The 72089-nt window shown below is 41.7% G+C and overlaps 2 protein-coding genes and 1 pseudogene across 2 annotated transcripts; 2 read left to right on the top strand and 1 right to left on the bottom strand.

Moving 5' to 3' along the window:
* Window positions 1-20336: 20336 nt before the first annotated feature.
* On the bottom strand, window positions 20337-20436 carry LOC118075615 (U2 spliceosomal RNA; annotated as a pseudogene).
* Window positions 20437-50250: 29814 nt separating this feature from the next.
* On the top strand, window positions 50251-56570 carry LOC118088954 (ferritin light chain-like). The gene is made up of 3 exons (XM_035123245.3): window positions 50251-50652; window positions 53933-54079; window positions 55152-56570. Exons 1-3 carry the CDS (start codon window positions 50479-50481, stop codon window positions 55647-55649), a joined length of 819 nt encoding a protein of 272 aa, XP_034979136.1. The 5' UTR covers window positions 50251-50478; the 3' UTR covers window positions 55650-56570.
* A 6959-nt stretch (window positions 56571-63529) lies between these two features.
* MYOD1 (myogenic differentiation 1) lies at window positions 63530-70771 on the top strand. Its single transcript, XM_035120359.3, has 3 exons — window positions 63530-64458; window positions 66794-66872; window positions 67732-70771. The coding sequence occupies exons 1-3, from the start codon at window positions 63916-63918 to the stop codon at window positions 67995-67997; spliced, it is 888 nt and encodes a 295-aa protein (XP_034976250.3). The 5' UTR covers window positions 63530-63915; the 3' UTR covers window positions 67998-70771.
* Window positions 70772-72089: the final 1318 nt, after the last annotated feature.

The following is a 72089-nucleotide window of genomic DNA, read 5'->3' as shown; positions in this document are numbered from 1 at the left end:
ACCTGTCCAAAACAGCCACTGGCAGCCAGCAAGAACCCCTGGTGCAGGGTGTTTTAGGAGAGGGGCTGGACCATCACTGGATCCTGTGTGGACCCTGCTGCCATCATGTGATGGCAATGTGCCTAGTGTGGGCCTCTTTGTTGTGCCAGCCTGGGGCAGCAATGAAACATTCCCCGCACACACACCTTCTGAGCTGACTGGCATGAGCAGCAGAGTGACACTATTCCATCAAGCCTTGCTGCTGCTGGCCACGGGTTAGGATTGCACCCTTAGCTTCTTAATATGATAGTCATACATATTATAATACCAAAACAGAAATTCATTAGGTAAATAATGCAAATTATGCATCTTCAAATGGGAAGGGAGAGCAAAAGTTCTCCTGTTCTTAAGCAGCTCTGAGATGGGCAGATTTATTATTATTATTATTGTTGTGCCATTTATTCATTTTCTTTCTCTGTAGCCTCAGTACTTACCTAGGTGGAGATCTTATATCACAAACCTATTTCTGTAAGGAGTATCAGTGTGGAAAGTCTAGATGATGCAAAGAGGGTTTTTTTTTGTCTTGTATTTAATAGGAATATGTATTTATTCTAAGCTTTGCTTCAGGATATTTGGAACAACTCATATTAAAGAATATTCCATAGGAATTGTTGGAGACTTTCCAGACAAACATCATTGCATTTATTTATTTATTTACATTCTTAGTATTTTTCTGAATTCTGTGTGACAGAGATCACAGCATCTATCATGGTAGTTATTTTTAGTTTCTTTCTTTGTTATAATTATTGTTGACACACACACACACACACACACACACACACACACACACACATATATATATATATATATATATATATATATATATATATATATATACTGGAATTGGGCTGTTCTCCATGTAAAATGTAGCTAAGTTTTTTACCTTTGGATGTAACCGGAGATAAATTCCTATTTCATCCGTTCTTGGAAACATAGCACTAAGACTGGGTTGAAATGTGTCTCTATCCCACCTGCAGCTAGAAAATGACAACACTGTTATCTGACAACTTCAGTCTTTTTTTTAAAAAATAGTGACATTTATATACTGCTTGATTGTAGGGGGGAATCCTCAATGAGGTTCAGAGAATCCAGAGAGCTGCAGGAAATTCACTGCCAAAGAAAGTATCATGACCCAATAATAAGCTATGCAGCCATCACAAAATATGGCACATTTCTGCTCTCTTAGGCTGCTAACTTTACCTGAGAGTAAATGTTACTGAACTCAGTTATGAGTAGACTTACGTTGTCAGCCTCTACTATGGTCTTTTCATTTCAGTCCTACATTTCTGGTTAAGATGGCACATTGTGATGGTCTTACCTTCTCTCCATGCAGCTGTTTTTATAACACTTAAAGGGCTTTTTGGTCCCCTCACCTCAGTTTCATCTGGGAGGGTGAGGGGTGTGTGACCACATGATTAAGTTTCCATCTCAATAACAATAGCAAGGATGAAGGATTTTTATTGTCCTATTCATCATCCTAGCAATAATGTCTCTTGTATGAGATTCACATTTTCCTGGGCACCTGTTGGATTTATCTAGACAGACAGATCCAACAAAAAGGGGTGAATGGAACTGATGGCTTACATCTTCTTGGATCCCATCCAGACAAGCCCTTTCAAGCATTTTTGCTTCTACCCCAGTCCAATTTATGGAGACCAAAATAGGGGACCCCCTGTGGTTTGAGTTTTTTAAAAATTCCATGTACGTTCAACTGTTTTTCAGGGATAAGAAAAACGCCCAAAGGACAGTGGGTTTTATAATGTGCACAAAGAAACGTGGGACAAAATTAAGGAGCAACAATAGAAGAAATCCCCTTTTATTAAAATGTGGTAAATAAAATAATAAAATGTGGTGATTTTTTAAGTTAAGTGAACAACTGTAAATTAAGACAGGGCATGAGGAAAAGAGTACAGTGGTACCTTGGGTTAGAGACGCTTCAGGTTACAGACGGTTCAGGTTACAGACTCCGCTAACCCAGAAATAGTACCTCAGGTTAAGAACTTTGCTTCGCGATGAGAACAGAAATCGCACGGTGGAGGCGCAGCGGCAGCGGGAGGCCCCGTTACTAAAGTGGTACCTCAGGTTAAGAACAGTTTCAGGTTAAGAATGGACCTCCAGAACGAATTAAGTTCTTAACCCGAGGTACCACTGTATCTTCAAACATGGCTTCTTTATATATATAAAATAGTGCAGGCAAAACATTTGAATATGTGCCTGTTTCAGGGCTGGAGAACCTTTAACCCTCCAAGGTCTTGTCCCCATTCAATGTCCATTTTAGCTCAATCCATGGGGGATCTAGACTAGAATCTACAAACACTCCCCTCCAGATGATGAACAGTTGTTGAAAGGCCAAATGGGGGGATGAGAGTCCTTCAGGTACTTTGGTTAGACTGCACAAATAAAATTGGTACTTCAAACTGCTGAGCAAGAAAGGAGTAGCTAGTGCAGATCTTTTAGCATAGACAATATATATTCAATACAGGAGAGGGGCTGTAAGCTACATCATGGGAGGGATGTTTCTCGGACTAAAGTGAAACTTGAAGCTCCCTTGTTATTTTTGCTATTGGATGCGGCATGTTGTTTAAGTAATCTTATTTATATTAATATTATTGAAATGTGGGGTTTTGTATTTTATTACATTTGCTGTTGCTATTTTTCAGTTATTATGAAAAATTGTAGCATTTGTTTGAAATGTATTGCTGTTTTCTTTGTTGTAAGCCACTCTGAGCTTGAATTTTTTGTGTGGAAAAGCAGTGTACAAATGAATGAATGAAGAAATAAGTGCAGATCTCGTGAACCACCTGCTATTTTAATGAAGCTGGGTGTGTGAGAGAACACAGTTTATTGTGTGCCTCCTCCTCCCTCAAATTTGCCTTTATTTTCTTGTACTTAAAGAAAATTGACTGCATTTAGCAAGATCAGCTTGAGACCATTCATTTTCAAGCATTAAGTAATCATTATTTCTCTTCAGCATGTCATGCCCACAGCTCAAATATGCAATCTTTTAGAAAACAGACAAATGTGTTACATATTTTTGACTGCGTCCATGTACATAAAATCTGTGCGAAATCTGGCGTGTGAAATCTCTCTGATTATATAAGGGCCCATGGATAATTCTGAACAATACTTGTGGAAAGTAAAAGAATACACACACACACACACACACACACACACACACACACACATTTCTAGACATTTTAAATGATAATCTGAGCATTGTCCCTAAGGAATCTAGTGGATGTACTAATGAGTAAATAGTTTTAAGATTAGAAATCCGGGAATCTTGGAGGCAAGTGTTCAGATGAATAAAGTGGTGTGTTTTAAGAAGCTGGAACTGTGTCCAGGGGAAAATGGTGGGGAGGAAACATGTACAGCACAGCAGGAGGGCACACCATGATAATTAGGGAATTACAGCTGTTAGTCACAGAAAATATGCTGCAGTTGTGGGTCAAAGATTTGAGGTCATGGCACAGGAAGCAAAACTGTAATTTAGAGACTGTGAGGAACTTGGGGCACAAAGTAGAATCCTGCAAACTTCAGGCATCAAAACATATGTCTGGTCTTTGAGAGAACTCATTTGCAGAACTATGTGCATTGGCAACAGGACTGGGTAGCCTCAGATCTTTGATGACTAGGAACCAAACCCCAAGCTGAAATCAGAATTCCAACTTTTTACATGTGTTAAGGCTGCATAAAATAGGATAGCAGAAAACTCTCTGGTAAAATGTGCCAAATTAAATACTGTATCCGAATCCCCTTTGCAGTTGACCGCTATTTTATCTAGTTCTTTCCTCCCGACCTTCTTAGCTACCAATGCATAGAGTGCTACTTTATAAGTTACAAAGTCATCAGTATCGGTCAGCAGCCATTTCACCCTTTCCACCCTATTCAAGCGAGTTCCATTCGGAAACAGGGGTTTTATGAATCGGTCTCTTGGGTCTATATATATCGGGCACTGCAATAAATAGTGGCACAGGTCCTCCAACACAGGGTTGCACACACAGACAAAGTCTCTCTTCATAATGTACTTTGCCATAGCATCCATCCAACACTGCTGAGGGCATCGATAGGAATCGTAATTCTGTGAAAGCGATTCTAAGCACGGCAAAAATCTTCTCATGTGTATCAAGAAAATAAATGTTAAGGTTGTTTCTCAAGTGATATTTAATAGATGTGTCTGGAGAGATAAGTCTCATGTAATAATGACTGTCACGGTCCGGTCAGCGGGCGGTTGAAGCCCTGGCTGAGGACGTCAGGACCAGAGGCAAGATGTGGTGTAGAAGCAGGAACAGGTGCAGGGTTGAGGGTCCAGCAGCAGGCAGTCGCAGGGTCAAGGAGCAAGGCAGAGGCGAAGGTCTGGGAGTCAAGGAGCAAGGCGTCGGCAAGGCAAAGGTCCAAGGGTCGAGGATCAAGGCGTCGGCAAAGGCGAGGGTCCAAGGAGCAAGGCGTCAGCAAGGCAAGGGTCCAAGGAGCAAGGAGCAAGAGACCAGATGCAACCAGGCAGGGATAGCGTTGCGGTGGCAAAGAGCTGAAGGGAAATGCTGAGCTTTTATCCCTCCCAGCTCCTGCCACCAGGTGCAGTGAGATATCTCACCTGAGTGGTCACTCCTTGCCTCTCCAGCACAAGCTGAGGCCTCACCTGAGTGGCCACTCCCTGCTTCTCCAGCACAAGCTGAGGCAGGCCCCAGTCCTGCAAAGCACTACAGGCCCCAGAGCCTGACTCCTGCCCATACTCCTGACAATGATGTTGTACATGGCAGTCTGAGACATTAATCCATTACCAATCTAATGTTTTTGTGGTTTGCTGTAAGTCTTTGATTCAGCTAATCCTGTGTCTGGTTTATTTATTTCCCACACCAAAACAGAAAACGGGAACCAAAACATTTTTAAACATATCTTGGAATTTGTCCATCTCATGTGTGGTGGTGTGTGGTTAAGAGTGGTAGACTCGTAATCCGCTCCTCCACATGCAGCTGCTGGGTGACCTTGGGCTAGTCACACTTCTCTGAAGTCTCTCAGCCTCACTCACCTCACAGAGTGTTTGTTGTGGGGGAGGAAGGGAAAGGAGAATGTTAGCCGCTTTGAGACTCCTTCGGGTAGTGATAAAGCGGGATATCAAATCCAAACTCTTCTTCATCATCTCATGTTGTTTGTGATTTAAGGCACATGCTTTTCTAGGACAACTGCAAGATAACAGCATGGCACTGAGAAAGCTTTCTAGCTTTCAAAGGCAGAAATTGCAAATGGTTCTAGTCCCTGACCAGTAAGAGTTTGAGCTGTATCCAACATTTGTCACACTGAAAGTAAACCCATTGAAACTGACAAGGCTATTTTTGTTTTTGTTTTGTTTGTTTTTTATTTTAAAAAAACTTTATTTCAATTCTACAAACGATACAAAATAAACAAGGCAAAATCAAATAAACAATAAGCAAATTGACAAATCAATAAATAAATTGGCAGAATAACAAATAACAAATTAACAAAATTAACAAAATAAAGAAATTAACATAATATAACCTAACTTAATCCGAACCTTGACTCAAACCATAATTTCGGTATTTCAAATAAGACTTAAGTATTAAAGGAACGAGAATAAAGCTAAAATACTTACTTATAATACATAAAATACACAAAAAAGAAAATAAAAATACAACAAAAATACTTCCTACTATTCATGCATCACTTTCCTTCTTTCTTTCCCTCTATTCTTGCTTTAACTTACTTCTCACTCTTTATTTCATTAATTACATCATTATATCTAATAAAATTTCCTGCTTCTTTTTCAGTTTAGACAAATCACCAAATCGATATTAAATTTTTCTTTTTTAAAATACTCCTCTACACATTTCCATTCAATCATATATTTTTGTTTGGGGATGTTTCTAATTACCGGGGTCATTTTGGCCAAATTCATAAGCTCTACTAATTTTTCCTGCCATTCATAGATTGATGGTACTTTCCCTCCTTTCCAATTTCTGGCTATAAGTAATCTAGCTGCTACAATTGCATACAACAATACATTCTTTTTCTCTTCTGGGATATTATTCGGGACCATATTCAATAAGAATAATTCAGGTTTTTTTTCAAACGTTAATTTCAGCATCTTTTTCCATTTTTCATAGACATTGTTCCAAAACTTCCGAATTTCGTCGCATTCCCACCAGCAGTGGTAATAGGTGCCAATTTCCTTATTACATTTCCAGCATATGTTGGAATTCTTTTTGCAAATTTTCGCAATTTTGGCTGGTGTTAGGTGCCATCTGTAAAACAACTTTAATATATTTTCTTTTATACTTGAGCACGCCGTGAATCTCGTCCCTTCCTTCCACATTTTTTCCCATTGGCAACTATATATGGGCCTTCCTATATCTTGGGCCCATCTCACCATTGTAACCTTTACCACCTCATCCTTAAGTTCCCATTCGAGAAGGTAATTGTATAATTTAGACATTGCCTTATCCCCGTTTCCCAATAATAATTCTTGCAGCTTTGATTTATTCCCCAGAAAGCCAATTTTCTTATGTTTTTCGAAAATACTTTGAATTTGATTATAATGTAGCCAACTTGTACATTCCTGTTTTATCTGTTGGTATGATTTTAACTTTATTTGTTCTCCATTTTTTTCCAGAATGTCTGAGTAGGTCGGCCAGATTTTTCGTCTGCTGTCTTTGATCATCATGGTCATTTCTATGGGAGATGCCCACCAGGGCGTTTTCGGCTCCAGAATGTTTTTGTGTTGGGCCCATATTTTTAATAAAGATTTCTTAAAAACATGATTTGTTATTTCTTTATATCCCCCTTTCCTTTCTTCTAATAAATAATTATGCCAGCCCCACATGTTATTGAAACCCTCTAGATCTAAAATTTCTTTGTTTCTCAATTCAACCCAGTCTTTTATCCAGCACAAGCCCGCAGCATCATAATAAAGTTTTAGGTCCGGTACTCCCCATCCACCTCTATCTTTTGTGTCCGTTAATAATCTATACTGTATCCTTGGTGTTTTCCCCCCCCATATAAATTTACTTAGGCTTTTCCTCCATTTCTCAAAACATTCCTTCCTATCAATAATTGGTAGCATCTGAAATAGGAACAATAATTTAGGCAATATTGTCATTTTGATTGCCGCTATTCTCGCGGACAGAGTCAGATGCAGATTGCTCCACCTTTCTAAATCTTTTTCTATTTCTTTCCATTTCTTTTCATAATTATTTTCAAACAAATTTACATTTTTAGCTGTTATTTCAATTCCTAAATATTTGACCTTTCTCGCTATTTCCCATCCTGTTTTCTCCTCTAATTCCTTCTTATCTTTTTCCCTTAAATTTTTTGTAATGATTTTGGTTTTCCCCTTATTTATTTTAAAGCCCGATATTTTCCCATAATTATTCAAGATTTCTTTCAAATAATGTATATTTTCTAAGGGATCCTCCAATATTATGACCACATCATCTGCAAAGGCTCGTGCTTTATAGGTATTTTCTCCCACTTTTATTCCTTTAATCTTTTTATCTTCCTTTATCTCTTTTAGCAGACTTTCAATTGTCAAAATGAATAAGAGTGGCGAAAGCGGACACCCTTGCCGAGTGCCCCTCGATATCTCTATCTCTCCGGAGAGGTCCCCATTTACAATCAATATTCCTTTTTGCTTTTGATATATTGTGTTTATGCCTTTAAAAAAATTTCCTTCTATGCCCAATTCTCTCACCATCCTTTTCATAAAGTCCCAATTCACGTTATCGAAAGCCTTCTCAGCATCTAGGAATATCAGGGCAGTTTCTCGGCTGGGGTTCCAATCTAAATACTCTATCAAATTTATCAAAATCCTGACATTGGTGTTCATTTTTCTTCTAGGGAGAAAACCCTGTTGTTCACTTCCTATCAACCTATTCAATACAACTTTTAATCTACTGGCCATAATTCCTGCGAATATTTTATAGTCAATATTTAGCAAGGAAATGGGTCTAAAATTTTCAACTTGGTCTAATTTCTTATCTCCTTTTGGTATGAGGGTTATAAAGGCTTCTTGCCACGATTTGGGTATAATTTCTTTTTCCATTATTTTATTTACTAATTCAACATACACTTCTCCTAACTCTTCCTTAAACAATTTATAATGTTGGCTAGTGAGGCCATCCGTACCCGGAGATTTCCCCGATTTTAATTTACCTATGGTTTCATATACTTTCTGCAATGAAATTGGTTTATCTAATAATTCTTTTTCTTTATTATCTAATTTGTCTAATTTGTGGCCTGCAATATATTTATCTATTTCCTCCCTATCAATTTGGTCTCCCTTATATAATTTTTCGTAATATTTAATAAAACACTTATTTATATCCTCTTTTTTTGCCCAATTTTTCCCATCCATCCTAATATTTGTGATTATTCTTTCATCTTGTTTCTTTTTCAGCTGCCACGCCAGCATTTTGCTTACTCTTCCTCCCATCTCAAAGGTTTTTTGTTTGGCCCACTTAATTTTCTTTTCAATTTCTTGACCAAATAGCGTCGATAGTTCCGTTTGTAAAATTTTAAGCTCAGATACTATTTTTGAATCTTTGGGGTTTTTTGCCAATTCTTTTTCCTTTTCTTCAATTTTCTTTTTTATCATATTTTGGTTATTTTCCCGTTGCCTCTTTATTTTATTTTTCTGTTGTATATATAAACCTCGTATAAAGGCTTTGCTAGTGTCCCACATTACTTCCACCCCTACTTCTTCCGTCTTGTTTATTTGGAAAAATTCTTTTATCGAGTTCTTAACCTTACTTACAAATTCTTCATCATTAAGGATCCCCTCATCTAGCCTCCATCTGGTCTTTCTCTTATAGCCCTCCTTTAAACTTAGCATTACTGGATTGTGGTCTGTTAATGATTTTATCATAATTTCACATTTCTCTAATTTGGTTATTAATTTGTTTGTAAGCCATATATTATCAATTCTTGCTGCCGATTTTTGTACTTCTGAATAAAATGTATATTTTTTCTCCTCCGGGTTCCTTAATCTCCAGCAATCTTGTAATCCATAACTTTCTATTAATCTAAAAAACAACTCAGGCAACTTCCCCTCGTATTTTTTTCCCTTTGTTCGATCTATCTAGGTCTGGTTTCACTACTCCGTTGAAATCTCCAGCTAATATAATTTCTTCATCTTCAACCCATTCACCTAATTGACTCCATAATTTCTTTAAAAATTCTGTTTTACCTCCGTTTGGGGCATATATATTTACCACTACCACGTTTCCCTCAGATAGATATAACTTTACCGCCACTACTCTTCCTTCGTCATCTTGAAAGATCTTTTCTGCTCTGATTTTAGGGTCAATATATGTCACTACTCCCTTCTTTTTTTTCTCGTTTGAGGAGGTATATTCATTACCCAAGTGTTTGTTAATCAATACTCTTTCATGTTTTTTCGATATATGGGTCTCTTGGAGACAAATTATTTTCCAACCACCCTTTTTCAAGACATGCTCCACCTTATTCCTTTTAAGCTTATTATTTAGACCATTGATGTTCCATGAGATTACATTAAGATTCATTTCTTTATTACTATATTTGGTTTATTAAACTTTAACCTGGCCAAAGCCTTCGTCAGTTTTAAAATAAGAACTAAATTCCCCAACAACTTACACAATCAAATAGAATAATGAATAGAGAGAGATCTTCTAGGAACAGAAAATAAGGGAACCCCCAGAATTAAACACACAAGTCTCTACTGTCCTCTTATCCGTCTCCCACCGCTGCCAACTCTTCTTCTCCACTGTTTTCTTCCTTCTCTCCTAACAGTTCTTTCCAGTTCCTTTTGCTGAACCTTTCCACCTCTTCTGATGATTTTATAGTTTTCTTCTTCCCTTTGAAAATAAAAGTAAGTCCCTCCGGATACTCCCACATGTACCATGCTTTCTTTTTCCTCAGGCTAATTTTGGTCCACAAATTTAAATGGGTCTACTGTCCATAAGCAGAGGGCACAGGAATATTAATTATTACCCCCCATACACACACGCAACATGCAAGCCCTCATTTCTTCATAAGATCAACATAGGTTTGGATAATCAATGTGTGTTTGTATAAAACAGAAGGCAGTTTATAACATGGATCTACACCCTATTTTGAATTAGCCATATATATATGAAATGTCTTCTTCGCTTGCTGTCTTTTTTTTTTCTTGAAGGACATAGTCATTTTCATTTCACTTTTAATTTGTATGCTGCCTTTCTATAATACTATACACAAGGTGGTTTACAACAACAGCAACAGCAACAACAACAACAACATATGCAACAAAGATCACACACCTTATCTAATCCAATACAAAAAGTCATAATAAAATCATAGCTTTAGAATAAACAACATATCAAATAAAGTAATATTCAACAATTCATTAGAATATAAGAGTACACAATAAAAATTACTCTCAAACTATCAGAAAATAATAACTGAACAGAAATTCACCCTTTAACAATGACAATAAATAATTACTAATCTATAATCAATAAAAATAGCAGCAATTTACAATGCATAAAATACCACAATACATACAAAACCATGTAAATGTATCAAATTGAGAAACAAAGACACACAATTTATAACACAGAATATTCCCAGTGCCTTAACAAGAGGCTTAAACCTCTTTCCCTAAATTTATCACCACACTCTGCTGTCCCCGTGCATAGCTGCCAAGTTTTCCCTTTTCTCGCGAGGAAGCCTATTCAGCATAAGGGAAAATCCCTTTAAAAAAGGGATAACTTGGCAGCTATGTCCCCGTGCATAAATTCTAATCCCAGAATTGAGAACAGCTAGGAGAAAGCACTTTTTGGAGGAAGGGGCTTTGATATATTAGTTTTTAGTCTAAATCACAGTTTCCTGGTTCAGATTAAGTAACAGGAAACTGTGGGTTAACAAATCCCAAAAGTTTTCAGCTGGGGTACACAACAAGCAGGAAGCAGAGAAAGGAGGGAGAACCAAAACACTATTAGACTAAGAATGTTAAATTTAAACCAGTCCCCCACACCCTAAACAGCAAAGGATGGCATCCAACTAAGTCATACCCAGAGGTGGAGACCCATTAAAATCACTGGGCTTGTTTGTCATGAGTAATTTCAGTCCCTTGATTTTAATAGTTCTACATCTCTGAGTATTATGGTCAAGAGTGTTGGGCTAGGATCAAAGAAATGAGGGTTCAAATCTGCACTTAACCATGAAGCTCTTTGGGTGCCTTGAATAAGTCACTGCCCTGCAGCATTCACAGGGTAGCTGTGAAGATAATATGAGAAGGTAGAACCATCTACACCACCTTGAGCTCTTTAGAGGAAAGGCAAGATATCAATGCAGCAAATAACAAATAATAAAGTGTGTCAGTGAAAGATCTTGCACAGCTGTAGATAGATATAAAACTGGGTAGACCACGGAGGGAAAGCTTTCAGCATTAGACAGTAAAGAAAACACCTAATGATGCAGTTAATGAATGATCTAGATCAGGCTACAAATGTCCAGGTCCTATTAGTTTCACTGGGACAGTTAAGCTTGCGCTTCCTATTCCTCCTAAGAAAAAATAATGGAACTTTGCTTAACTTTGGCTGGATCATGCCCTAAGGAAGGAGAGCTTAAGGAGAATGAGTTGCAAATGGTCCAATCAATTGACTTCTTTAAAGCCATGTTTCATGGGAAGCTACAAAAAGCTACAAAAAGCTGCCAGCGTATTAATAGTGGGCTGAACTAATTAGATCCAGCTAATGTTGCAAAGTTTATTTCTGCAACATTGAAACAGCTGTTGGTGTGAAGTCAAAGATTGGCAAACTTGACTGTGATTTCTGCACTACAGATCTCAACGCTCACGGTAAAAGCTTTCACCAGAAAGTCTGTATTGCTTTGGAATGAGCTAAAGGGCCTTTGTAAACACAGAAATGCAGGAATTGGACATTCTTATTCCAACGAAAGTCAGTGGGAGACCAGGGTTCAAACCCCCATTTGACTGTGAAGCTGAAGTTCTAGTCTTGGCTCAGCCTCTCAGCTTAACCTAGCTCACAGAGATCCCGTGGGGATTAAATGAGGGGGAGAATCATGTATGCCACCTTGAGTTCCTTGGAGGAGAAAGTGGAATATAAATGAAATGTATGTATGTAGTATGTATGTATGTATGTATGTATGTATGTATGTATCTGAGTAATAAAAATTAGGAAGGTAAGTGTCTACAAAATATGTGTACATGAATTAGGACAGGAGAATATTTGCAGAGCTTTGCCGTTCGATAAGGCTTGCATATCATCATCACACTCACATATTAACAGAGCCTGCCTTGTAGTAAAAAAAAAAAACCTAAGGGAGACCACTCTGATAACTTCTAATATTAAAATAAATACAATTAGGGGCAATATGTAAAGACTTTTTAAAAACTTATTTCTAAGTATAGCAAAACTGGGAGGAAAGGAGGAGATGGAAACTCCAGGTGTTTAACACAAGCTTGACACATTTTGGACTAATCCTTCTTTGGGGGCATGTTTGCATGAGCCACAGAAAACTACTCTAAAATGTGTTGTGCCTGAATTGAACTTTTCTTTAGAGCTTGGCGTTTCCCCTTTCATTTTTCTTCTTCTTGCTAGTGTTGCCTTTCTGGTTTTCTGATCATTGTAGCACACGAGAAACATAGATGATATTCTACAACAGTTAACAAGCAACACATCTATTTTTAAAAACTAGTAAATAGCTCATCTTAACTGGTGAGATACACAGCTGAAAGGTGAACACAGGGAAGTCATAGATCTGTTTCTCTTACCCACTGCCTCCCCAATCTAGACCTGCTAGAGCAAGGGAGGTGAAGTTGTGGCCCTCCAGTCCAGATGTTGCTGGATGACAAATCCCATTGTCTCTGGCCATTGGCCACACTAGCTAGGACTGATGGGAGATGGAGTCCAACAAAATCTGAAGGGTCACATGTTCCCCATCCCTTTCCTGGCATGAAAAAACAGCAGAGGGAGAACTTGGAGCTGTGAAGGAAGTCAGATCAACTGGCTCTGGGCTTGGATATTAAGATATGTATGATACCTCAGAGTGCTTTGTGGTTTTCTCTGCTGTCTTTTACTTTGCTACTGTTGTTGTTTTGTTGAATTATTGTTTACATCTTTTGTAGGTCAACCTGAAATCCAGGGTGGTATAGAAATGTTCTAAATACATAAATAGCCATTTGGATGTTTGACACTCCAAATTCAGGGGAATTTTTTTCAAATTAGCACCTACTCAACCACAGGAATATGGCAGTTGCTGACTGCTGGTGGGACCTAATCAAATACTTATTAACATGCATCATTTGTTAGCTGAGCTGCTTCAATAGCATTCCTGAACTTTGTAATGTGGATTTCTTCCAAGAAAAATATGGTGGAGGTGAGAGGAAATAATTGTCTATTGACAGACAGATTAAATGCAAACAATGCAGACAGCGTAACAGCAGTTAATGGAAAGTATCTGTGGATGGTCAGAGAAACTGAACTGGAGGGGGAGCATAGCAATTATCTGTGCAGAGCAACACACTTGCTTCTCCCCAGCAGTAAAATACAAAAATTTTGATCACCCAGAGAATCATGGGGAATAGGAAACACAAGGCATGACTCGTACCACATATTTGTTCATTTCTGAGTGTTTTGAAATCATTCAAAAATATTCTCACAATGGTTAACAGCGTGGGAAATGTAAACTTAAATGGAAGACAGGATTTCAACTAAGTCTATCAATTACAATGCTAGGCCTCTCCAGGATTTACAATTCAATGACATTAATATATACAGAACAGATTAATTTGGAAGGTTGTGACTTGGAAATCCTTCAGCTACATTTTCAGTTCTGTCCAGCGGGTGGCAATTGCACACACACAGAGTAAAAGCCCTAAGTTGTGAGCTTCCCTCCCCATAGTGGTGTGTCTGGCTTCTTCACTATACAGCTTTCAGCAAATGCTGAAAACACACCTCTTTACCCTGGCCTATGACACTTGAGATGTATGTTTTCAGGACTCACCCTATTCCTGTGACTGCAATTTGTTTTAACTGTTTTTAACTCTGAATTTTAAATTGTTGTAACCTGCCCTGGGACCTGCTGATGAAGGGTGGGTAATAATAATAATAATAATAATAATAATAATAATAATAATAATTGCACATGTGCACATACATACACATGTTTATTTTAATTAATTTATGATACATACCTCCTACCTTCCTGCATGACAATAGACTTCCAAGGCTGCTGAAAACTAAAATGTATTAACCCAATAATGAAATTCTTTTAAAAGGTGGGAACAACTTACACAGGCTCTTGAGTGGAGGACATTCATGGGAATTTTCATGCACCCCTCCGTGTTGTTGCTGATGCTGTGGATACTTTTGCTGCATCTCTTCAACAGTTCCATGGAAACCATTAGTTAAATAGCATCCCCCCCCATCCCCGCCTCTGCTGTGTGGGCTACTTAGCAGCAATCCAGGACTAGGCTGTTTTAGTCTCCAGGACTAGAAGGCATTGCTTCACTAGGTTAGATGGATAGTCGTACATGTTGTTCCTATTAGTACAGCAATAAAGGAATGTCTGAAGCTACCTTAACCTTTTTCCGACTGGTTCATCCAGCCCAGTATTGTCTACACTGTCTTAGCGGCTCTTCAAGGTTTCAGGCAGAGGTGTTTTCCAGCCCAACCAACTGATAATATCCATAGCTGCCAAGTTTTCCCTTTTCTCGCGAGGAAGCCTATTCAGCATAAGGGAAAATCCCTTTAAAAAAGGGATAACTTGGGAGCTATGTAATATCTGATAATATCCCTGGGACTTAGTCTGGGACTCCCCCCATACAAAACCTCTATCTGTTATTTGTAATTGGGTTCTGTGGGACTTTAAACAAAAAAACAAAAAAACTGTTGTTGGGTTTCCAGAACATGAGTTTGTGACCATTTAAAGGTAAAGGTAAAGGTAAAGGTAAAGGGACCCCTGACCATTAGGTCCAGTCGTGACCGACTCTGGGGTTGCGCGCTCATCTCGCATTATTGGCCGAGGGAGCCGGCGTATAGCTTCCAGGTCATGTGGCCAGCATGACAAAGCCGCTTCTGGCAAACCAGAGCAACACATGGAAACGCCGTTTACCTTCCCGCTGTAGCGGTTCCTATTTATCTACTTGCATTTTGACATGCTTTCGAACTGCTAGGTTGGCAGGAGCTGGGACCAAGCGACGGGAGCTCACCCCGTCACAGGGATTCGAACCGCCGACCTTCTGATCAGCAAGCCCTAGGCTCAGTGGTTTAACCCACAGCGCCACCTGGGTCCCATTTGTGACCATTTGTGGGGTACAAAACATGAATATCAATAATGCAAAAAAAGAAAAATTCTCTCTTCCATTGAGGACTGCCCAGCTCTATTAAATCACAATAAAGACAAGGGAACTGTCATCACAAAGAAGTACTCAAAGAAGTATGTACATATGTGTTTGTTTATTTATTAGCAAAAAAATGCCTATCGGATAAAATTAACCCAAAGTCAAACCTAGTCAATCACTTTCTAGAGTATGATAGAGTATGCCCAAGGTTTTTGATGTGCACATTCCACATCCATTTAGTAGGGCATACAATGTAAAGCAAGTTTTAAAATGAGTCACTGTGACTCACATGCACGGTTGATGTGATTAGATCATGGAAAATGTAACACTGATGTGCACAGACATTTGTCATTCATGCTATGATTCCATTGCACCTTATTAGGTGTGTCCAATTATTTCCAGTATAAATTTAGCTGTCAGTTGACTACATATGCAGGTTTCACTTATACACAATGCTAATAATTATGGGTAATTTTTAGAAGTCAGCTTTTTAAAAACTGTACATGATACAAAAATCAAAATGTTGATTTCTATGATCCTCCCAGATTCTCATTAGTATTAGGATGTCCTCTAGGTCTCTGCTTTTAAAATTCAGAATGAATTATAAGAATGAGTTCTCAAGTTCACAAACACTTCTTTATGTATATTTGTTTCTTTGGTTAATTTATATAGCAAGAGTTGTATGTTGGATGGGAGTCTAGAACACACACATATAAAGGTCAATAGGTCTCTGTTTCAAAGATGTTGGGTAGACAATGGACAGGGGGAAAGAGTCAAAGTACAGCCTAATTAAGCCTGAAATCCTATGCACTCTCACCTAGGATGGAGTCCTATTGACTTCTATGCTAGATAGACATGCATAAGATTGCACTGTTAATCCACTTTATAATAATACTGACAGTAACTTCAAACCCTTCAAATGTGTAAAAACTAATTGTTTCAGTTTCTCTTACTTGGCCAGTTCAAAAATCTGAGTAACTGCTAGTAGCTTTCCATTCCCATACTGGGCTAGGATCACTCTAAACTAGTGCTAATTCTAAATACAGGTTCAGAATGAGGTTTTTTTTTGGGGGGGGTTGAAAAATGGAATTAGCCTTCAGGGTTTTCTGAGACCTACCTATCAAGTATGCGCTGGATTATGGAGAAAGCTAGAGAGTTCCAGAAAAACGTCTACTTCTGCTTCATTGACTATGCAAAGGCCTTTGACTGTGTCGACCACAGCAAACTATGGCAAGTTCTTAAAGAAATGGGAGTGCCTGATCACCTCATCTGTCTCCTGAGAAATCTCTATGTGAGACAAGAAGCTACAGTTAGAACTGGATATGGAACAACTGATTGGTTCAAAATTGGGAAAGGAGTACAACAAGGTTGTATATTGTCTCCCTGCTTATTTAACTTATATGCAGAATTCATCATGCGAAAGGCTGGACTAGATGAATCCCTAGCCGGAATTAAGATTGCCGGAAGAAATATCAACAACCTCAGATATGCAGATGACACAACCTTGATGGCAGAAAGTGAGGAGGAATTAAAGAACCTTTTAGTGAGGGTGAAAGAGGAGAGTGCAAAATATGGTCTGAAGCTCAACATAAAAAAAAAACAACCAAGATCATGGCCACTGGTCCCATCACCTCCTGGCAAATAGAAGGGGAAGAAATGGAGGCAGTGAGAGATTTTACTTTCTTGGGCTCCTTGATCACTGCAGATGGTGACAGCAGTCACGAAATTAAAAGACTCCTGCTTCTTGGGAGAAAAGCAATGACAAACCTAGACAGCATCTTAAAAAAGTAGAGACATCACCTTGCCTACAAAGGTCCGTATAGTTAAAGCTATGGTTTTCCTAGTAGTGATGTATGGAAGTGAGAGCTGGACCATAAAGAAGGCTGATCACCGAAGAATTGAAGCTTTTGAATTATGGTGCTGGAGGAGACTCTTGAGAGTCCCATGGACTGCAAGAAGATCCAACCTAACCATTCTTAAGGAAATCAGCCCTGAGTGCTCACTGGAAGGACAGATCATGAAGCTGAGGCTCCAATACTTTGGCCACCTCATGAGAAGAGAAGAATCCTTGGAAAAGACCCTGGTGTTGGGAAAGATTGAGGGCACTAGGAGAAGGGGACGACACAGGACGAGATGGCTGGACAGTGTTCTTGAAGTTTGACCAAACATGAGTTTGACCAAACTGTGGGAGGCAGTGCAAGACAGGAGTGCCTGGCGTGCTATGGTCCATGGGGTCACGAAGAGTTGGACACGACTAAACGACTAAACAACAACAACAACCTATCAAGTGGCGTAAGACTCTCAGAAGAAATTTTGCAGGGATAGATGCCGACAACAAATGAGAGACTGATGAATGACACTATATGTACGTACAGTGGAACCTTGGTTCCTGAACTTAATCCATTCCAGGAGTCCATTCAACTCCTGAAATGGTTCGGGAACCAAGGCACGGCTTCCAATGGGCTGCAGGAGCTTCCTGCAGCCAATCAGAAGCCACAGAAGCTGCGCCGGAAGTTCAGCTTCCAAAGAATGTTCAAAAACTGGAACAATCACTTCCTGTTTTTGATCGTTTGGGAGCCGGAACGTTCAGCCCCCAAGGCATTCGGGAGCTGAGGTTTCACTATATATAGAAAATATGGTATAGTATAATAAAGAATGCTCTGTGGGGAGCTGGCTTCAAGCACCATGCCCATTGGCAGACCAACTCTGTGTTACAAAGATGTCTGAAAACGTGACATTAAGCTTGGCAACATGAAGCCCTGCCATGTGGGAATCCCTTGCAGACGATGACAGTGCCTGGAGACAGACTGTCAGGTGATGTATCCTTAGCCTCCAGAGGAGGGATAATTGCTGGAAGGAGTGCAGAGAGAAGAAATACCATGGTACATCTTCAGCAACGCAACCACACACCATCATCTTCCCCAGCTGCAACAAAACGTGTCTCTCCTGTTTTAGTCTCTACAGCTACAGCAGGCGCTGTAGCCTTCCAACAGTTTGTCCTCACCCCCGAAGGCGCACTGTCTTCCAAGGTAGACAGACAGATGCCAAAAGTACTAGAATTCAGTGGGATTTAAAAGTAGTTAAATTTGACTGGATTGTGCCTATTACTTTCAGAAACATTGTTGCCCTAATATGGATTGTGGAAGTGCAAGAGTTTGCTTACTTCCAATGGTCCTTAAGCCTGCTGTGAAATATATGTTTCACATTTAGCATTTTTGGTATTGAGGTTGTATATGCACACAAACACTAAGAAGCTACCAAGAGGTTTAAGCCTGCAATCTTATACCTATTTACCTGGGTAAACCCCATTGAACACACTGGGACATTCTTCTGGGTATACATGCATAATCTTGTAATTTCAGTTTCCTTTTTTTAACTATGTAAGTGTTTTATACTCATTTTTCATAACAGTCGCCCTGAACAAGCCAATTTGCTCTTGTATTGGCTTGGTTGCTAATGAATGACTATGACTCTCATAAACCACAAAGCACAAATTATTACACGTAACTTTAAAATCCTGAGGTTCAATTTTAGCTTTAAATTGCTAGAGAGTTTTGCACCACATACACACACACAAGCCTTTACCTATACATCTGTTTCAGCCATAATATTTCTCTAGGTCCTCTACAAGTCTATCTTCCTGTGTTTCTTTTTTATAAATAATAATATGTGGCTTGGTTTCCCACCAACCAGCAGGGGACTTCCAAGCTGTCACAACAGTCCTAATCCAGTGGAAAATGATTTTATTGTTGGAAGCATTGAGGAGTGTGAAAGTTGCATGACAGATGGGATTGTGCATGAAAAAATAGTCTCTTAGGGAGCAGTGGATTTGAGCCATAGAAGTAGTGTTCACACAAGGAGTACTGGCTGAGAGTCAAAGGTAAGATTATAATCACATTGACCATTTGATTCTCTTCCTAGATTTGGGTCCATTGACCATGCCTAATGGAAAGACAAAAAGCATCTCTTATGAACCATGAAGAACTCTTAAATGCAGCACAGTCATTCTTATACGCTCTTGAAGTCCAAGGAGTTACTCATACTACATATGTCTATAATATAAAATACTAGCTTAATGGCTCTCCTGAGAGGAGGACAGCTTTGGAATCCTATGCCTCTTTTCAGACAAAGCGAGCGTTACTGACCATGGAAAGGAAGGGCAGGCGCACAATAAGGGTTTCAAGCAGTGTGGTTTTTTCTGCTAAGTTTTCTCTAGTTTAAATGTTTGTGCCAAAAACAACAATTTAAGGTTTTAGAAATATTTCCCGAAAAATACTTCAGTTGCGCATATATTCACCTTTTCATCATGTTTGGTATTGTCATTTTTTCTTTGCTACTGCAGCTTTCCAGCCATTTCCCTGGTTACTGCTTCTTTTAACTGTATTCCAGTCCGTCAGAGATCTCTCTCTCTCTCTCTCTCTCTCTCTCTCTCTCTCTCTCTCTCTCTCTCTCTCTCTCTCTCTCTCTCACACACACACACACACACACACACACAGAGAGAGAGAGAGAGAGAATGTGGCATCATGATGCTTCACAGATACATACATGGATTTGGCTCTGTCTGTGAAGCTATCAAGGAGAGAAAATGAAATCAGCTGAAAATGAGGGAAATACCTCCTAGTCATACTGGTAATCTGGGATTACAAAGTGAATGTGATGATATCACTATGCTACATAGCTAATCAGATTTGGCTGCAAGATGACATCATGGATGACAAGTCTATCAGTTTGCCACATATTCTATATTGCCTAGCCATAACGAAGAGGGTATACAGACTCATATAATAGCTGTATTATGTTTTACAGACATAGAATTTGAAACTGGTTTGTGCCAAAGGCATATATGTTGTTGTTGTTGTTTAGTCGTTTAGTTGTGTCCGACTCTTCGTGACCCCATGGACCATAGCACGCCAGGCTGTTGTCTTTGTCCATGGAGTTTTCTTGGCAGAGATACTGGAGTGGCTTGCCGGTTCCTGCTCCAATAGAGGACATATCAGATATTAAACTGATAAGAACAGATACTACACTTGATCTTTGCCAAAAGGCCGAGAAGTCCTACATAATTTATAAATTTACATAATTTACATAAATTTACACAATTTACATAAATTTACACAATTTATAGTCCTACATAATTTCATAAAGTCTTATCATCATTTGATATTGTCCTATATGGGAGCAAATGGGAACTCTTATGGGAGTAGGTTATTTTTGTTTCTTTGTACAGAAGAAAAAACTACCCCAAGATGTTGATGTTGATGATGATGATTAAAAACGTTGTGGATTGTCAGATCACCAAATGCAGAGAACAACATTTTCCATTAGGAAAGGTAGTATCTGAGAGTGGCTGCCAAGACCATATAACACTGGTCCTGAAAGACCTACATTGGCTCATAGTACGTTTCCAAGCACAATTCAAAATGTTGGTGCTGACCTTTAAAGCCCTAAACGGCCTCGGCCCAGTATACCTGAAGGAGCGTCTCCACCCCCATAGTTCAACCCAGACAATGAGGTCCAGCTCCAAGGGCCTTTTGGCAGTTCCCTCACTGCAAGAAGCGAAGTTACAGGGAACCAGGCAGAGGGCCTTCTCGGTAGTGGCGCCCACCCCGTGGAACGCCCTCCCATCAGATGTCAAGGAAATGAACAACTATCTGACTTTTAGAAGACATCTGAAGGCAGCCCTGTTTAGGGAAGTTTTTAATGTTTGATGTTTTATCATGTTTTTAATATTCTGTTGGGAGCTGCCCAGAGTAGCTGGGCAGAGTATAAATTATAAATTATTCTTATTCTTATTATAACTCAGAAACTGCCTTGCATGCAGAAGTTCTTACATTCAATTGCTGGCATCTCCTGGTAGGGTTGGAAGACACCCCCATCTGAAATCCTGGAGAGTCACTGCCAGTCAGTGTAGATACTACTGGGCTAGATGGATCAATGGTTGAACTTGGTATAAGATAAGGTTACCAGATGTCCCCGTTTCCCGGGGACAGTCCCCGGATTTACAAATCAGTCCCCATAAAAAATCCATTGAAGTTGAAAAGTGTCCCTGGATTCATTTAAAAAATCTGGTAACCATCATATAAGAGAGCTTCCTATGTTCCTAGCAATGAAAGCACGAGTGACCAAACAGGAACAAAGGATCTATCTTGGCAAAATGGCTGCATGTCATTCATAAAGTGATTACTTCAGGGTGTTCATTTTTTCTTCTCTCCTGTAATCTGTTTTTCAAAAGGTAGTTAAAAACAACAAGTTGCACTGTATTGAATAATTGCTTATTTCAGTTCGGGAAAAAGATGAGGCTGCGTCACGTTGCCACCCACTGATAACACTCAACCACCTCTTGGGAAGAAAACAGCTGGCTGACACCACAGCTTAAATGAGCAGCGATTAACCTTTGGCTGAATTCTTCTTGTTCCAAGCTGCATCATTTCAAACAATCCCCTTCCACCTGCTAAAATCTGGTGTTTTTCTCTTTAGGTTTCATACAGTTCCAAAGTTCTAAATCATGACATTTGGATTACGGCAAGTTTTGCAAAGCATAAACTAGCTCCAGTGCCCACAATGTTACAGCTAAGACCCACAAACTAACTGTGGTCAATCACCTCAAATAGATAAAAACTCATATTTGCTAAATTGTGATGTGACCAATGTAGAATGCACACACACACACACACACACACACACACACACACACACACACATTACAGGAAATTGCAAACTGCTCCAGGTGAATTAGTGGAAGTCTACTGTACTAAAACTAATCTTGTTGTGGAAGAATAATCATGCAGTATTAGCTGCAAAGGGGAGAATGTGCCTAAAATTGAAACTACTAATGAAAATAACATACCAAAAATGGACTGTATTAGGAGAAATTGCTTACAAAAATGTGTGCATTAGTCAAAACTGCATACAAAAATGTACTTATTTGGAGAAATTCGCACTAAAATGTTGAATTTTCACAACTTGATCATGTCTATTGATATCAGTGGACCTACTCTGAGTATGAATTAGTTGGATGCATACAGCCCCTTTTTATCCTGCAACATCAAGCATTCATAGGACCACTGTTGAATACCTCAGTTCATTCCTTACTGGGAGATCCTAAAGTGTGGGGCATCCCTCAGAGGTTCCATCTGCTTCCATTTTTATTTGGAGAACTGGGATAATAGATTACAGAGCCACAAAGTTCACCACACAACTCTGCCTTGTCTTTTCAGTCTCAGAGTCTGAATTTAACCATATACCAGCTCCTCAAATCCCTTAAGTACGGCAGGTCAGCTTCTGCTCCTATTGTGAAGTGTTAGACATTGGCTTCAGTGGAGCCTGACTGGTCATCATGTCAAGACATCATATTCAGATCAGAAGAACATTGGGGCTAGAGAATAACCCAAGTGCAGGTCAGCAGGTTATATTTGTTTGCTCCTGAAAGAGCCAAAGCAAATTTAACCAGAGATCCAAGCACAGGACATGAGCCAGTGTGGCCCAGTGGAAAGAGCATTAGGTTTAGATGCCCAGTTTCAAATTAAAGCACATGGCTTTCTGGGTGGCCTTGAGAACTGAGACCACATCTCCCAGGTGTTGTTGCTTTTTAACAGTCCAAATGAGCGAAACATTGACCCTCGCAGAGTGCTACGGTTATGACGATCCTCTCACCCGCCAAGCTGGTGATTTTTCTGCACGCTAACCCCTTGGCCTGGTGTGGAGCATAATTTTGAAAAGTAACGATGCCACCTAGCCTGTTGTTGTTGCTTCTAAATCTTGTTGAATAGCAATGGGACTGTGTGTGCATGTGCCTTTCCCCCACTGTTCTTCCCTTTGCACTTTGAAAAGGGAACTTCTTTGCAAAAAAAAAGGGTATATAATAAATAATGCTGGAGAGATTCTGAAAGGCCACAAAGTGCTCTTTTCATTCCAGCCTCCCCTTAGATGTGCAGGTGCAAGCAGTGAGGCAGCAGGAGTGTAGAAAGAAACTCTTAGCCTCCTAGACGGTGTAATTTCCAAAGCTGATATAACGGTCAAATGGCCCACTGAAGGCACCAGCTCCTCCCTGTCTGTCATCATCCGTGCCTTATTGTCCGGGCTTTTTGCTTTGTTCGCTACGAGTGGGCATGCTCTGTTTCTCAGCCATTTGCCAGCAAACTTGCTGGCGTGCTGCCCACCTTAAGTACCGTGCAGGCAGGATGGCGCCTCCGATACTTAAAACAATATTTAATGTTTTACATCATTGCGGGCTTGCGGATTAATTTCCAAATCCATGAAGTAACAGCGGATCAGCATGTGGCCTGGCTAATGCCGCGTCAGGAAATAATGCATGAGGGGAAGAGATTAGTGAGCGGAGTGCAAGAAATTATAGCCAGCATTAGCTACAGAATAATTTTTCAGCCTGCGATAAACTTCCTTCTCCTGTGCACTGCAGAGGGTCTTACAATGGGCTTAGGGAGGAGAAAAGCACATTCGGAGGTAAGGGAATCTGGGTAGAGCCTTAGACACAGCTCTTACATGGAGGCAATGTGGACCCCTCTAGAAGACAAAGGCATATTTTGGAACAGTTTAAAGAAAGCTATTAAAAAACCCATCGCAAACCCACACTTGGGATAGGATTTTCTTCCCCCCAAAAAAACATGAATGAAAGAATTACTGGGTCTTTAAATTTGGTATATAAATCTACCCCCCACATTCACAAGGATGATTGAGCAAGACTATATGGGAAGAGCAATCTTATCTTTAAGTTTAATATATCTATATATCTATATATCTTTATCATGGGTAGGCAAACTAAGGCCCAGGGGCCGGATCTGGCCCAATCGCCTTCTAAATCCGGCCAACAGAAAGTCCAGGAATCAGCGTGTTTTTATATTAGTAGAATGTGTGCTTTTATTTAAAATGCATCTCTGGGTTATTTGTGGGGCATAGGAATTCATTCTCCCCCCCCCCAATATATACTCCGGCCCCCCACAAGGTCTGAGGAACAGTGGACCGGCCCCCTGCTGAAAAAGTTTGCTGACCCCTGATCTATATATAATTAACCTTCTGTGAGAAGAGAAAATGACCAGAGTTTGGGGACAAATAAGCCCTTGCTGCCTCGACATTGTCATCTCATGGCAAGAAAATGAAAATAGACCCAAATAGTCCAAGTAGTTTTGGCTGAACTATACAAGCCTGAATGCTTTAAAGATAGGGGCTTCCAAATGGGAGGATTATCCTGGGCCAGAAATCCATATATGTCCAGTTAAGCACATGGATCTCTTGACAGAGTCCCCTTTCATTTCAGTGAAGGACCCAGTTCTCACACACCAATTGACTCCCTTCGGTGAGTTTAATATGAAGGCTGTTGCCCATGAAGAAACTCTGTGTCTGCATTAGAGCTCCTGCCCCAGGATGGGATTGCTGAACAAAAATAAAGGAACTCTACATACCATTATTTATTATTCATTTATCACCACCTTTCATTCATTCATTCATTCATTCATTCACTCGATTTATATCCCTCCCTCCCAAAGGATACCATGGCAGCAAACACATTCATATTTTTTTTTCAAAAGCATTCTAAAAACGGCTAAAACTTTCTAAAAACAGTTACAGCTTTCCTTCGTTGTTGTTGTTTTTTTTAAAAAAAATTCTAAAGACAGTCTAAAACATTCTGCCATCCAGTGATCTCAGGGTGCATTGCAGTGAAAATCAGAGGATCTCTATGGTGTGCAGGGCTAAAATGACATGTCTCTGTATAGATCATTTTAGAGACACTTTTCATTGTTTCGACACAAAGCAAAAAAAGAAACCATTCACGTTCCTGGACTCCTGGTGATTCATCTCATTTGGGATCACAGAAATAATGCTGAACAGCACAACACGTGAAAGAAAATTAAAACTAAAAAAAAAAATCAACAGGAAAGAAGCAATCACAGCATTTGCCCACACATATCAACACAGACAGGCAACATAACCCAATGTACATGGACATCAGAAAAAGGTTGTGCGGATGAAACATGAGAATTCAGGAAGATGACGCAAGACAAGTAATGTGGAACAATGCCTCCTAATTACTGTATTTTTCCACGTATAACAGCCCCCCCCCCCCCGTGTATAAGACGACCCCTATTTTTGGGGACTCCAAATTAAGGATATCAGGGGAGATTGCCCAGAGTTCTTGAGCTTTTTTGGGAGGGGGATTGCCTCGATGAAGCTACAAATCGTCTGCTCGCTTGCCGCCAGCAGCTGCCAATCACCCGCCCAATTGCCGCAGCAGCAGCCAATTGCCAGCAAGCCTTGCTGCAGCCACCAGTCACCTGCCCAATCGCCGCTGATAATCTCCTGCTCGCAGCTGCCACCAATCACCTATCCCCCTCTGCACTCTCCGCGTATAAGACGACCCCAAATTTAAAACATTATTTTATAATAAAAAAATTGTCTTATAAATGGAAAAATATTGTATATCCGGGGGGTTGTGGTTTTTTGTTTTTTTTAGTATAAGCAGTTGTGCATTCCTTGCTGCAAAATCTACAGTTAATCACATCATTTGGGAATTCTATCTTGTCTGAGTAGGTAGATTTCTCATCAGAGTATAGCATTACAATCTTAAACAGAATGCTTGCGCTTCAGCTACAGGTGCTCCCACCCTTAAGAACATGCCCCTTAACATTTTAATTGGAAAACCTGTGCCACTTTGTAGTGCGATCCATTTCAAGTGCACACTGGTAAGGTGGGTAATTCTATCCCATTCGCAGTTTTATAACAATCCAGGCAATTTGAATTAACAGTGTAAATGGAGAGTGCTTGCCATAAACATTAAGCAGTTGCTTTATTGAACATGTCAAGTGCATTCCTCGGTTTGGTCACAGTTATGGTTAAACAAAAGAATTCAACAAAGAAAATAGCTAGCAAAATTCACATATGACAAAAATAAAGATGGTCAACAACAAGGAAAGAAAATCACAAAACCAGAAACTTGGAGAATATAATGTGTATCCCCATTACTACTCAGTTTCGCTTAAATCTGTTTTTACACCCAGTTTCATCACCTTTCAAAGGCATTGGTAATTTTAGACTTTCATGCACACCTAAAAATGGGAATGATAAAAAATCTTGTTTACAGTAAAAGCAGAGAGAAGGGTACCACCAAAGTCACTTGATTGATTCAGTTAATCAAATGAAATCATTTTTGAGATGGGGCTCAAGTGTTTCAAACTGCCCCCAATAATATTTGAAGGGATAATAGTATAATAGCGAAATCCAAGGCATGTTTACTCAGAAGGAAATTTTCCTGCATCCAATTGCTCTTATCTGAGTGTTTATTGGATGGCTACCTGCTTTGTCTTTGTGATGCAGTTCAAAAGCAGTCAGCCCTGGCACCTATATTCAATGTCTGTGCTCAATCCTGGAACACATGGAGTAAAAATAGGTAAAATAAGTGCTCGCAAGCAGGTGTGGAGTGCATTTCCTTTTACTACTTTTACTACTGAATAACCATAGACAGTGCCTGACATCAGGGATTAGTGTTGGTGCTGACCTTTAAAGCCCTAAACGGCCTCGGTCCTATATACCTGGAGGAGCGTCTCCACCCCCATCGCTCAGCCCGGACACTGAGATCCAGCACCGAGGGCCTTCTGGCGGTTCCCTCACGGCGAGAAGCAAAGCTACAGGGAACCAGGCAGAGGGCCTTCTCGGTAGTGGCGCCCACCCTGTGGAATGCCCTTCCATCGGAGGTCAAGGAGATAAACAACTACCTGACATTTAGAAAACACCTAAAGGCAGCCCTGTTTAGGGAAGTTTTTAATCTGTGTTATTTTAATGTATTTTGGTATTTGTTGGAAGCCGCCCAGAGTGGCGGGGGAAACCCAGCCAGATGGGTGGGGTATAAATAACAAATAATAATAATAATAATAGCCATTCATCTTTAGCAGGAGAATCTTTCAGATCAGACAGTGTTGTTTCTGACCAGAGCTTCTGTATCTGTATCTTTTTCTAGAAATGAAAATCTGAGTATGGCAGGATACATGTGCAAATAAATAAAAAGGAGGACTTCAAGACCTGTCCCAACAATATTTCTCCTTTTTCACCATGATGTGGTTTAAAAGTGAGAGCATAATAGAGAGAGAATGAAGTAATATTTCAAAGCATTGTGCCTGGCAACTACCTTTGGTAATTACCACATGAGGTTTATTGACTACATGCTTGTTATACTGATAGGTATTAGAGAACTGGCAAAAAAAGAACCGATCTGGCTTCATAACTAAGAGCTTGAGGCTGCACACACCCCATATATTTAAAGCGCATAACCCCACCCTAATAAAAGAAAGAATAATGGGAACTGTAATTTGCTAAAGGTGCTGGGAATGGAGCTCTGGCAGGTAAATTACAGTTCCTAGGTAGTTGCCAGGCACAATGCTTTGAAATATTACTTCATTCTCAGTTCCTAGGATGCTGGGCTCCCCTTCATGGATCAATGCCTTGTCGTGGCGAAGGGGCTTGAATAACTCAGAGAAGCTATGAGCTATGCCATGCAGGGCCACCCAAGATGGACAGGTCATAGTGGAGAGTTTTGACTAAACGTGATCCACCTGGAGAAGGAACTGGCAAGCCACTCCAGTATCCCTGCCAAGAAAACTCCATGGACAAAGACAACAGACAAAAGTGGTAAGGACCTAACAGAAGCAGAAGACATCAAGAAGAGGTGGCAAGAATACACAGAGGAATTATACCAGAAAGATATGGAGGTCTCATACACCCCAGGTAGTGTGGTTGCTGACCTTGAGCCAGACATCTTGGAGAGTGAAGTCAAATGGGCCTTAGAAAGCATTGCTAATAACAAGGCCAGTGGAAGTGATGATATTCCAGCTGAACTATTTAAAATTTTAAAAGATGATGCTGTTAAGGTGCTACACCCAATATGCCAGCAAGTTTGGAAAACTCAGCAATGGCCAGAGGATTGGAGAAGATCAGTCTACATCCCAATTCCAAAGAAGGGCAGTGCCAAAGAATGCTCCAACTACTGCACAATTGTGCTCATTTCACACGCTAACAAGGTTATGCTTAAAATTCTACAAGGCAGGCTTAGGCAGTATGTGGACCGAGAACCCCCAGAAGTGCAAGCTGGATTTCGAAAGGGCAGAGGAACCAGAGACCAAATAGCAAACATGCGCTGGATTATGGAGAAAGCTAGAGAGTTCCAGAAAAACGTCTACTTCTGCTTCATTGACTATGCAAAAGCCTTTGACTGTGTCGACCACAGCAAACTATGGCAAGTTCTTAAAGAAATGGGAGTGCCTGATCACCTCATCTGTCTCCTGAGAAATCTCTATGTGGGACAAGAAGCTACAGTTAGAACTGGATATGGAACAACTGATTGGTTCAAAATTGGGAAAGGAGTACGACAAGGTTGTATATTGTCTCCCTGCTTATTTAACTTATATGCAGAATTCATCATGCGAAAGGCTGGACTAGATGAATCCCAAGCCGGAATTAAGATTGCCGGAAGAAATATCAACAACCTCAGATATGCAGATGACACAACCTTGATGGCAGAAAGCGAGGAGGAATTAAAGAACCTTTTAATGAGGGTGAAAGAGGAGAGCGCAAAATATGGTCTGAAGCTCAACATAAAAAAAACCAAGATCATGGCCACTGGTCCCATCACCTCCTGGCAAATAGAAGGGGAAGAAATGGAGGCAGTGAGAGATTTTACTTTCTTGGGCTCCTTGATCACTGCAGATGGTGACAGCAGTCACGAAATTAAAAGACGCCTGCTTCTTGGGAGAAAAGCAATGACAAACCTAGACAGCATCTTAAAAAGCAGAGACATCACTTTGCCGACAAAGGTCCGTATAGTTAAAGCTATGGTTTTCCCAGTAGTGATGTATGGAAGTGAGAGCTGGACCATAAAGAAGGCTGATCGTCAAAGAATTGATGCTTTTGAATTATGGTGCTGGAGGAGACTCTTGAGAGTCCCATGGACTGCTAGAAGATCAAACCTATCCATTCTTAAGGAAATCAGCCCTGAGTGCTCCCTGGAAGGACAGATCGTGAAGCTGAGGCTCCAATACTTTGGCCACCTCATGAGAAGAGAAGAATCCTTGGAAAAGACCCTGATGTTGGGAAAGATTGAGGGCACTAGGAGAAGGGGACGACAGAGGACAAGATGGTTGGACAGTGTTCTCAAAGCTACGAACATGAGTTTGACCAAACTGCGGGAGGCAGTGCAAGACAGGAGTGCCTGGCGTGCTATGGTCCATGGGGTCACGAAGAGTCGGACACGACTAAACGACTAAACAACAACAGGATGCTGGGCTACACAGCCTTTGCTATGGATCAGGAAGCCCCGAGTTCAAATCTTGTTTCTGCCATGACTTCACTGTGCTTAAGCAAGCCAGTCTCTCTTAGTCTCATATTCTGCCCCATTCATCATGCCATGCAAATTCTTAAGGGTGAGAACACCTGTACTTGAAGCACACATATTCTTTTCCCATCTTGGTGCCCTCCAAATGCTTTGAAATACTCTCACCATCCTTGACTGTTGGCCATGCTTACTGGGAAGTTGTAGTCCAAAACATCTGGAAAGCAGCATTTGGGGAAAAACTCACTGCAATCCAGCCAGCCAGCTGAAACCTCTCTGTCATTCAAGTCTCCTTCCCCCCTGGTCACAGGCTACCACACATCCTAACATTTTCTCCCTTGCCTGCAAATACAAAGTACCATAGCTGGGAGACAGAGGACGTGCTTTGCATTCAGAATGTCCTACATTTAATCTCTGACATCTCTGGTTAAAAGGAGCAGATGGTATGATAAGACTACTGGCCTCAGATTCTGGAAAGCAGCTGCCAGTCAGTGTAGACAGCACTGGGCTACATGGACAAACAGACTGGGCAGCTTCCTGTGCTCACACAACCTACAAATTCCACCATTCCTTCTGCTCTTTTCAAATCCACTGCACTCCACACTGTTTGACAATTCTGTGTTTCTGATTTTAGTGGAGTTTATTTAAACAGAAGGTGGCTTCCAGAAGTGGCCACAACTGGGGTGGGTAAGGCAGAGGTGGTTGGTGACCCCCTGGGGCTGGTAGAGCAGAAGGCAGGGAAACCAACAGTGGGTGGAGCCAGAGCCAATGACAGGCCAAACCAACTCATTCTGCTTTCCCCCCTATCTTCCTTCCCTACTGAGTTTTATGAGGTAAACACTGAGACTAGGGAGGAGAAAGCTGGGAGGAGAAGGCTGACAGGCAGACCCAGCCTCTGAAAGGCAGTAAATAAGAAGGCAAGCAGGTAGAGGCCAGACTGAAGTTAGGGCAGTGCCCATTCACCCTAATAGCCCTAATAGTGGTGTCCTGAGCTTAACGCCTTAGATCAATATTCTTGGCCACTGAGCACAGGGTAGGTATGAAAAACTGCTTCAAACCAGACAAAATCACCTTATATGTGGGTTAATGAACTGAGAGCATGAGCTTGTGGGGGTGGTGTGTGTGCAGAGGAGTCAATTTGCAGGTTAACTCTGAGTGGCCACCACATATCTATATCGTTGTATGAATCAGCACATACTCTGGAGCAGTCTCGTGAAATCAGTAGGTGGCAATCCTTAATATTTATAGAAGGAATTTAAGAAGGATATAGACAAGCTGGAATGTGTGCAGAGGAGGGCAACCAAGATGAATAAGGGTCTGGAAACCAAGCCTTATGAGGAACAGTTGAGGGAGTTGGGTATGTTTAGCGTGGAAAAAGATGAAACTGAAGGGAAATAGGATAGCCACCTTCAAATATCTAAAGGGCTGTCACGCAAAAGATGGCACAAGCTTGTTTTCTCCTGCTCTGGAGGGTAGGATGTGAATCAAAGGCTTCAAGTTACGAGAAAGGAAATTCCGACTAAACATCAGGAAGAACTTTCTGGCGGTAAGAGCTGTTTGACAGTGGAACGGACTCTCTCAGAAGGTGGTGGATTTTGTTGGAAGGTTTTTTATAGCTTGGATGGTCATCCATCAGTTGAGATTCCTGCAATGCAGGGGATTGAGCTAGAAGACCCTGAGGGTCCCTTCCAACTCTACAATTCTATGACTGCAATCACTGGCATTAAAAATGAAGAGATATTGCAGATGAATACTTACATGCTTACCATCAAACCTGATACATGTATAGGATGAACAAAGTGGTCACAGAGGTGACCATTCTGATGCCAGCCTGACGGCTGAAAGCATAATTGCATCTGTTTAACTGCACTGACCTCTGGTCTTTGGTGTTATAATTTAAGAACCAGCTGTATATTTAGGCTCATGAAACTGTAGTAAGTTTCAAGATCTGTCAGGCCAGCATAGTGGGAGGGTGTCATTCTTCTTGCTGATTAGTTCAGACATAATCTCCAGGGGAAAGTAAAACATGTGGCTCCTTGACTGAGACAGGTGCATACTACTGTCACAACCACAGCAGGTGTCAGTTTAGTTTAGACAATGAAGTTATGGGGAAAATTGAGCTAAACAGCATCCAAAATATATTTTCCAAAAGACAAAAATGATCTGGTTTACAATGAACATTTGGAAAATAATTGCGATTAAAACCATCATTTTCTCACATTTACCACCAAGTTGTAGTGCAGTAGTAATAAAGGTATTTATTGATATTAAGGTTGCAATCCTTTACATGCTTATCGGAGGGGAAACCTCACTGAGCTCAGTGGGGCTTTCTTTGAATAGATGTGCATAGCCTGATGCTATTGGTGTCCTTGTGTCCCACCTTTCTTGGTAGAATTGGGGTTGGTGTATTTAGGAATAGCATTGCTCTTAACCCCAAGGCTGGGTAGCTAGGTATAAAAGGGTGCCACAAATTAGCATTTATTGAGAATCTAGTGCTGGGGGGACTTTCTCAAGGGCTAGAGATGAGGAAGAAATGTGATTCAATTTGCTTTTATGGGCGATCTTTGCAAAAAAAAAAGAGTACATTAGGCAAATGTATATATTAGGGGGGAAATCACACTAAAATGCTGAATCTTTATAAGGACCTTTTTCTCTAAAATTTGCAAACTGATGCGGAAATGTGAGTTGAGGAAAAATGAGAAATTGTAACAGAAATGGCCAGATTTTCCCATCCTGATCAAAGACACTTTTTAAAAAACTACTGCTGTAACTCTGGTATGTTAGAAGCATTGCTGAAAAAACATGTCATTGAAAAATGATATATATTTTAACCAAAATTGTTTTGGGTTTCACAATAAATGCTAATTTGTCTTCTTCTTGTTGTTGTTGTTTGTTAGATTTATATGCTGCCCTACACCAAACGTTCTCAGGATAGTTCACAACATAAAATACAAGATAAAAAGACAAATAATGAGAAAAATCAAAAGCAACAAAACAATAGCTGCCCTCCCACAAACACATTTTTTAAAAAGCCAGACCATTGCAGGATCCAGACAATGCATTGGTCTATGCAACTGTTGGGCTAAGCTGGCTCCACTGAACCTGGAGTTATTTCTTACCCCAGGTTGGTTGGTTGGTTGGGTTTTTGCCTGCTAGTGGTGCTACTCCATTTCTGTGGTCTGGTTTTTTAGCTGGGTGGGTAATACCTAGGTAAGGCAAGGCTGTTTGCTGTCATGTATCCGGGAATGAGAGAGAAATTCAGCTCCATTTAAAAGTGTATCAACCTAATTTGCACTTTCCCAAATAATATTTGAACCAAACTGCAGCCATTCTTCAAAATTTGCACTTCTCTGAATTTTGCAATGTAGTTCTCCAGCCAAGTAATGGGCACAAAAATGCACATACCAGGTAGGGTAAAGTGTATATAAAATGCATGCATTACTGAAACTAACATGCAAAATTGCAGAGTATCTAGCAAATTTACTTGTAAAAGCATGTATATTGGGCAAAAATGTGTGCATTAGCAGAAATTCTCAGTAAAATGCTGGTGAATTTTCATGAGCAAAAACGTGCAAGCTGATGTGGACTTGCAATGAACTGAACTTAAGGGGGGGGGGAATTAGAAGCAGAGAGAAATTGATAAATTTAGCCATCCTTACATGCATCAGATCCCCCCTATGCCTCTATCTGCCCACTATTTTCATTTTAAAATTCCCTAAGTCAAGAGTGGCAGAAAGCTCCGCCAATGATCACATTGGTGTAGTAAGTGAGTAAGCAGGTTATAATAAGAACCATCATCAAAACAATTAACACATTCCTAAAAATACCAACAGCATTTAGCTAACTGAAGATAGCTAAACATGGTAAAAAAGGGCTAAACGAAAGAAAGAAAGAAAGAAAGAAAGAAAGAAAGAAAGAAAGAAAGAAAGAAAGAAAGAAAGAAAGAAAGAAAGAAAGAACTTCCAGTAAGAGGAAGGACATTCCACAACTGTGGTGGTGTCACCATGTTTAACACTCTGCTCTTCCCTAGGAGTGGAACGTGAACTTAAATCCTGGACAGGAAGAGGCATTCAGGTTCCAAACTGTTTATGGCTTTAAAGATAAGGCACTGAATCAATGTCAAATGATCCCTCCTGACTGTACCACTTAATACTCTGGCAGCAGAAGGCAGCTACCTGAGCGCCTGCAGAAGAGTAATTTCAGACTGTGCAGCTTATGTGTGAGGAAAAAATTATGTCAGCTGAAAATCCTTCTAGGCAACTAAGTGTTAAATGCACTGGAGCCATGGCCTCCTTTGCATGTGGTCACCCAAAGGCAGGCCTAAAACCACCAACTAACTTCATCATGAGTGACAAGCAGAGATTTGAACTAAGGGACTTCTTACACTCCCACCACACAACATTCATTAAACCTGCCACTCTTCTGGGAACAAACCATTAATCATGAGAGGCTACATATCTCCGTTTGCAGCCACAGTTATGTGTCATCAGAAAGGTTTCGACACTTCTGTTTCCCTTTTCCCGAGCACTGATTTGTAGTGGTAGCAATAATACAGCAAGGAGAGTAAAGAGAGAGTAAATTTAAGCAGAACACACTTGTAACATTTGATATACAGTGGTGCCTCGACTTATGAATTTAATCCGTTCCGAAGGCACCTTCATAAGTCGAAAAATTCGTAAGTCAAAAAACGCCATTGGAAATGCGATTTCCCATAGGAATGCATTGGAAACGGAAAAATTCGTAAGTCGAAGCAACCCTATCTAAAAATTCGTAAGTTGAAAAATCCCTATCTAAAACCGCCACGGTTTTTTCGTAAGTCGAAAAATTCGGTTGTCACGTTGTTCGTAAGTCGAGGTACCACTGTACTTTGCAATTGTGTATTGTTATTAGTTGTATATATCTTCTGTTTTAGAACAAACCACACACAGTGGTTATTACATTCCGAAATTGTTTAATGAAACTTACTTTTTGATATTTTCTAGGTTACAGGGTTCTGTAACTGTCATGTGCAAAAGCTATATTTTCAAGAACACTGAAGGCAACAAGCACGGTGACTTCCTGATGGTCTGCCTCTGATGGGAGGTCCAGACAATGTAGATGCACATAAGACAGATGATCTGTTCTGCAGGTGCATTGCAATGCAAAGTTATAAGTAGCAGAACGTATGGTGGGCCTAACCTTTGTGTGTCCAAATCCTTATGACCTTGCATTCAGTTCTGCCTTAGGTCTCCCAAGTGGAAAATTGCTGTCATTTGTAAAAAGATAACAAGCAGACCACCCACTGTACATAAGTTGTTGCTGGTTTCTATTCCTACCTGCTGTTTCAAGCTGTGGGCACCTTCACAGTGTCCCTATGTTTGGCTGGTGGACTATATTCTCCAGGCACCTGTTAATGTTGTCAGTCTTCCATGATTTGTACCATGTCTGAAAAGGGGAGAAAGAACCACTGTTGTTTATGGCCTGCTGTCATTTTTCTCTGTGTGGGTGTGGGGTATTTAAATTCTTTTGGAAGTTTTCTATGTTTGTCCAGATCAAAGGAGGAGGAGTTATGGGCACAGTTTTACAAGTGCCTTGGCTGGGAGATCAGATACATGTGCAACATTGGTATTTTCGACATTGACTCATTAAGAATTGTTATAATATTCAGCACATTCAGACAAGCAAAAGAGCCTGCAATTGGAAGGGTGGTGCTATGTTTCTTTTCAGGCATTACTGGAACTTTTGAAAAGGTTTAAAACTGATTAGTTATGTGATGAAATCCTGACTCAATTTTTAATTTTGAAAATAGGATGTGTCATTTTCGTTTTTGTACAATGAAATTATGATATTATGTTTAATTTAACTCTCTGTTATATGTATCACAGATAGCTTTGTTCAATGTATTCTATAACAGTTCTTTCATTTAATTGTAACATCCTTTCCTAACCTGGTGCTCTCATGATGTTGTTGGTTTCCAACTCCCATAAGTCTTAGCCATTATGGTAAACGGTCAGGAATGAGGGCAGTTATAGTGCAACAACATGTGCAGGGCACCAGGTTGGGAAAGACTGACTTAAATATGTTGTATACAAGGAAGGAAGGAAGGAAGGAAGGAAGGAAGGAAGGAAGGAAGGAAGGAAGGAAGGAAGGAAGGAAGGAAGGAATACCCTCAGCCAAAAGTATGTAGAGAGATCTAATGTGAGAGGCAGATAGATCACACTGAGCAAAAGTCAGTTTCAGTAATTTTAATTGCTTTACCTCTGCATTTATTTCTTAGAACTCTCCAGGTACTGCCTTCTGTAGATCTTGACTTTGTGTGGCCTATCTGTACCAACCTGTTGTTTGTGTTTTCATAAGAGTCTACTTTAAAGTACCTATGTGTGTGTTTGTACAAGAGAGCATTGATGGGTAATGCAGGCTTAAGCACAGTAGGCCCTTCAGAATACTGTCACAGAGGAATGCCCACTTCTGATTTATGAGCACATTATAGTTATTCAGGTGGAGCAGCAGGACCTGGTCGTAATCTCCATTGTACAGATCAGATGTGTTTTTAAGTTCAACAGATCAGTCTGGAGTCACACTGATGGTCAAAGGGTGGTTAAAGGGGGCTTCATTCCTATAGGAAGGTCTTAAAATAATAGAGCTAAAATTATCCAAGCAATTGGCTTCTACATCTTTACAAGCCAGGATCAAGTACTGTCTGGGTTGTGGGTTTTTTGTTTTTTAAAAAAGAAATGATTCAATTAATACAGTCTGATAACTTGCAGCATGTTGTTTAAAACACACACATAAACATTTATGTCAGCTTTCAAAACTGGCCAGGAATGCCAAGTTTCCCTTGTCTGTATAGCAATTATTTTCATGTCAAACACAGTTTATCCAAGAAGGATTCCAAGGCCCATTCACACAAGAGAGACCTGCTTCTGTGTAGATGTGCCTATGGACAGACAAAACAGTGGGGTGATTTATGGAGACAGCCGCTTCATGTAATGGCAGAGAAACAGAGAAAATACAGCTATGATCTTCACGCATTTATTTATTTAGCAAACATCTCTAATAAGCTGCTGTTTGAGACCATAGCAGCTTACATTAATGCTAGCAGCAAAGTTTGGGTCAGGTGACTATTTGCAAATAGGTATAAACTGAGCTAGAAGAAATGGGATCTGTGGGATCATGTCCAGACAGTAGCACAGGGAGACGGCTTTTCAGGCTCCTGACAGTTACATTATCCCCAATGCTCTTTAATATCTACAGGAAGCCTCTGGGAATGATCATTAGTTTTGCAGCAGGCTGCCATCACCAGTCTTATGACACCTCAGCTCTATTTCTGCAGAGCATCTACATCAGGAGAGGTCATGCAGGCTCTGGACCAGTGCCAGAATGCAGTGGTGGGATGAATGAAGGAAAATAAGCTGAGCTCGAATCGGGCAACTCATTATGTCAAAGACATTGGTCAATTGCCTGCCATAGATGGAGTTTTACTCACCTGAAGGAGCAGGTGCACTGTTTGAGGGTGCTTCTGGATCCAGCTCTGTCACTAGAAGCCCAGGTATCATACCTCTTCTATGTTCTATGTCAGGCTTCCTCAACCTCGGCCCTCCAGATATTTTTGGCCTACAACTCCCATGATCCCTAGCTAGCAGGACCAGTGGTCAGGGATGATGGGAATTGTAGTCTCAAAACATCTGGAGGGACGAGTTTGAGGAAGCCTGTTCTATGTGATGGTAAATAAATCCAAATTTGGCAATTTTAATCATTTGAAAAAAAATTCGAGGCAAATCAGAGAATTTAACAATGGGTGATGTGGCTTTGGGAGAAAATGCCCGTTGCTCTTGAAAACTGAGACCACCCCGATGTTTCATGAATCCATCAAGCAGTAATTGGGGGAGTTCATTGTTTCTATAATGTTGAAAATGGAGCCAGACATGCTCTAAAAAGCAAATTAAATAGTATAAATTGGATTTGGTTTCTTCCTTTCCTTTTCTTTCACCACACAAGTTTTACAGGAAGGAATTAACTGAGAAGGGTAACTTAATGACCTAAAGGAAAGAATAAGATCTGTGCACACTTACTCTCTAAAGGGCCCCGTGATGCTTTTCCATCTAAAAAGCCTACTCTCAAAAGGGGGGAAAGTGACTTTCTGTATCTATAGTATTACTGTATGGCTTCTCCTCCAAAAAACTCCATGTCACATGTCCAGAGCTTCAAGCATCCAAACAAGAATGGAGAAATTTGCTCCCTCTTGAGTGAAGTCACGCCAGTGTTTAGGCTGGAAAGCAACCCTTGTTTTTTTCCAGAGAGGTAGTGATTTAATCAAGGCATTGTTGGAGAGAACTTGTTTCTGTTTTTTTACTGACCGAAAGGCTTTTAGCACTTTTGAGATTTGCCATTCTATTCAAAGCAACACACTCTAACGACAGCTTGAACCTGAGTTGTACATTGCCTGCCAAGAAGTGTCTTTCTTCATTTGATACTTTACACTGATGTATTGCACCTTGGAGTGTCTGCTTTGCTCCCCAAATGGTGAGGGAAATTCAAAGGTATTATATAAAGTAATAGAGACAATCCTCATGCGGGACCACTCAGCCTAGAACTACGGATAAATAATGAATACAATAGAGTCAAAGCCAATTACTTAGTCATTATCACCTTGCCATTGCAAAGGTGCTTTCCTTCAGCTTCATGTCTCAAAGTCTGGTGTGTGGCTTTTCTGACTTCTTCTATGTACAGTGACATGCAAGGTTGGAGGCAAAGCCTAAGCAGTGCTGTCGTTGGGTAGTCCCAGTTGCATCACCTTTTATCTGAGCCCAGTTTATTGAAACCAATGGAAGCTTTCCAGGTCCCCTGATGGAATCCATTTGCCTGTACTTTCCCCAGCTTTTTCATCTTCCAAACTTTACACCAGGCATGTCCAAAGTCCGTTGGGGGGGGGGCAAATCCGGCCCGCTGGTTGGTTTAATCCGGCCCCTATGGCAGTTTATTTCCTGGGATAAACTCCTTAAAAAAGCTCAACAACTTCAATCCTAAAACAAGGTTAACAACTTTGGTCGGCCCTCATGGCCCTTCACTTCATCAAATCTGGCCCTCTTTGGAAAAAGTTTGGACACCACTGCTATACACACTATATGTTAGCCAGTCCTAAGCATTAAGTTTGGACATAGGAAGCTGTCTTATATAGAGTCAAACCACTGACAGGCAGCAGCTTCCCAGGGTTTCAGATAAGCCTCGCCCACCCCCTATATCTGGAGGTTGCCAAGGACTGAAGCAGGGATCATCTGCCCCCCTCCTAAAGATTCACATAGTGCTTTTAATGCCACTGGTGTTAAGCTGCTCTTCAAAGGCAGCCATATGTGACTGTGCATTTCTCCAGTGTAGCCAGGTGGCATTTGGGCATAGTAGTATCTGGATACATTAATAAGGGGCTTTCTCCCTTGCATAAATCCAGGCGTTCCAGAAGAGATGTTACGTACTGACTGACAGCTGGAGCTGTCTATCTCCCAGAAACCAGGCATTGATAATCATTAAGACAACCCTATTAAGTTCTGACATAATGTCAGCAATATAATATTAGCTCTGGTCAAGTAATGCATAGGAAGCTGCAAATCATAAGGGACTTCTGTTTTTAAAGGTTTTTAAATAAAAAAAAATGTCTTGGAAGTACTTGGAATTAAATGTGGTACATATTGTTTAAATACTTCCTTGTGTTTTTCACTTGACCAACAATGTTTTGGGGTGTAGACAGACTTTATATCAAGCAGCTGCTAAATTTGTAACAGCATTTAGCATGCACCCCATGCATTGATTCCCTTATTCAGTTATTTCTGTGAATATGTTGTTGTTGTTTTGTTGTTGTTTAGTCGTGTCCGACTCTTCGTGACCCCATGGACCAGAGCACGCCAGGCTGTGAATATGTTTGCAAGTAAAGAAAGCATTTGTGGATACTGAATGCCATCATCTTTGCTTGGCTTCCCATGTGGAAAGTAAGTTGGCCACTCTCTTCCTGTATGTTAAACTGAAACCAACCACATTGTCTTGTGTGATTGCAGCCTGGTTCAGATGCTTGATGTGGTTTCCTGTGGGAGCTAGATTGCATTGAAGGGTTGCTAAACTTTTGAACGGAGTAAGTGACAGGATTTTGTGCAAAAGAAAAAATGCATTACGGCATGCTGTAATTGTCATGTTTAGCTTACACACACACACACACACACACACACACACACACAGACACACACACTCGTTGTTTAATTTCCCAATAGTGAATGAGAGAGTAACAAAGTCTTATTTTTTCCAAAATAGATTCAGACTGAGCAGCCTCTGACGCACTTCAGACTGAGGTGGGTCATTCTGCAAAGTGGGACCCTAACTGAATCTTGTGGTTGGTGCACAATCCTAGTATATAGCAGTCAGGTGCACCAATAACCTGTTCATACACATTTTTGTCCTGGCTAGTGAAGCATGCAGGTTTCAGACAGGAAAGAGGCAAAGGTGGGCAAAGGAACCCTTGGCTCGATAAGGTGTGAGGCACCCTGGTTGCAGATGATTTTGCTGCCTCTCAGATACAGGAAGATCAAGGAACATCTCCAGGACGGCAGCTTGCAATCAAGTAGCAGACTGGGCAGCCACAGTTTCATTCTACCCTCTTCTACCAGAAACAAGGTCTCCATCTGTTATTTTCTTCTCTGCAACCCTCACACTTTGAAACAGCATAAGAATGCATGGAAGTTTTCTAACCACTGGCCTTCACACAATCCACCATTTATAAGCTAATCCTCCTTAGTTAAAGAGCACAAGGCCTGGTAAAGCTTCTGTGTCCACTTCTCTTATTCTTCATTGTCCACACTGTCAGGGAGAAGCTGAAGAGCTAATCAGTGTGTAATTCAATCGGTGTCCAGGCTGTGTCACAGCACAATGCTTAGCCTGTAGTGCCACGGGTTAAGTCAGCCAGCTACTGTTATCCTCGGCAGCAGGTGTGAAGACTGTCACTCGGTATAATTGTATGTTGCCACTTAGTTGAGTTCCATTGCTGACGCTACTTCACTCAGCACTTAATGAGTGTTTTTCCTGCAGATGCATAGTTAATTGTAAACTGCTAAGTGTAAAAAGGGCTCTTCAGATATTATGGCATTGCGCTGGGAATTCTTGCATCATATTAGTGAGGGCAAAGAAAGACAATCTCACTTTGATAGACATTGCCAAAATCTTTCCAGTTGCTTCCAAGTCCTCATTTCCTGACTTCGGACCAATAAGTAATAACATGTGACAGAACTGGTGTGTGTACAGTTCTCGAATTGATAGTGAAGTTCACATTGTGATTTGGACATTTCTAAAACCTTTGATTTGATCAAATTCTGGGAAGCAAGGTGATCAAAGAGTTATTTTCATTAGATTTCCTGATCACCTTTACAGTGTGTCAGTATATACATTGTGAGATAACTATGATTATTTACAGGCAAGTGTAAAGTGAATAATCTGAAAGTTTCTGTAAGTAGCAACCATCTTGCTAATTAAAATATTAGACAAAATCATGGAGGATAAAGCTATCAGTAGTCATGATCACTGAAGAGGCATGCCTCTAGAAGCCAGTCATAAGAATAACAGTGGGAAAGGGCATGTTCTTCTTGCAGAATTCCCATAGGCTGGCCACTGTGGGGAACAGGATGCTAGACTTGAAAGGCCTCTGGTCTGATCCAGCTGCACCTTTCTTACGTTCTTAAACAACAAAGAGCTTTGTGGCACATTAAAGACTAACAAATATATTCTATCATAAGCTCTCATGGCCCATAGTCTACTTCATCAGATGCAAGAAGTGCTGTCCTGAGTTGTCAGTGCAAATGTATATATATTTCTTTACATGGTTGGGGATAGAGAACTATAAACAGTGAGGTCTGAAGGAAATGAAATATCTTATGCTTAGAATACCTTTGCATCCGTTGGTCTCTAGAAGTGCATTGCAGTACAGAAACAGCTCCTGACAGATTTCTACAGAAATGCTCTTATTCATCTGCCATGTAATCCTTGGGTGATGATTTTCCAAGTAAAGATTTTAATCATCAGAATAACTAAAACTCCTGCCCTTCTGCCCTTTCCTCCTTTAGAATTCAAGAATTGCATGTAGAGATGGAATAATTGTGAACATTTCTGCTCTTACACAATTTCTCCCAAGATAGTTGTTTTAAAAAGTACCCATATACCTGGAGTTTGGGACCTGATCAATCTCTCCTGCCTGTCAGCCATTTCTTATGCTGTTCCAGTCTTTTCCCAAATACCATAATATTTGGTTTTATGAGGTTGAGTTTTCCTTAATACAAAGATACAAGATCCATTGCCATTTTCAATATTCTCCATTTCCAACTTGTAATTAAAGTTACTAGTCAACTGGGGGGGGGGATACCAGCCCTGCCTAGTGCATAATCTTCAAAAGTAAGCAAGTGAAGTTTTTCATGGCATAGAGATTATGAAGTTTGACACCTGTTGGCAAAGGCTGCAGATCAAGTTGAAAAAGCCACTGGAACAGGATCTGGTAAATAACGAAACTTTGGTAACCAAAGTGTAGGTGATACACCAAATTAGAAACAAAATATAGACATTCTGAAAACTGAAAACTGTAGAAGTAAAGGAAACTGGCTGCACCATATAAAGAAATACAGTGGGACCTCGGGTTACAGACGCTTCAGGTTACAGATGTTTCAGGTTACAGACTCTGCTAACCCAGAAATAGTACCTCGGGTTAAGAACTTTGCTTCAGGATGAGAGCGGTGACCGGCAGCGAGAGGCCCCATTAGCTAAAGTGGTACCTCAGGTAAAGAACAGCTTCAGGTTAAGAACGGACCTCCAGAACAAATTAAGTTCTTAATGCAAGGTACCACTGTTTATCAAGACTACAGATGGACTTAGCTGTTGTCTGATGGTGCTTTTATCAAGGTGGTCAAAATGTAATATGACCATCACTGTAGGCATATCTGACAAGTCTGCTTTTGCCTAGAATAAGTTGCTTGCTGGTTTGCTCTAACTCTGTTTCCTTATCATCCATATAAAGAAAGTCGCTGCAACTCTCTTCTAATCTAACTCAGAAGACAGTCTTCCATTTCTTCCCTCAAAAGGCCCTCTCATCTATGCTTTGGTTCTTCTCACGAAGGCATTCAATCTGGTTTTCAATTGTACCACCTCATTTTGCAGGTGAGGTCTCACAGCATGGATGATTCTCTCACGGCAGAGGGTGAAGGGGGGTATTCCTTTCCTTCAAAAACCCAGAAAAACCCAGAAACCTATTGGGGGGGGGAAGGTAAGCAAGCCATTAGGCAGAATGACACTGTTGCCTCAGGCAACTGATTTTTGTTTCATGAAAGGGTAGCAAGCTTTCTTTCTTTCTGTCTTTCTATCTCTCTATCTTTCTTTCATTCCAGTTAAGGACAGGGAGAAATGGTTGTGAGATTTGCTGCCTGATATGCCAGAATAACTTGCAATAATAACTTGACCGTTCTTGGGTACTATGCACCTTGACTGCAGTGAGTCTCCATTTAGCTGCTTCACCTCAGGCAACAATGTGCCTTGGCTCTGTCCTGGTCTTTGGTTGTATGTGTACCCATCTCTCATTAAGATGGGTCTCTGCCATCTGAAGTGGAACAATCCGCACACATACTTACCATCTCAGTGAGGAATAAGACAGAGTCATGATGTTAGGAGGACAGACATATTACAACAAGGACCCTAGTCCTTCGTATTGGTGATAACAATGCACATTAAAACAGCTGCCAGAGGATGGATGAAGCACCTGCTGTGGAGAGCAGCAGCTGGAGTTCATTTTGGGTCCAAAGGGCTGGGGCCAAGCAGACAGGCTGCATGTGCACTAATCCAGCACCATCACCACCTCCACCACTGACAGGTGCCCCCTTGAAGAAGGAAAACTATTTGGGGAGGAACCCAAGTTTTATAAGAAGAACAAATCCCCAGCTGGCTTAATCAGCAGATCTCCAATTACTTCAAGGGAATTATAGTGACTTCCATAAGTGAGGATACGACCCGTTCCCCTCCAGTTGCTGCCTTGGCTCATTGCTCTTCATTTTGCTATATTATTTCTCTCTGGCTTAACTGTGAAATGAATTTTTTAAAAATTATCATTATTTTGTAAAACACTATATAGCTAGAATAAGACCCCATTCTCCTCTAGTTAGCATTATCACAGTGTGCTCTAATTATTGGCTCCTTTCCCCTATGAAGTCATACTCTGACCATGCCATGCAGCCCTTCACAATGATGCATTGAGTAGGATAAGTGCGGCAAAGAACCTCTGAATGAAATATTGGCACAACAAGTGTTCCCTTAGAAGAAGGAAAATGTGACCTTGGCAAATGTAAGAACAGCATCCACAAAGAATTCTGTGGTAACTGATTAGTAGATGACCCAACTGAAACTCCTGGAGTGGAGGAGGGTGGCGATAGATCACAGAGAGGAGAGCTGCCAATGTCTCAACTGGTTCTTAACTGTATTTTAACCTGCAGTAATTAGGCAGGTGAGAATATTTATCTCCATGCTATGGAAAGTTTCAGCTTCTAATTTCTGCCTATCTTAAAGGCACATCAAGAGAACATTTGAAAGGTAGGCAATGCTGATGGAGAATATTTGTCTAGGGTGAAGTCTAGAGAAAGACTTAGCAAACAATTGGCTGTCAGGTCCCTTTGAGTTGCTTCTTGGTAAAATTTGTCACGTTCTTTAATTTACTGGACCACCAGGTACTGGTGGTGGTTCCATTTTGGCTTCTTTGCGTGCCTTCCAGCGCATGGGGATCTCCAAGCAAGAATACAAAGAAGGAAAACAATGCGTTGAATGGAAATGCACCATTCTCCACTTCAAATCCTCCCGCCAAACCTGCTTTCCCCTATACTTGCAAAACAGCTTTGCTAGGCTTGTGTTAAACGTGTTTTGTGAATACTGTAGGCAGGGTTGTCAGGTAAGATTGAGTGGCAGCCAACCTTTAACAGAAAAAAATATAATGGGAGAAGCATAATGTTTAGCTACACAAAGCAGAACATAGCCTTTAGCTCCACAAATAACCATCTTTTAAAAAAACAAAACACACAAAAAAAACCCATTTCCTTTTTTTGGGGGGTGGGGGCAGGGAAGTCTGACAAAAGTACCTTACACTGAAGACTGAACCCCAAACTATAGAGCACTGACACAGTAAATCTGGCTCAAACCTGTTTTTGTAAAATGTCATTGGCATAAATGATATTTTATATAAATAAATTATATGGAGGGAGGAGAGAGAGAGAGAGAGAGAGAGAGAGAGAGAGAGAGAGAGAGAGAGAGAGAGAGAGAGAGAGACTGGTGAAATAAATTCAGCTTGTATAGTCTTCAAGCTGTTATGGATCTGTCTTGGAGGTACATCTGTTTACACTCGGTGTGGATGTGCCAGTGTACTGTACAATGTCTCACACTAAGCCTGAAGGAAAGGTCATCAAATGGTTTTAGGTTTCACAGGTTTCTCTATATATAAACTACTGGTTTCAGATTATGCAGTAAGGCCCTTGGATGAGAACTCTGCATATAATCTACTGAGAACATGTCTTGTGCAAGTTATGTTGGAATGATTGGGATAATATTGCGAATGCCACAACAAACATCAACATCGAATATATATTTTACAAGCCCTTAAACATGAACCAGTCAACCACTTCCTGGAAAAGTCCCAATGGAGATACTGGCACAGGAGGAGCAAGGAGACAGAAGGGGCAGCCCACATTCTCCAGCAAAGCAAAGAACAGGGCTGATGGATAAAACAATTCTGTCACCTATTAGAAAAGAAGCACACAGGACAGACAGGATGATGTTTTCCCCCCTTAAAGGCAGCAGTCAATTGGAAGAGATAAAAAGTAGCATGTCTTGAGGCAGGAAATTCAGTTCCAAATCTCCCTGGTTTTGGATCTAAAGGACTCTCCAGCCACCACAAAGGGACAGATCTGATAATATTGCAATCAAATCTTACTGGGGTAAGATGCTACCGTACATTTCTGACTGTCTTAAACATACTGTGGAGAGGAAGAATTTGCAGTAATCTGCGCCTATGGCAGGGGTGTGGCATCCTAGCCATATTTGCTCTACGCTGCAAGTGGTGTGTAGAGAAAATGAATGAATCACAGAATCATAGAACTGGGAAGGATTCTGGGAGATCTGCAATACAAGATGCAACTACTGCATCCCTGACACAGAGAGGACCATCTAGAGGACTCTGCTTCTGAAGACTCCACCTCCTGAAGCAATCCGTTCTATTGTCAGATAGCTCTTGCCATTAAGAGCTTAATGTTTACTCAAAATATGCTTTGCCTACAATTTCTTCCCATTAGTTCTAGTTTCACCCACTGGAGCAACAGAGAACAACTCCCAGATATGGAGGAAGTAGGAATTGCATGAGGAGCAGGAGTCAGCAAATGACTTCTTCTCTCATAGCAAGAAAGCACAGGCAACATAGCTGTGAAATAGGGACTTGCTGCATGACACCTCCTGGCCTACAAAGGGAATCTGGAAATTTCCCTAAGCCCCCTGTGGGCTTTCCAAAGTTACATTGCTGGGGGGTGGGTGGCAGTTGGACTGAAAATGTAGGGCACACTGAGGTTTTAAGCTGGGGGGGATCTTTGGTCCTTCAGCTGTTGTTGAACTATAACTCCCATTAGTCCCAGAGAGCATGGCTAATGGTCAGCAATGATGGGTGTTGTAGTTCAGCAATATCTGGAGGGCTACAACCAATGGATGGGGCTAGTTGGATGGCTTTGCCTGAAAAATGAATGAGAAACAGAACAGTGCTTTTAAAATGAATGTGAGAGGCAGACAGAACTCATTGTCCCTACTGCTGCTGCTGCTGATGTCCTTGTAAGCATCAGGCCTTGTGGCTCAGACCTCTCCTGCATCCTAATCCTCTAAAGGTGATGAATGCAGATGCCAGGTTCAAGCCATGGGACAGCAGAGTTGCTCCTGAAAATAGTGCAAATGCTGCTATGGTGCTTCTGTGTAGTCCATCTTGCACATTCCTGTGGTGGAAGCTGATGAGTTTTTCAGGGTGCAGTCTGAATACAGAATGAAATGGGTGGGGGAAATTCTCGACCAGGCTGTCTTTCTTCATTAGGTAGTAGAGTCCCAACTCTCCAGCCAAAATGGCGGTTTTATGCCACAACCAGAGGTTATGGCCCTCTGGCCTGCCTACTGACTCTGGAAGCAGAGATTTGCCCAGGCAGGTCTCTCTACTGCCCTTCAACAGAGAATACTGGAACAGATATTTTTAGGGAGCTGGCATAATTGACATATTCATTATTAAACTGTGACATAATGAAAAGGAGAATCAAAGGTTGTGTGCAAGCAGTAAGGGAGGGAAATGTTTTCAGCAGTAATTTAAATTGCTGTGTTATGGGCCACTTTTAGTCACTTGTAGCACATGTAGTACACCCAACTAGCCCAGTATCAACCCATTCACTTTTTTTTTAACTACAGAAAAGACATCCTAAAGTGGTTACAAATCTGGTGATTCATAAGACTTTCACACTGCCTCTGACTAAAAAGAAAAAGAAATCTCTGCACCATAAAAACTGAGCTTTGGAGAGCAGCTGCACATCTTCTCTGCCAAGTGGAGATGCGGTAACTAATCCAGAAAATGAACAGAGCAACCGTCTTGCAGGATAAAGAACTTCTTGAAAACAGGCAACAAGTTCACATGGGTGTTTGAGTAAAAGATGGAAACTATTTCTCCTCTCCGTGGATATTATTAACACCACGATCATGGCTTTATTTGCCCACGCAATTTGGCAGAGCAAAATTCCTGATGTTATTCTAATGGGGAGCTTTTTCCATACCTAAATGTGATTATCACAGGAATGGTGTGACATGGGAATGACCCGGTGTCATCTGGGCTTCAGGCTTCATCCTGACTCTGACAGAATGAAAGCAACGGGGATCGCTCGTGTGTGTCACTTGGATCCTGCCTAGGTTGGCTGTGCACAGGCATGAGGCCAGGGTGCAGGCAGCTTGGGGATCTGAGCCAGTGCAAACATTTCCTAAGAGTGATATTTAAAACATTCACTCTCAAGCATCCCAATGTGTACTGTGCTCTGCAGGCAGAAGCTTGGTGGAGTTCAAGAGTTTTGTGCCAACACAACCCTTTGAGGATTACAGCTTGGCCAGGCTGTGTGATCTTACATGTGCAACCTTAAAAGTTCTGTGGGAAACCATGGTACTCCCTCCAAATGTATTTATCAAGGGTCTTTTATTTTAATACATACAAAAACAAAAAACCACTCCAGTTAACCTGTGAATTATTGACTATTGTCTTAGACAGAGTTCCTCATATGCCTACCCTGTGCAAACATGTTAGCAAGAAACTCTTCAAAAGATGAATAACTTTAGTTTAAAATGTAAGGCACTGATGCAGAAACACACACATCCTATCACCCATCCATGTGCATTTGAATGTTCTCAAATTTCATGTGATAATTTAAGGTATTTACTCTAATAATTAGAGCATGTAATGGGATTTATGCAAATGTAATTACTGTATGAATTGATAGGGAGTAGTACTTTTTTAACAAAAAGAAATTCAATAAGCATAAGCTGGTAGAAACTCAGTGAACAGAAACTTATCACATTTGAAAGCTACCTAATCACACTTCTGGTTCGCTGGATTCTGAACATTCCTGTAGGTTTTTTTCTTTTAATAGTTGTGTTTTCTTCTCTTAATGGTTGTTTGAAAAACTGCAGATTATTACACATGATAAAGTAAATAGGTTACCACAAAACATGGATGCTCAGCTTTTTCATAATGCACCTCCCATGTGTTGCTTTTTAAAAAGCTGCCCAAATCTCAGCAAATACTGTATTCAGCATGCAGCCAAAAGCTTTAGCTTACCCTCTATCTCAGCACGGGGGCAAAGAGACAAGAAGAAAAGAGAGAGAACCAAAGTGCTAAGGGTATTTTAAAAGTTTTGTTGATTTTAATTGTTGTTTTTAATGATTATATACAAACTATATACTGCAAGTTTGCATCACCAAGATATACTTAATGGGTCTTGCCAGGGCTATTTACTTAATAAAAGAAACTGGTTTATCCACCTTAGCTGTCCTCCATGGGCCAATCTTGCAGTATATGATAAGAGGGGGGAAAGGTAGCTGGAAAATTGTAAATGACAAACAACAACAGCAACAAACAAAACAAAACGCCTTCTGCACTTCCATAATTTGGAACTGGACAAGAGACCTGCATGTGACTCACCAAGGGAACACAGGAAAGAGTGGATAGCTCTTGTGTACTTGGTGCTCTCCTCAATCAGTAACTGTAGCACTAAAGCAGAAGGGAGCTAAAGAGATAAGGAAGGTTTAGCCGAACAGCCACTGACTTGGATTGCATATGCTGAATGCATGTTTAAATAGCAGCAGTCAGCACTGTGACTGGCATAGTTTCTATATGGCTTGGAGGTAACCTTGTGACTGATCACTCTCTCAAGCCCTGCCTGAAATTGTTTGTGCTCCAAGGTCAAAGATGGACTGTAGCTCAGTGGCAGAGCATCTACTTTAAGTCACTGACTGGAAGCAACCTTAGGCGAGAAATCTGCACAGATTGTGCCTGGAGAGGCATTGGTGGGTTCTTATAACCTCTCAGGTAACTGAGGAGGAAGAAAGCGGGACTGAACTAGTGAAAAAGGTCTTGCTGCCATATATTTGGAGGTCTTTAAGTGGAGGCTTGACAGCCATATGTCAAGAATGCCTTGATGGTGTTTCCTGCTTGGCAGGGGGTTGGACTGGATGGCCCTTGTGGTCTCTTCCAACTCTATGATTCTATGATTCTCTATTTAAAAACTCAAGATTTAGTCCACTTCACACAAGGCAAGAAAATCCCTATTGTTGACCATGCAGGCATTCAGATTATCTGTTTACAAAGTGAACCCATATTACATAATGCTTGACATCTCAATGGCAAGAGAGAATGGGACTGATTTTTAGTAAAAATATGCTCAACTGAATGTAGTAAAATTCACTGCTTGAATCCGGAGTTTGTTGCTCCTCTTTCCCATTTCTCACTTCTGTAATCCAAATACAGAAATGACATCGGCTAGGGCTATTGGATCTCTATTTCCTGGAATGTGCATTCACTTTGGGGTGTACATTTTCCCCACCACTTTCTATTCTGCGATGTGTTCGGATAGCAACCTTCACGAGCGCTGCTTTCCAGCGTGAGACTGCGCAATCCTATGCAGTGTATAAAAGTATTCAAGAAAGCCTTTCGGCGAGGCGAGTTCCCAGGTTAAACGGGCACAGGACTTCAGTCTTAGAAGAGTGTGCAAAACGCCACGATATAACTTAGGAAGGGTGTGTGCGTGTGAAGTCTCGCAGCGAATGCAGGTCAACGTGCCCCTTCAAGCCCGAGAGGAGTTCTGTCACGGACCGTTAGGCACCTCCGTCCTGGCGGGAAAAGGCGTGTGGGAGCGGGCCCGCCCGCGGCCAGGTGCAGGTGTACGCCAGGTGCCAGCGACCCGCCCTGCCTCTGCCCCTGGACCCAGGCGTTGTATATATAGCCGCGAGAAGACGGGGAGCGCGCGCGCGCCTCTTCACCTTCTTCCCTTCACGAGCTGCTGCTTCCTGGTTGCTTTTTTAAAAAAACAAAAAAAAACCCACACTCGTCTCTTGTTTGATGTTCCAACTTCAGGCAGCTCCTCAGTGACGCGGCGGCCGCCCGTCGTGCCTTGGGCTGGCGGCTGGACGGAAGGCGAGGCCGGCGGTGAGGAGGCACAGCAGGCAGCAGCAGCAGGAGTGGGCCATGGCCGAGCCGAGCCCGAAAAGGCTCAAGAGCGGCCTGCCCTTGTGCGCCATCCACCGGCATGGCAGAGCTCTGGGCAAGCTGGTGAAGCAGAACTTCCCGGCCGTGGTGGAGGAAGGCCTGTGCGGAGTCACCGGCGCCCTGCTGGAGGTCTCCTACGTCTTGCAGATGCTGGTAAGGCCACCGCGCGGCGACCTGCTTGGCGCGCGAATGCAGGCCTGGGGCGAGGCACTGCGGTTCCTTCGGCGCTCCGCCAGCGTCTCTTTCCTTGCGTTTCTACATGCCTCTTTTCAGGGCCACAACGAGGGCTCGCTCTGGGTTCGCCTTTTCCCATCCTGCCTCACCTCCTCACCTCGGGCCTCTTCAATTGGGGTTCTCTCTTTCCTCATTTCTGCTCTGAGTTTAGGCCTGACTTGCACGTCCACGATAGCCAGTGCTCCCCACCCCACCCCACCCCGCCCCAGGGTGTACAGTACCTGCACTTCTGTAACAACCTCATGGTGACTACCGGCAGAAAAAAGCACATTGCTTGAGTTCTTCTTCCCATGCCTCAGCCATCAAGCAATGGATATTCTGGTATAAGATAGCCCACGTTAAAAGGGGGGGTAGGAGAGGGCCGGCCCTATGGCCAGGCTGGGTGGCGCAGGGCGCCAGGGCGCCCTCCCGTCAGGGGGGGGCGCCATGCAGCCACGCCCGGCAGCCGCGCTGTGCACTAAGCCCGCCCACCACGCAGCAGCACCCGGCAGCCACGCTGCGCCCGCCCACCCACCACGCAGCAGCACCCGGCAGCCGCACTGTGCACTAAGCCCGCCCACCATGCAGCAGCGCCCAGCAGCCAAACTGCGCCTGCCCACCCACCACGCAGCAGCACCCGGCAGTCGCGCTGCGCACTGAGCCCGCCCGCCCGCTGCGCTGGGAAACGGGGCAGGGGGGCGCCAGAGGGATCCGCCGCACCACGGCACCAGGGATGCTTAAGACGGCCCTGGCCATTTTGATGCCAGAAGTACTTTTTGTGGGCATATACTTACCTAGGTCATGTGGATGAAGGTAAATGGACCCCTGACCATTAGGTCCAGTCAAAAACGACTCTGGGGTTGTGGCGCTCATCTCGCTTTACTGGCCGAGGGAGCTGGCGTACATGTGGCCAGCATGACTAAGCCACTTCTGGCAAACCAGAGCAGTGCACGGTCATGTCATGTGGATATACCCTAGCAATTTTGATACTGCCATGAATGAGCGAGTCCGACAGTACCACACATCTTATATATTGTGGTACATTTTGCTGCTGTATGAAATTACTATATTCCTATATTCACTGTATTTACAGTGTCTAATATTTCTTTTAAGGTTGTACATGGCATATAAATAGTGTTAATAATATGCATAGAAAATAATGGTTCAGCATTTACTGCAAGCGGACACTTATAAACTGATGCAAAGCTATGGTTCAGCTGTGTTCCCCTTTGTATAACTCACTTCTGTCTGTTGCTATCTGTCATGATTTCTTTTTATATGAAGTCCTAATTTTGGACAAGTCCTGCATCTTAGGAGGCCCAGAACCAAGGAAGGAAATTTACATGCTGACTGACTCACTCTTGGATATGTGAACAGTAGTGAATCAGTTTTTAAGAGACTCAGTGCCTGTAAGTATGGGGGCAGATGTCAGGCCCTTTTCACTTGCAAAAAAAGAAAACAACCTGTTAAATGAGTCTGGTAGGCAATTGACGGTAATGAAGCTACACTGATTATACGGTAGAGTAAGAGAATCAAGGAATGAAGAGCAGGGATGGGGAAAGTGATGAAGCAAGGGAAGAAAAACTGACTCAGAACTTAGTGGTGGGAAGCTGTGACAACATCCTTCAGCTGTCACTGCATTCCTTCTAAAAAGAGAAAAGGGGAAGCTGCTGACAACACTGCCCTGATTAGATATAAGGATCACAGTTCAAGATGACAATATTCTCAGAATATGAGAACATATTTTTCCAGCAAAAACAATGAGGAAATGGGTGAATAATAGCCTTAAAGTCCCATCTTCTCTGCAGGCATAGAATGTACTTGGGCATTTGCTGGAGCTTAGTATGAATCTGGATCTGTTTCATATTGTTAATGATTTTCTTCATGTTTTAATGTGGTTAAGACCTTAGGGAGTGTTTGCTTATCTCATATATCTATCTGATTGGCCACTGTGAGAATAGGATCGTTGACTGGATGGGACATTCGTTTATTTGCCGGGCTCCTTTTATGTTCCTTTGAAGTTTGAAGGAGGGTAAACTTGGTAGGCAGTAAACTGAAGTAAACTGAACATGAAGAGTAGCAGCGATCCAAGACCTGATTCTTACATTATGAAAGTGACATCGTTTCGATTTCCCCATGATTCCATTCCACACACTGTTTTCAATAATGTAAGAATTCAGAAACCATGTGGAAAAATCAAGCTTATGTGGGAAGAACAGCAATAACACCAGGGGCCAGATCTGAAGGAGGGGTGTGTAAGAAAGCAGTAACATGACACAGGATGTAACTATGGGAGAAGAATGGCAATCATGTTGCCTGTATATCCCCCTGCATACTTTCCACTCTCCAACTACTACTCCAGAGGCAACAGCTTCTAACTTTCTGCAACAAAAGAAGGGACAAATGGTACAGCCTCTTACATTCCTTATCCTTACAAATATCTACTGTAGAAATATACTGTACAGCATCCTGATCCAACCAGAGATCTGCATGCATAAGCAGTCTTGTGTGCATGTTTTCGTTTGGATGAGCATCCTTATTCACATCATCATGTGTACTTGAGTCCTCATACACTGACTAGGTGCATATTTTGATATAAATGAAAATATGCACCTGTATCAATTCCCTCCCACCATCATCCCCCCCATTCAAGTACTTTCAGCTTTTTGAAAAACATTTCAGATGTTTCTGCATTCTGTAAAATTAACAGGGTTTACGTCTTTTTAATATAATTGTGCTAAATCAGATCCCAGTCACATTTAGCCATGAGTGAGGAGTATGTGGTTCACCCTATGTCATTGGGCTCCAACTCCCTTTATTCCCAGCCAGAATGGGCAGTGGTCAGGGATGTTGGTAATTGTTGCCCAATTACATGGGGCCTATAGTCTCCCTTATTTGGAATATTAGTAAATTTTCTGGAAAACTAATTGCCCATGACTACAACTAAAACAGGTTATATGGTCTTTTGTCCCATGTACAAGTCTTTTTTTTAAAACTAAACATACACATACCCCAGGGTACATGATTTGAAATATCCTTTCTACCCATGGCAAAAGCAAAAGTTTGTGTTTTACTTCTAAAATATATAGGTTTTCCAGAAATGTTTTTTTCTTCTGCTCCTTTTGAAGTTCAAACCTAAGTACTGTAAACATTATGCAATATTATTGTACCTTGTATGTGAACTGCAGTGGGTGTTTTGTTGTCTGTTTGAAAAATATAGGGTGAAATCTTTGATCATGCTGACATGGCTCTACCAAATGTTTCTAAATTCTTCTTGGACCACGCTAAGGAGGAGAGGGAAGAAGCAGAAGCTCTCATCCAATACCAACATGACAGGGGAGGCCTCTACTGTACCAGAGTTATCCAGGTATGTGGCAAAGTTTGTCCTCATGCCAGAGGTTTGACTTCATAAGATGTATGTCTCATGTAACAGATCAAAAGAGAACTCGCACACATATCCCTTACGGTGTGAGCTACATCTGCATTTAGCTACATCTTTTTTTCATGTTAGCCTAGAAGCATAAAGCGAGAATACATGTGTTTTTTCTGTCATGTTTCTGCATGACACCTAGTGGGTTTCATGCCTCTCACAGTGAAATGATAGGGTCAGATTTGGAGCTTAGCTCCCCCCCCCAAAAAAATACAAATTTTCTTTTTAGACACCAGTCTTATTGCATTTATTAAAGAGGGGGTGTTTTTTTAACACCACTGTAACCATGATTTGAGTTCCTCCCCCACTTCCAGAATGTGAAAGACATACTGTATGCCCATATGTTAACAGGTATAGAAGTGCTTTCACCCTGCCATCTCTTGCAATTTCAAGCAAATATGTATGAAAATTATTTTGTCTTTCTGCTCCAAGGCAGCTAATCTGGGAGACCCAGCACAATCCATATCCTTTGAAAATCTATCAAATTCCATTTGATAGGCCTATTTGTTTAATCTTATCTCTTGTGGGCATCCTTCCCTATGCAAGCGAGCAGCACCCACATGAACAGCACCATTCCATGCTTTTAGATCCCATCCTTCCTCCAGGGATCTGAGGGTAGAGTACACGGGTTCTCTTCTTTTTATTGGAGATCTGCATGGATCAATGTTACGCTCATGCAATTTTATGCAGCTTCGTAGCAGTATGGGTTGCTACAACCCATTCTAGGCTTTCATTACTTTATTGGCAATGAACATATTTTAGGGATCAATATTATCCACACCAATTATTCAAACACTTGGCTAACATATCATCATATAAAAGCTGTAATAAGCTTGGTGAGCTGCCTTGTGTGCATATATTAATTTTCTATATCTGTATCCCACAAATCTCAAAGATGTTGCTCAGAAGACAGAGGTAAGAGGATTACAGCACAAGCAAATGAAAATGTGGTGGAAACAATTGTAACGTCTACTATTTGCCATCTTTCTTCTGCTCTTTGTGATTCCAGAAACCACCCAGTGTGTTAATAAGCGGTGTGGCGGCAGCTCTGGAAGTAGCCCTAGTGCAATGGAAGATGATGGCGGGCCATTTTGAAGAGCTTTATGCTCTCAGTATCAAGAACTCAGACCCTCACACTGCAAGCACAATTAAGAAGCAATTTCTAGCACCCAAGATACAGAAGATCAAGCTGATGGGAGATCTAATTACCAATGCTCGTAGGCTTAGGAATGCCCAAGACAGCAGAGGTGACCTTGAGAACTATCTTATAGACCGTCTGCAAAAAGAACTAAAGATTGGGACCCATTCAGAAACTGACTGCAGTCTCCATGCACCATTTCAGAAATTTACAGGAGCTGCAACTGGGCGACAGCTTCTGCGAGAGGAGTACCCTCAGCCCAAGAATGGGATAAGGCCAAAATACCAAGGCCAGTGTTGCTCCCTCTCTCAGCCTCGGTGGAAGGGCTTGCGGGAAAGAGATCAAAGGCAGGAACACAAATGGCATTAGATTGGCTGGGATATGAAGTAGTGTTATGATATTCATACATCTCTAAATTGTCCCAGAATAGTTGTCTATAGGTTCACATGATTTGTGAAAACAGTCCCCACAAACAGGGTAACTGTACAGGGTAACAATGATTTGGTCATTGTTGATTTTTTTGTTCATTATACTATGTTTGAAAAAGCAGTTATTCCACCATGGACTGCAGTCCTTTCTATGAGTGCAGGAACTCCTTACCTTCATATAAAAGCTATATTAACTCTTACTCACAATATTGAGCTCTAGACAATCATGTAAAAAGGTAAAGGGACCCCTGACCATTAGGTCCAGTCGTGACCGACTCTGGGGTTGCGGCGCTCATCTCGCTTTATTAGCCGAGGAAGCCTGCGTACAGCTTCCGGGTCATGTGGCCAGCATGACTAAGCCGCTTCTGGCAAACCAGAGCAGTGCACGGAAACGCCGTTTACCTTCCCACCGGAGTGGTACCTGTTTATCTACTTGCACTTTGACGTGCTTCCGAACTGCTAGGTTGGCAGGAAGACAATCATGTATCTCTCTAGTATAGTCAGGCATTAGGCTAGCTTGAATAAGTGCATAAATGATAACCTTGTATTTTTCTACTAAGTAGTAAGGGTCTTTTATAATGCATTCCTTTAAAATAACAAGATAAATTTGATTTTAATATTTCAGTGGTTGCCTTGATAGAATTTTATTAACCTTACAGAGACTTCTATTTTAGTGTACATCCATTTTTATGCTTAAATGGTTTTTTTTTATTGCTACATAGCTTAATGTAAGCACAATAAAATTGTTTACCTTGGTGCGTTGTACTTACATTTTTAAGGTGGTATTTTAATACGAAATATTTTACTACATATTTGATATGCCTGCAATAGCAATTATAATAAAATGTTTAAAATTTAAAAATGAAATATATCTTTTGTGATTTTTTTTTCATGATCAGCCACATGTTATCTCTTTGCTGGACCAGTCCTGCCAATAGTAAGTTTGAGGGTGTCAAGCATTTGAGTGACTGCATGTGAATGGTTGCAGATATACTACCTTTGCTTTCCAGAGCAGCTGGAATGTACAGTTATGTATGAGTGCAAGGAGGGGGTCAATAGCAGACCACACTGGGACGTCTCATGTTTCAGCACTGGGGTACAAATAGGTAGTGGCAGTACAGAATCAGAATTAGGTTAAACCTAGCTAGCTTTATGACAATACATTGAACAGAAAAATATGATAATATAACTGTGACTACACTCAGCATATTTAACATAATGCTTTAGAATTGGATGAATACGTTAGTGGAAGGGTTTTTATAGTACATAACTCCCACTTTAAGCTCTGTAGAAAATAAGTTTATTTTATTCCTCAAAGAGTAACTTTTATTTTAACACCAACCAAATGAAGCAGGGGGATAGTTTTGTTGAGCTAGTTTTGTTGACCTCAATCAAACTATAATACTTAACATCAGTTGAATAAATATTTTGCATATGCTAATAATCCGTTCTGAAGTTCAACAATTATTCACAAATCCAAGTTTTAATAAAATTTCCATTCCACAATTCCAGTGTATAGCCTCAGTTCATTTGTTTTTTAAAGCAGCATGTTTTGTGGAAGGAAGCAACATGGAAAATGGGGATTTGCTTTGGATAAGTAGTGTACATCTAAGTTAGTTAGTTAGTATGACTGCTTGAAAACTGGCCTTCCAGGCTTGTAATGTCATGAAGATTACCTTGAAGTAGCAAATGCAGCGTCAACAACCATACCATCCCTTCCTTAACTGTGGAGTCATAGGCCATACTATATGGAGCAAGGAACTCTTTAGCATGGTGAGAAAGACTGTTCCAAATAATTCTTGGATGGGTTGTTCCAACATTGTAGGCCAAAACTTATTAACTCCTGTTAGCTCACAATATACAAGTGGCTGGGGCAACCCAGTCAGATGGGCAGGCACAAATTATTTCTTTGTTTTGGAGAACATCCTACTGAACTAAGTGGTACTTAGGCTGAGATTTTATTTCTGATGGCTTTCCTCAGATTATCCTTCCGACCTAAATTTGTCCTTTGCATCTTAAATAAGCAAGATGTTATTAACTTCGGAGAAACTATTCCTCACAGGCTTGCAAGATATTTCAGGCACCTCCCATATTCATTCTATTTTACTCAGTTTCCATACATAGATGAGAAATAACATCAAAATCGTGAGCCTTGAATGGTCTATGACTAAACTTCTCCATTCTAAGCACACTGAAAATCAGTGTCACGTAGTGGACGGAATGTCTGCCATAGCCTGAGGAAGCTGAGGTTCTTATCTTCTCTCCTTACAACCATGAAGCTGCTTAGGTAGTCTTAGGCCAGGGGTCAGCAAGGCTTACCGGGCATGGGCTGGATCACTCCCGCATAAAGTGTGCCAGACCGGTCCAGCACGATGCTGGAAATCGTGTCTGTGCATGTCCGAGGCACCGGAAATCGCTTCTGTGCATGCCCAGACACCGGAAATTGCACCTACGAAGAAGCAATTTCCGGCATCTGGGCATGCGCAGAAGCGATTTCCGGCGCCGCGGACAGGCGCAGACGTGATTTTCGGAGCCGTGGAAAAGAGTCCCTGCACCGCGCTGCACCGGTTTAGCGCAGTGCGCAGGGACTCACCGAGCGGGCGGCTCAGTTCAGGGGCAACTTGTGGGCCAGTTAAATGGCCTCTGTGGGCCACTTCCAGCCCATGGGCCTTAGGTTGCCTAGCCCTGCCTTAGGCTGATTACTATACCCCCCCCCAACTCACCTCTCTTACCACACAGACTTCTTGTTTGTATGAGAGAGAGAAGAGGCAAATTGTGTATATGCTGCCCTGAACTCCTTGGAGAAATAGTTGGATATGAAATAAGATAAATAAAACTACACTCTTGTTTATTTGTTAAGTTTGCTGCATTTAGTCATAGATCCATTTAGTCATATAGAGGATACGACTGCTAGTCACAATGGCCATATGCTACCTCCAGGATCAGGTAAGCATGCCTCTGATTAACAGTATTGTGAACAACAGCAGAAGAGGGTGACTCTCCTCATGTTTTGTTTGCAGTTTTCCTAGAAGCACCTTATTGGCCTCAGTAGAAAAAAAGGGATGCTGGTTTAGATAGGCCTCTGGTCCAGCAGGGCTGCCATCGAGTTCACTGGAGAATACTGCATTGGCCCACATCCACATGGTTATACAGTAGTTCAAAAGACTCTGCATCCTTTATGCCAGATATTACCATCAGACCATATTATAGCCTTCTGAATGGTACTGGAAGCTCAACTGTAACAGACCAAAAAAGACAAAAAGAAGACATTTGTTTAAAATAAAGCAAGATTTCACCTGCTAGCTACTGGATCGTTTTAGAAAGAGAGAGGGAGCATCCCCTAGTGGACTATAAGTATAAAGCAATATTGAAAGAGTGTTGGTCTGCTAAGATACCAATCTTTGTCACTTATCAAAAGGAATCCATACAAAACCTCATTCATTTTGAAGCCAACCTGAGCAGTTACTGAGCTTTTGAGTGTTGCCTTTTGTACAGACGTCAGGCAATTAATCTTGGGCTTCCATTTGAGTCTGTGTTTAGCACACACATTTCAAGTATCATGGACATGTGGTTTGTTCATTTATATCTAAAAGCTGACTGCAACATAGTTTGCAGCAACATACCACTGACTAGCTACTTCTACATATAAAAAGTGTTGACCCTTACATGTGCTATATTAGATGAAGAGAAAGAAATGGATACATCTATTTTTCTTGAGGTCACTATGGTAAAGGAGACTAATGAATATTAGTCTTTTAGTGCAGCAGCAATTGTGATTTGGAACTCCCTGCCTATTGACATTAGGCAGGCACCCTTGTTATATTGTTTTAGATGCCTGCTAAAACCTTCTTTATTTTATTTATTTATTTAATTTATATACTGCCCTATACCCAAAGGTCTCAAGGCGGTTTACAGAAAAGATCACAATATGTTAAATCAAAATAAGAACAGCAAGGCTACCCAGATGTATAACATTTTCAGATACAATTTAGCCATCTATGTTTGTTTTTTGTGTTTTATTGATGTTTATCTTATGTAAACTTCTTTTTGAACAGTTTTGTATTTTTTAGCTGTGCTTTATCAATAATTTTATTGTGTGCACTGCTTAGAATTTTATGATTAAGCAGCACATAAAGTTTTCAAAATATAAATAAAATAGTGCATCATAACCTCCTGTTTTTTCCATACATACATACCAGGGTGTTGCACACAGCATAGGTGGGACAAAATTTGCTCCCCTTTACAGCAACAGGTTTCTCCCCACTATAACTCCTTACGCTAGTTTTGATATTGGGATACACCTTGAAATAGTCCAGGAAGCCAGGTGTGGCTAACCTGTGACCTCGTCCATGTTGAAGAGGACAGCACTCAAACACCCTTCATTTCTGACCATTGCTGGCAGGGGCTGCTGGGAGTTGCAGGCCAAACAGCATCCATCCGGCCACAAGTTAGCCATCCCTGATCTAAGGGGCATAAATACCCAGCATCATGTCTTTGATGAATCCAACAGATCTGATTCCTATTTACAACTAGATTGACTCACTAGAATCAAAGACCTAGGAGAGCAACTATGGTACATATCACAACAACCTTGCTGGATACAATACACCAAGTGCCTCAGGCTGCAGTCCTACATATTGCTTACTTGGAGGTCATAGCTGCCAAGTTATCCCTTATTTTAAGGGATTTCCCTTTATGCTGAATAGGCTTCCTCGCGAGAAAAGGGAAAACTTGGCAGCTATGTTGGAGGTAAATCCAACGGAACACAATGGGACTTACCTCCCATTTAACATTTTACAGCTGATTGCCATTGCCTGTCCTTCCCACACGTCTGGAAAAGTTGCTACCCATATTTAGAGGGTCTCTGCACTCCCTTTAAATCTTCGATCCTCCCCAACGGAGCTATTGGAACCCCACTTTTTGGGAAGCAACAACAGCCCTGTATCCTCAGCTGCTAGAAACTGTTGCAACCTCAGATTGTTAGGTCTTCAAGGGATATTCACTGAAGACAGGGTTTTCATAACTGTGACTGAAAAGCTCAAGCAGGCAGCTGGAAGGGATAGCTTAGGCTGCGGGGAAGCCTGGATGGGAAAGCAGACCCTTTCTTTGGCCAGTGTGAAGAAGCGTCTCCCTGTGCATTATGAAAGCGTGCCACGCCAGTGATCAACGTGCAACAGCCGGCCTGAGGCTCCTCTACTCTTGCTATGACAAAAAAAAAAAAATCAGAATCTGTTAGCTGATTTCTGGGCAATTTGAAGTAAACCAGTTTGGGGTTTTTTCCCCTCCCAATTGTTTAACAAAGATCACAAAAAACAACAACAACACACACTTCTCCGCTTCCTCAACTTATGCTACTGGGATTTGTTGGGGCTCCACATGGGCGATTGTGTGTGTGGAGCGACTGTGAGCTCAGTTCAGTTCTGGTACTCAAACGAACCCCTGGTCTCGGAATGGTTTAAGAGTCTGCCTCTCGCACCCGGCTCTAGTTACCGGAAAACAAAATCGATTCCACAAGCCTGAAGTTTGCCGGTTCCTGGGTTCCTGTATCAGCGCCATCCAGCTCCACTTAAAACGTGTTTAATTCACGTGTCAAGTCAAGTTCAACTGGGCTAACTTCTTAGAGCTCCCAGGAACCTTCCTCACTCCACCCCAGAAAGAGCCACACTGGCTGCTTTGGGGGGGTATTTACCCCCCCCCACACACACACACAATAGTGCGATCCGATACGTGCCCAAGTAAATCCCACTGACTTTGTGGAGGCTAGCTCAGTGTGCATTGGATAGCAGCCTCAGTAGGTGTAATACTTAGGACACCGAGCTCTCCACCCCCACCCACCCAGCAAAGTAGCTAGAGAAGAAAAAGGAACGCGCTTTGGAAAAGGTCCATTTTCTCCCAGGGAGGCTTGTCCCGCCAAAGGCACGCTCGGAGCCTGAACGAAAGTTCCTACACGACTTGTTACACGACTCCATTCCCTGGCAAAAGTGCGCAATGCGATCCCAGGCTTCCTTTGGGGCATTGGAGGCTTGGTTTCCCCGTGCGCCCCCCCCCACTCCATCTGTGGCTGGGATTTTTACAGTTGTGGAACTCCTTCCTGCGCACGGGTGTGTCCCCCGCCGCCCATATCCTATTTAAACACAGAGAGAAATACTGCGCTAGCGCAAATTGGATTTTAAATGTACATCATCTCTGCCTTCGGGGGTCCAGATGTCTCCCGTCTGCGAATCCGTCACATCGGAATATTCGGAATAGAGGCGACTCAGTCACAGCGACTGCAGTGCGAAAGTTATAACTAGAATACTGACCCGCCCGCTTAGCGACCTGCTCCGCTCTTATTAGACGCCTGTCGCTGGTGTTGGCGTCGAAGCCATAGAAGCAAATAGGTGAGAGGCGATCTCCATTCTGACGGGGAGCTGGCGGGGGAGAGACGTAGAAAACTGGCGTGGCGAGGAGAAGTAGCTGGTTTCGGTCAGATATAATCAGAAATTATCTGAAGATGCCTCTTCTTTTCTCACCCCCACCTTTTCAAAATCTTGCCTGTCGTTTGTCCGAAAGGGGGATAGGTATCCTCACAATCCCACAGAAGGTAAAGCCATTAAGTGGGAACGTTTACAAGAACGCTTTCATCTTTTCTTATTTTTCTTTTAAAGAGCTGATGGGGAGGGTAACCTTGTTTATTTTGAGCCACAACACTTCTCAAATCACAGGAAATTGATATAGAAAGAAATAAAAGGCACAAACCATAGTCCCGCGGATTTCAATGCAAGGCGTTTAAAGCCTTGGTTTGATTGTTGCAAGTGAGTTTCTAAAAAGTATTTCGTTTTGGCTTTGTCGTGCTCCTACGGGAGGAAAGGCACACTCGTGCCCCTGAAGTCGTTAGCGCACATCGGTTCATGAACGGAATCGGGGACAGAAACAGATAACTCTGAGATAAACGATTTTTTTTTTTAGTGAAGCAACACGCACACACACACACAAAATATCATTAACACCTGATATTACAAATTCAGATCACCACCTCCCAACAAAGTAAAATAAAATAAAAAGCTTAGGAATGTGAAACAAAACGAAATAGTTCCATAACACGATTACTTCGATGGGAAAGTCCAGCAGAAGCGCTTTCCAAACGGTGAAAAATGTTATTTAAGTATTTAGAGGCGAAAACGATTCTCCTAGAACGTCTTCACAAACCAATCAACATAATTGCCGCGTTATTTATTTTATGATCCCTGATAACCCCCCTCTCTCACACACTCTTGTAACAGTAAGGTGTCCCCCCCCCCACACACACACCTTTCGCTATAGGCTATATTTGGATTGTACAGTATGTAACTTCTTGAACGGATGGTTCTTTGATTACTTGTGGAATGAGAGAAAACAACAGCCTGGAACAAAACCAAAAACCAAAACACAAACGATTAAACTGGCAAACATCCCCTCCTTATTATATATCTGCCTTTATGCATTTCGCAAATGACCCAAGAAGCCCGTGCAGCACTTTTTAAACGAATTAAAACCATGGCGCGATCCTTTTTCAAGAATGCCAACTGGACAAGTGGGAGCGGGAGATCTCACGTAGGAAATAAAGTTTTGCATTAAAGTGAAGCGCGTGTGTGATCCCCCCCGCCCGCCAGCCCGCTCCCCCTCGAGGCTCGCTCTCGGACGGCTGCAGTTTGACATTTGCAGCCACTTTCCCCCAGCCTTTTGCCGGACAAGGGCTTTCGCCGCCGTCCAATCCGGGCGAGGCTCCCCCTCCCCTCCCTCCTCTCCCGCCCCCTGCGAGACCCCAGCGACTGGCTCTGCGAGGCCGAGGGATAGGCCGGCAGGTGGAGCAGAGGTGGCCTCGGAGCAATGCCCACCCCCGCTTCTGGGATAAATAGAGCGGTTTGGATGGCATCCGCGACGGGCATTTCGTTTTCCCCATGGCAGGCTGAGAAGAGCAAGGGGGAAAGGGGGACCAAGAGTGAATGAAGCCCCCTTTCACAGCAAGCGAACGCCTCCCTCTGCTGTCTGACCCGGGAAAAGAAGCGCACCGACGTCTGGCTTGCTGGAGCCTTCGGGATTGAAGCCCTCTCGCCCCCTCGGGGTTCTTTAAAGCCAGGCGCTGAGCGCGAGGGTGGGCAATCCGGCGCCCTTCCTTTCCTCTCTCTCTTCCTCCCTCTCTCCCTCCGTCCAGCCTCTGTGGAGTCATTCTTCCGCCGCCTGCTCCCATGGATGTGCTAGGCCACATGGAGATCACCGACGGCTCGCTCTGCTCCTTCTCGGCCGCCGATGACTTCTACGACGACCCCTGCTTCAACACATCGGACATGCACTTCTTCGAAGACTTGGACCCCCGGCTGGTGCACGTGGGGGGCCTGCTGAAGGCCGACGAGCACGGCCACCACCACGGCCACGAGGACGAGCACATCCGCGCGCCCAGCGGGCACCACCAGGCGGGCCGCTGCCTGCTGTGGGCATGCAAGGCGTGCAAGAGGAAGACCACCAACGCCGACCGTCGCAAGGCGGCCACCATGCGAGAGAGGAGGCGGCTCAGCAAGGTCAACGAGGCCTTCGAGACACTCAAGCGCTGCACGTCCACGAACCCCAACCAGCGCCTGCCCAAAGTGGAGATCCTGCGCAACGCCATCCGCTACATCGAGAGCCTCCAGGCGCTGCTGCGCGAGCAAGAGGACGCCTACTACCCGGTGCTGGAGCACTACAGCGGCGACTCCGACGCCTCCAGCCCCCGATCCAATTGCTCCGACGGCATGGTGAGTTTCAGGTTTCCGCGCAAATGCAGGCCGTCGGGTTGGGTAGCGGGTATCTCTTAAAAGCCTGTTGGTCTTCTAAGTGTTAAAGGTCCAGGAGCTGTGCCCGAAATAGAACGGCAGTTCTAACACTTAAATTTCCTTCTGTGCCATGATCTAGGGAGGGAATGGAGGTGAGACGCTTTCTCCTTTAGACCAAAAAAGCTTTCTCCTTTTTCTTCAGCCAAACCAAGCCCAAGAATCTTATTTCTAGTGTCATGACAAAGCCCAAGTCACTACAAGCATGCCACGAGTTCTTTTCTATTACAGTCCCTCATTGGAATGTAGACCAGGAGAACTGGGGGCATCACTTCCTAGAAGGCTTAAGCTCCCCGCATCTCTTTTCAAATAAATGAAGGCTTTACTTCTATGTGCACCATCTTCTGGGAGGAAGCACCATTGAGATCAGTGGGTTAAAACACTGAGCATCCTGCTTTTATCACTAGAAGTAGAGAGAAAACTCTGATTCCCCTGGGAGAAAGGACCATCCTCTTTTAATCTTTGTGTTTTAAGAGTACAGGGGAATATTTTTTTTGTTACCCAGGAGCAGTCCTGTTTCTCCAGAGAACAGAACATCCTCTGGGTATCAACTTTGTCCAGATATTAGCCTTCTGCTGTGCCCTGGTCCCATTGGGAGGTTTCCTTGGCTGGCTGAGCCCTCCAAAAGAGGGGCTCCTCTTCTGCACAGTGTAGGAGATTTCTTCTCTTGCTCTTGGGGATTGTGGTGACATGGCTCCTCCAGTATCCTCTCAGGGAATCTGGGATACAAGGAGGAAACTTCTCTCTCTTCTGGTACTGTTAGAGTAGATAGACCTAGATAGACCTAGAGGAGTGAAAGCAATTTCTTTCTCAGGCCATAATGAACTAGTTAGGCTGCAAGCATACTTAGGAGTAAACCCAAATGAATTCCATGTAATTCTATTCTCAGCAAACAAGCACTGGATTGGGACACCTAAACCATCATTCATTTTATTCATTTAGTCATTAATTCTATGAACATAGGCTCCCGCTGGGACATACAGTTCAATGAGTAAAATAATACAATAAAAAGCAATCAGCAACATAAAACACTGCGGCACCCATGCACTTTACTGATCAAACTGTAAACCAATGAACCATAAATATTGCTCTGTCTTTTTGCTGCTACAGAATGACATCAGTACTTTTCTGAAGTTCATGTCCCCCTTGTCCTCCCAGGGCATAGTGCTCTTGCAAGGAGTACTGTAATGACTTTATGCTTGGAGAAAGAAACAATAGCCTTCTTGCTTGGTTCTGCTGTGATTTCTTGACACTTGGGAAAGAGATACTTATTCGCTTCTATGTACGGTAATAAAGTTGGGTTTTTGAGACAGTGGCTGGTAGCGAATATCGAGCTCTGATCTCATGCGGCCCTGCAGGAAAAGGGCAGTTGAAAGCAGATGCTTCTATAGCCATGGAGTACAACCATCTTTAGAGGGCAGCCATTAAAATGTTTTAGTACATAACCAGTGTTATTTACTATGCAAACCTATACAGTACATTAGTTCAATGGAACTTGCACCTGCTAATCCAGGATTTATTTTATTTCTGAGCAAATACGTGCAAGATTGCGGTTTGTTTGGGGCTATACTGTAATGGGCAAGATATTCAGCAACTGGCTATAGCTAGTGAGTGAACAAGCTTCCTCTTCTTTAAATCCCAGCATGCTGAGGTGACCGGAGCATTGGGTTTGGACATGGCAGATATAGATACAGAATAATCATCAGATTTATTGGTTCATCTCAGTCCCAGCGCATTCAAAGGGTTGTATGTAAGGGGACGTAAGATAAGTGTAGTCACACACACACACACACACACACACACCATACGAAGTCATGATAGGAATTTATACAGTCGCTGAGTTTTTCTCTTGCCAAATGTAGTAAAGAGCAAATACATGTTAGAAGTCAAAAGTCTTAAGCATAATGAGAAAACCACAAATAAAGGAAGAGGTTAAAGGCTCATTAAGTCCTTTAAGGCAGGCATGGTCAAACTTGGCCCTCCAGCTGTTTTGGGACTACAATTCCCATCATTCCTGACCACTGGTCCTGTTAGTCAGGGATGATGGGAGGTGTAGTCCCAAAACATCTGGAGGCCAAGTTTGGCCATGCCTGCGTAAGGCGACTTTTCTCCCCTTTTCATTTAAATGGCTGGATTGTTATACATGTGTTTCCTGGAGCAGACACATAAAGTGTGAATGACATGTGTGCACCCTATACACATTTGGACACCTGGTAGCCCTGATCGTATTTCTGACCTAATGTCTTGGTTTTGTTTCCAGCTGGATTACAGTGGACCCCCTTGCAGCTCCCGCAGAAGGAATAGTTATGACAGTAGCTACTATACAGAAACACTAAATGGTAAGTATCTGCCTTGTAACAAATACATTACTCTATATTATGCTCTCCAAACACAGTATACGCTCACAGACTTTGTTCTCTTTTTTTACCCATGTGTGGGCATTCTGAACCTTGTTTTTTAAAAAATTTCAGATATTATTATTACTTTTACTACTCCGATCATTATTACTATTATTATTTTGATGGATGTAACTTGTACATTACATTTTTAAATTACAGACCACAATCTTCTTCTTCTTTACATGGCAATTGGACTGAAACTTTAAAATTATTGGGTGCTTTTTTTGCCTTCTAAGGCCATTGTACAACTTACATTAATATTTATTCATTGTTGTATTTGCTTATTACTTTTTAACCTCACCTTTCCTCACAAAGGGAGCCCACAGAGCCATACATGCAATCCAACATAATAACAAAATAAAACACTAAAGCACTCATGTATAAAAACTGTAATAAAACAATGATACACATTCCAGCAAACAGAGTTTTGAAAACAGCAGCCCCAATCGCCCTTCTCAGAAGGCTTGGGGGAAAACAGTGTTTTTTTAAGCTTTTGGCAAGAAGATGCTATCTATGTGGAGGAAGTTTCTGGAAGGTCGGGGTGGGGTGTCACAGAGAAAGCAGCAACTGTGGGCAGGACAGCAAGTGAGCCCTCCCCCTTATTAATAAATAAACCTTTTAAATAACTCATTTGGCATTTAATTTCCATTGACACCTCTCAGAACTGTACGAGGCCAGTTGATTCAGATATGAATGTGTGTGTGTGTGTGTGTTTGTGTGTGTTGTCAATGGGGACCCTATGGCAAAAGAGCTTCTCCTTGGTACTGCTTCTGAGACTCCCTGATCTCCTTGTCCTCAGATTCAAAGCAAGGGAAGAGTTCGGTCATTTCCAGCCTAGATTGCTTGTCGAGCATCGTGGAGAGGATTTCGACAGACAGCGCTGCCTGTGCCAGCCTGTCCACGGTTGAAAGTGGAACCGAGGGTAGCCCCTGCTCACTCCAGGAAGGGGCTAGCCTGAGCGACCCTGGAGCCCAAATCTCCTCCCCAGCTACCTGTACCCCTCTCCCTCAGGACAATGTCAGCAGCAGCAGCAACAACAACAACCCTATCTACCAAGTGCTATAAAGCCATGGGGGACAGAAACTGCCAACAGGAGTGGATCTCAGCCGATACACTTAAGCCTGCCTTCCGAAGATCGGAAAAGACAGTACTTGTGGGTTTTTGGTTTTCCTTACCAGTTTTAATATGTATCTAATGATTCCAAGCTTGCATTACTTCAAAATACACTTATTTATTGGTTATAAACAAAAGCTATTTGTATATAGAAGAACTTTAGAATTGCATACCATGAAATGGCTAATGTTGAATCTGTGCTTTAAAAGAAGGTATCCTGAAGTTTGAGGGTCTTCTCAGATCCTATGAGGAATAATCCTGCACAAAGGTTGCTTAACTACCACTGGTTTCAGTCTGACTTGGCCTACAATCCTATGCCCACTGACATGGGGTTAGGCCCATGTAAGTAACTCAGTGGGACTTACTTCTGAGGAGGCATGAATAGGATTGCACTGTTAAGCAACCTAAGGCTGCACTCTTCTTATACACACTTGCCTGGGAGTAAGCCTCATTGGAATCAGTGGGACCTAATTCCGAGTAGACACATTACAGAATTGCAGCCTTTCTTTCTCCTCAGAAACCTAGACATCCACGTATATTATTATTATTATTTTTAAAAAGGTTGTGGACCATTTTTTAAAATACTTATTTTGTATACTTGTAAATAAGAGTTGCTTTGCAAAAAAAGAGAAAAGATTCCAACCAAACAACCCCCCAAAATTTACGTATTTAATGTTGCTTGGTTTGTCGTGCCAAACTTTAACTTTATATATTTATACAATGTGGATGCTGAGAATGTTTTCAACAGTATTCTAAATAAAGAACCTTATTTATAAAACTGCTGGAGTTATTCTGCCTTTGGTTAGGGAATTTCCTTTTTATTTTTTAGGTTTCCAGTTTTACAATTACATTATTTTCCATTCTTATACAATAATTATTTTAGACTTCCCACCCAGCATTCCATAACAGTTCTTTGTACATCTTGTTTAGTTGCATATACATTAATTCCTTCACCTTATTTCCCACATTATCATAACCTTAATATTGTCAACTGTTGGTCACAAGGTATCCATTACCTGAAATTTATACAGTGGTATCTTGGTTTACAACCATAATCCGTTCCAGAGGTCTGGTTGTAAACCAAAACAGGTTGTAACCCAAGGCGCGCTTTCGCCAGTGGAGCCTCCCCCCCCAAAATTTGTTGTAATCCCCCCAAAGGGTTGTAATCCAAAGAAAGGGACACACGCTTCGGGGTTTGATGTGGTTGTAATCCAAAATGGTTGTAATCCAAAGTGCTTGCAAACCAAGGTACCACTGTATTTGAGATCAAATTTTTGTAAATACTCCCCTAGATACTCCCACTCACTCCTCTTCTGTTTCTTATTTTAGATGTCATACTTGCAAGCTCTGCATATTCAATTAATTTATTTAACAATTGTTCTTTTCCTGGAGTCTCTCTTTGTTTAAACCAATATCTTGTGCATACTATCCTCGCAGCTGTTGTTGCATATAAAAATAAGTTGTGGGCTTTTTTGGTAACTCATTCCCAAGTACGCCTAGAAGGAATTCTTCTGATTTCTTGGGGAATGTGAGTTAAACTTTGTTACACCATTTCCCAAAATTCCTTTGCCCGGTTGCATTTCCACCATAAAGGAATGAATGCAACCTCTGCATCTACGCATTTCCAACAAAGTTTTGCACATTTTAGCCCGTTTAACCGGTGTCAAATACCATCTATACATGCAGAGAAGTTCATTGTCTGAAAATATTGAAACCACTCAGGTATCCAGTTAGATATCTCTTGCCTATCTCTTAGTTTTATATTTCCCTCTTTGTATTCAATGAGGTCTTTATACTTTCCCCCAGTCCTATCCATACTTAACCTGTTTACTGCAACTGCTTCTACCAGGGAAATCCAACCGGGAGTCTTTCTTTCTAGGATATCTTTGTGTCTCAACCAGACCTTATATAAACTTCTTCTAATCACATGATCATAAAAAACCCTTGTGAACCTTAGTTTTTTTGTACTATAGGTACATGTGCTAAATCATAAATCAGATTGGTCCCTTCTAAAACCAATATATTCACATCCTTCAGTTCTATCCATTCTTTCATCCAGCTTAGACTGGTTGCTTCATAGTAAAGTTTCAGATCTGGGAAAGCAACCCACCCCCTTTGCTTTTCATCTATTAATATTTTATTTTTATTCTTGGTTTTTTCTTTTGCCATAGGAAGTTTAATATAATATCTTTTTTCCATTTTGTAAAGCAGTTGGAGTTGGATATTACAGGTCGTGACTGAGACTAAAATATCATTTGGGGGAGGACATTAATTTTAATTACAGATATCCTGCCCAGAACATACAGGTTCAGTCACTCCCATTTTTGAAAGTCTTTTTTCATTTCAGACCACACTCTGTTATAGTTGTCTTGAAATAAGTTCAGATTTTCAGATGCAATCCAGAGTCCTAAATATTTAATTTTCTTTCCCACTTTGATTCCTAAGTCATTTCCCAATTCTTTCTTTCTTTGGTTTTTTATATTCTGAGTTAGCATTTTCTTTCTGTCTTTATTAGTATAAAGTCCTGCCAGGTTGCCAAATGTTGTAATAACTTTCAAGGTTGTTGGTAGGCTTTCCGAAGAATTCTCTACTGTTATAACTACATCGTCCGCAAAGGATTTAAATTTATATATTCTCTGTCCTATCCGTATGCCCTTTATTCTCTCTTCCTCTCTTATCTTTCTTGCAAGTACTTCCAATACCAGATTAAATAATAGTGGAGATAAGGGGCATCCTTGCCTAGTACCTTTTTAAATTTCAAATTCTGAGAATGTTTTCAACAGTATTCTAAATAAAGAACCTTATTTATAAAACTCCTGGAGTTATTCTGCCTTTGGTTAGGGAATTTCCCTGTTGCTTTCAGTACAGTGTTAGCAAATGCAATTCTCATTTAGTGAAGAATATTCACTCTCCCTATATATGAATAAAGTGAATTACAGTGCAATCTTACACCTGTCTACTTTGAAGTAAATTCAGTTGAGTTCAATGGGACTTACTCCAAGGTGTAGGAGATTGTAGATTGATTCCACCCTTCTCTGGTGGATTATATTGATGGCCATTGGCTAGGAAATCAAGGCTGCCAAGTTCTCACTGTGTGTGGCCACAGGCTATACACCAGGCATCCCCAAACTGCGGCCCTCCGGATGTTTTGGCCTACAACTCCCATGATCCCTAGCTAACAGGACCAGTGGTTGGGGAAGATGGGAATTGTAGTCCAAAACATCTGGAGGGCCAAAGTTTGGGGGTGCCTGCTATACACCATCTTCAAGATTATTCAGTCAAAAGGCAGGGTGTCATAGAATTGTAGCATTGCGTGGGATCCTTGTCCAACCCCCTGGTATGTAGGAATCCCAACAAAAGCACCCACGACAGGTGGCCATTTATTAATAAATTCATTTAAGACTTTTGATAATTCTATTCTCTAATGACATCCTGGGTAACAACCAGGCTGCATTTCAATTCATACAATGTTTTGCTAATGGCTAATCAGATGTTGCCTTCCAGATGTTGCTGGACTACAGCTCCCTTCATCCCTGGCCAATGGCATGCTTTTGCCAAATATATGCGTTTTTATTTTTATTTTGTAAACATAGGTTAGTTGGAAAACTGCATCAGAAAATTTGGATTTCAAAGGACGGTTATGTTTTCGCTTCTCATATTGTTTTGCAAATTTGATAAATTCTGATTTAAATGCCACCCGAATGGAATTTCTCGCCCATCCCTGCTTCAAAATGCAGGGCCCCTTTCACGATGTGCTGCTTTTGTGTGAGTTGGCATAAAAGTTAACACTGAGGACCTTTTGAAGCATATTGGGCTTCTTATTCACGAGCAGATCCTACACAATAGAGATGGGGTTCTTTTAAAGCTCTTCAATACTATGAGAATCTTTCCCTTTTTTGTTTTGTTTTGGGTAATTATCAAGCTCTGGAGACTTTTTCTATTGTTGTTTGTGTGTGTTCTGTGTAAATAAATATCTGTCTTTTTGTATGTAAGATAAATGTTTGAGGGTCGCCACATATTATTGTTGTTTTCTTGATTACTACT

The sequence above is a fragment of the Zootoca vivipara genome, chromosome 1 (assembly GCF_965207765.1).
Source record: "Zootoca vivipara chromosome 1, rZooViv2.hap1.1, whole genome shotgun sequence".
Taxonomy (NCBI): domain Eukaryota; kingdom Metazoa; phylum Chordata; class Lepidosauria; order Squamata; family Lacertidae; genus Zootoca; species Zootoca vivipara.
This window is presented reverse-complemented; position numbering and strand designations above follow the sequence as displayed.

Coding starts and splice junctions, on each gene's coding strand:
- LOC118088954 (XM_035123245.3), top strand. CDS start 50,479: ATGGCCGAGCCGAGCCCGAAAAGGCTCAAGAGCGGCCTGCCCTTGTGC. Junction 50,653..53,932: donor CCTACGTCTTGCAGATGCTG/GTAAGGCCACCG, acceptor TGAAAAATATAG/GGTGAAATCTTTGATCATGC. Junction 54,080..55,151: donor ACTGTACCAGAGTTATCCAG/GTATGTGGCAAA, acceptor TTGTGATTCCAG/AAACCACCCAGTGTGTTAAT.
- MYOD1 (XM_035120359.3), top strand. CDS start 63,916: ATGGATGTGCTAGGCCACATGGAGATCACCGACGGCTCGCTCTGCTCC. Junction 64,459..66,793: donor CCAATTGCTCCGACGGCATG/GTGAGTTTCAGG, acceptor TTTTGTTTCCAG/CTGGATTACAGTGGACCCCC. Junction 66,873..67,731: donor CTATACAGAAACACTAAATG/GTAAGTATCTGC, acceptor CCTTGTCCTCAG/ATTCAAAGCAAGGGAAGAGT.